At 33.2% G+C, this 72,089-nt stretch overlaps 4 protein-coding genes and 2 pseudogenes across 4 annotated transcripts; all 6 read left to right on the forward strand.

Moving 5' to 3' along the window:
• Positions 1–228: 228 nt before the first annotated feature.
• On the forward strand, positions 229–2,734 carry LOC128164327 (E3 ubiquitin-protein ligase TRIM71-like). Its single transcript, XM_052828120.1, has 2 exons — positions 229–318; positions 767–2,734. Exon 2 carries the CDS (start codon positions 805–807, stop codon positions 2,458–2,460), a length of 1,656 nt encoding a protein of 551 aa, XP_052684080.1. The 5' UTR covers positions 229–318; positions 767–804; the 3' UTR covers positions 2,461–2,734.
• An 8,312-nt stretch (positions 2,735–11,046) lies between these two features.
• On the forward strand, positions 11,047–13,127 carry LOC128163834 (tripartite motif-containing protein 2-like). The gene is made up of 2 exons (XM_052827503.1): positions 11,047–11,127; positions 11,363–13,127. Exon 2 carries the CDS (start codon positions 11,398–11,400, stop codon positions 13,066–13,068), a length of 1,671 nt encoding a protein of 556 aa, XP_052683463.1. The 5' UTR covers positions 11,047–11,127; positions 11,363–11,397; the 3' UTR covers positions 13,069–13,127.
• Positions 13,128–30,823: 17,696 nt separating this feature from the next.
• Positions 30,824–32,847, forward strand: LOC128162352 (E3 ubiquitin-protein ligase TRIM71-like; annotated as a pseudogene).
• Positions 32,848–36,504: 3,657 nt separating this feature from the next.
• LOC128162701 (E3 ubiquitin-protein ligase TRIM36-like) lies at positions 36,505–39,427 on the forward strand (annotated as a pseudogene).
• A 697-nt stretch (positions 39,428–40,124) lies between these two features.
• Positions 40,125–41,027, forward strand: LOC128163295 (uncharacterized). The gene is made up of 2 exons (XM_052826849.1): positions 40,125–40,785; positions 40,908–41,027. Exons 1-2 carry the CDS (start codon positions 40,315–40,317, stop codon positions 41,025–41,027), a joined length of 591 nt encoding a protein of 196 aa, XP_052682809.1. The 5' UTR covers positions 40,125–40,314.
• Positions 41,028–64,626: 23,599 nt separating this feature from the next.
• On the forward strand, positions 64,627–67,116 carry LOC128162699 (E3 ubiquitin-protein ligase TRIM71-like). Its single transcript, XM_052825975.1, has 2 exons — positions 64,627–64,726; positions 65,116–67,116. The coding sequence occupies exon 2, from the start codon at positions 65,150–65,152 to the stop codon at positions 66,812–66,814; it is 1,665 nt and encodes a 554-aa protein (XP_052681935.1). The 5' UTR covers positions 64,627–64,726; positions 65,116–65,149; the 3' UTR covers positions 66,815–67,116.
• Positions 67,117–72,089: the final 4,973 nt, after the last annotated feature.

Below are 72,089 nucleotides of genomic sequence, written 5' to 3' on the forward strand. Positions count from 1 at the left end.
TGACTGTTTATGTAATGATATACTTGGGACAATGTTAGTTCAAATTTTGAAACCTGTAGTGTTTTTTTTTTTGTTTTTTTTTTGTTTTTTTTTTAAATGGAGACTACGTACTGCAGTGACTTTAATAAGAAATCTGGCATTTTTTTCTAACAAGCAGGCTAACCGCTTTCGAGTACTTTCAGTTCTTTGATTTTAAAGGGGGCATTAACATAATCACGTGATGGTAACGCTAGACCAAGAAGTAAAAATACAAACTACGTCATGTTAAACTTGTACAGATTTATAATTTGTTCACGAAGAAGTGGTACACAACACGAAGTAAGTATTTGTATTTTATCTGCAGGAAACTGTTTAACTAGCAACTGGTCTATAGTATATAAAATCAGGGACGTATATACTAACCTATGCTAACCATTCGCTACGTAGCCTATGCTTCCTGAACCCAGACCTACTTCAGAAATTGTATGTCAGATAATTTTAAAACACTTATAGGTTTTTTATTTGTTCACCAAAAATGCCCTTAAATACAGGTTAACTTCCCTCAGTTCAGTTCAGTTCATTTATTCGCTCAAAACCAGTTAGTATATACGTCCCTGATAAAATCAAGCCCAGGCGTAGAAATGTCTAGTAGGTCATAATCTAGAACTTAAAATGATACACTTGCAACTTTAAGATTTCACATTTTTTGCCGTAAAATTAAGCCTTATAAGCGAATGTTCAACAACTAAAACTAAAATTAAAATAATTAAATTATTATGTCTTACAGAAATCTTTTTATGAAAAATTCCATCAAGGTCCCTGAGCATGGACCCCCGACGTAGTGCCCAGGATGTGTTACGGTGTGATCTCTGTGAGACCCCGGTCCCCCCTACAGAGTGTATGTGCTGTGACATTTGTGACAACTATCTGTGTAGCCCATGTGTAGGTAAGCATCTCTCAGATCTATCCAAAGAACACAAAGTGGTGCCATTTGAAAAGCGGGGATCTACCACGAAATGTCAAACACATTCCTCAAAAATATGTGAACTTTTCTGTAAACAATGCGAAATTCCTATTTGTGTTAAGTGTGTTTCTTCTAAAGAACACATAGGTCATGAATTTATTGACATAGTGGAAACACTAGAAAACCAAAAAGAAATCATTCTCAATGATTTACAAGAACTAGAAAAATCAATCGATCCTAAATATCAGGAGATTGCATCTATCATCCCGGTTCAGAAAGCTGATCTGAATGAAAACTCCAAGAAACTGACAAAAGCTATCGATAAACATGGAGACGATTTGCACAGAGAAATAGACACCATGATCAAGAGACTGAAATCAGATCTTGATGAAATGGACTCCAATTATATGACTGTACTAAATAAACAGGAAAATGAAATCAAGCACACTATTTCTGAAATCAAACAGAGCATTGCTGATCTGAAGAAGTTACTAAACTCAAATGATGTCAGTCTCGTCTCTGCCTATAAATCCAGGAATGATGAATTTAGAAGATTGCCTCCTAAACTCACAGCTACCTTACCAAAATTTACCCATGAGAAAATAAACAAAGAACAGCTTTATCAACAGTTTGGTTCTCTGTCAGCGTTATCTATCAAAACAGACAAACATGGATACACAACGGCTGCTGAGTCCTCTCCCCCGAACAGACAGTTCATTAATGAACCACGGGTCATCACAGATATAAATACTGAGTTTGGAAATGGTTTACGCCATGTGTCCTGTCAGATTGATGACGAGATTTGGATGTGTGGTGAAGACAAAATGATGAGACTCTACAACTTGCAAGGCAAACTAGTGAATTCAGTCCAAACCAAGTCAGGGAACAATCCACAGGACATAGCAGTGGCAAGGAGTGGGGATCTAGTTTATACTGATGACGGAGATAGAACTGTAAACATAATAAAGAATACACAGATACAGACAGTGATCAGACTACAGGGGTGGAGACCTCTAAGTGTCTGTAGTACCTCCTCTGGTGATATCCTGGTTGTCGTTATCAGTGATAATTATAAACAAACAAAAGTTGTGCGTTACATTGGCTCCATGGAGAAACAAAGTATTCAATACAATGACAAAGGACAGCCTCTCTATTCAACACGTATCCATAAATATATCTGTGAAAACAGAAACCTAGATATCTGTGTGTCAGACTATTGGGCCCATGCAGTAGTGGTGGTCAACCAGGCCGGGAAACTTCGCTTTACCTACACTGGTAATATCTCTAGTGCTACCTTGGGATATCCACGCCACATCACTACAGACAGCCAGAGTCGCATCTTAATAGCAGGCAGCAACAACTGCATCCACATTCTGGATCAGGACGGACAGTTCCTCCGCTACATTGACAACTGTCAATTACATAATCCATGGGGCTTATGTGTGGACTCCAGGGACAACCTCTTTGTGGCCGAGTTACACTCGGGTAAAGTGAAGAAAATACAATATTACAAATAAACCATGTGTTACTGTCAACATAGTTAGTGTGGTGGTGATTATAAATGTGATAATTAAATGAGCCTCTGAAATTATATACTTATAGTCTTGTAAAACAGATGTAAACAAACTGACTGCATATTCATATTTGTGTACAAGTGATAAATGAAAGCGAAATGTTTTTATTCATTGAATGCATTACATTCATTTATACATGTCTGCCGATTGAAATGATTAAATCAACTAAATAAAATTTGTTAATACATATCTAAAATGTAAACAGATTAAATTTAATCATCACAGTGTTGCATTACCTAATATGATTTACATACCATTAAGTTATTTGTTATATGTGTTTATAAACTTATTGTATCAAATACCTATAATTGTAAATTCTTGCATCATCAAGTGCAATCCCAAAACAACTCTGTAATACCGGTAATCAAGGACTGATGAAAGCAAAACCAAGTTATCCTTACTTAAAGCTGAACACCGCTCGTAAATAGGCACCGTCACACAGATACCTGGTATATAAACCCTTCGATTTCGTTACACCCGATTGCACACCTGAACCTCGTGGCCGACATGTAGTATTCCTTTCGTGGTCTTTAGATTTTATGCATTTTTTTCTTATCTTATGTTCATTTTCTGTTCGTAAATAATGCATTTACCAATTTATTTGATGTTAGTATTCTCCTGGCTTCAAAAAGTGCGTAAAATTTGATAATTTCATCGCGACCGGGTAACACAGCGAGGCAAAATGTACGTCCACACAGGTGAGACCTCTACAGCGAAGTACTTTGAACTGTTTAGAGGTATGTCCCTTATATAAGGGTTGTATGGACAGCAGTGATTAAAGAGAAATATGGCGGACAGTGCCTATTTACGAGCGGTGTTCAGCTTTAACATTCAATATTTTGATCAATCATTTAAAATGCTCCAGTACACCATTTTATACATAAAAAATAAAATTTTTGATCTCAAATCCTGTCAGATGTTCTACCAGCTGAGCTATCTGGCGCCAGTATTCGAGCCAGTCTGACCCTGTAATTGAAAATTGAATTGTCATTTAAATACTCGAGAAATAAATAATGAAGTAAATTAGAGTTATCCCTCTTTCCATAAAAAATCCAAATGCTATAGTTATTGAAACTCTGACTTAAAATAGTTAAGGGGGGGGGACTGAGGATGCACAGTGTAATATGTAATCTACATTTATTATAAGCTCAAGTGTACGAAAGCCGAGAAGGATCATTCGAGATTCGAGATTCAAAATACGAGATTCGAAATACGAGATTCAAGATTCGAAATTCGAGATTCAATATCTAAATTAACCAATCAAATCATGGATCTGAAACCTGTATCCTAGCAACATCAAACTGTTCTAAATAAAGATCATTCGTACATGCTCTTTCCTACAAATAAATGTCTTAATAGCTCTTATGTAATGGTTATAAAATGGTTAAATTAACATTGATGAATTAACCCCACACAATATAAACAATTACATTAGTGATAACACTGTTGGCTTTGCGAATCTTTGTGATTTTGTTTGTCCTGTATGTATTTCCCGAACCATTTTAACCCATAGTGTATTCGCCCCAATTGTGTAAAAATCGGCTCGTGAAAAAAGATCTGTTTAATCTAAATAATCAAAACTGAGTGTGGTTTTAGCTATGAAACGAAATTCAATGAAATAATCGACATGTCAAAATATAGGTTATGATAAAGTTTTAAACCAAAGAAGATATAATGATTTACAACCTCAATGACAACAATCCAGGTAGGAATAGTGTATTGTAGGGTATCAATGTCATTGTTGATATGAGAAAGAGAGAGAGAGAGAGAGAGAGAGAGAGAGAGAGAGAGAGAGAGAGAGAGAGTGAGTTTTGTAGTGTCATATTCAATTTTGATTTAGAATTTGAAATTGTTTGATTTGATACAAGCATATACAGACAATTAAGCCTCTCAAAGGACAAAAGAGAGGAGGTAGCTAGGGTAGGGCAGACCAACTAGCAAGCTTTAATTTGAACGGTGTTAGCGCACGTGTGATTTACATCGACTCTCTCTCTCTCTCTGTCTCTCTCTCTCTCTCCCATCACCTAGTATTTCCTTTTCCGTGAGGGGTTTGGGGTAATTGTGATGTCTTACATTAGCTAGCGAAAATGATAAAAAAAACATGAAATTTTCTTTAGATTGTGTGCGGATGTTGTACTCAATAATCTGTTTTCAGTATATAAATTTCGGGGGGGGGAGGGGGGGGGGGCTATATAGTCCTAATTTAATTTGTCATTTATTCTGTCCCCATTTCGTTCTCTCTTCGTTTTCCAGGCTTTTTTTTATTTGGCTCGGCAAATTAATTTCAAACTTTCTGTGTAGCTCCATAACGATGCACTATAGATAAATTATGAGTAGTTTTACTTTTGATAAACAGGTATACATATATATATATATAAATATATATATATATATATATATATATATATATATATATATATATATATATATATATATATATATATATATATATATATATATATATATATATATATATATATCCGTACTTGATTAAATTTGACTCTTATAATCGGTTTTAATGTTCCAATAAATATAGGGTAGGAAAGAGTAGACAGGACTTTTTTGCGCATATCCTACTGTACCATTCATTCATCACAGGTATTAACACTCGTCGAGTTCGACTTTCATTTTTTTATCCACTGGTTTTAAAGCTATTAATTTATGAAAATATTTCGAATTGATGGCCTGATTATATATAAATTAGAGCTGCGCTGGTGCATCTATTTACCCAAATGGACCAAAATATAACTAATTGAATCTAAAAAATTTGACAAAATTAGTTTTAAACGACGCATTTTTCAATTCTAATCGGGTATGTCCTTTTGAAAAATCTTGAACCACACACATGTTTAGTAAATAAAACGACAATTGTTTCATTTTTGTATGGGGTGCCGGTAAAAAACATGTATTGTTTGTGGCAGTTGGGCTATACTCTCATTTGTTATAATAGGTACGTAATACTACATATTGATATAAAATGAAAGTTTCCAATTACACTGTACATAGCTTCTATCATGCATTTTGACCCACGCGATAGTTTAAAACAATTTTCAAAGCATTTAATGTAATTCAACCGATCATTTTTGAAAATAATTTTTCTGGATCCCCGCCTGATACGTCCGCCTCCATGTACATTAGAATTACATGTACGTTGACCATATGTAAACATTAACTAAATCGGCTATGTTATGTGACGATAACATTTTTTATCAATGTATTTGCAGGATAGGTAACAAATAACAGCCTATTTGTTGGTTTCCGCACTGGTTATTTGAGATAATTTGCCGCCATCTTCTATGCATTCCCCACACCACACACAGTTTCTTTATTTGGTGTTCTGTGTGTATGGCGACAAATTGGTAAATTTGCACTTCTCGCCCCTTGTAGCTTCACCCTGATTACATTTTATCTGGCTAAGTGTAATGTAGTAGAATATTAAGTACACACACCTTTGCAGTGCTTATTTACATCTTTAGAGAGTTACTTACATACAAAGTAAACTTTTGTATGATTTATATGCAATTATTGTCAATTTTGATGCGTTGGGGGTAGGGGGGGGGGTTGGGTTAGGAAACTACAGAGACACTCAACTTGGGTGTGATACATATGCCTGTCTATACCTTCTATTCTTTCTTGTTAATATATCAATGAATGAATTATGACAAACTACAACAATACATTTTGAAAAATTCATGCACAATCAAATTTTTAAAATTTTACTTTTCTCTGCACAAGAAATCGGCAATGTGAACAAATTGGCACCCTATTATCCCTACCTTTAATTGTACAGAATATGTATCTTTCTATATTAAAAAACAATGCCAAAAGTAAGACTCATACATGTAAGAAGTTGTTTACTCAAGAAAAGGGGGGGGGGAAATTGTATTAATTAATAATTCCGTATGATGTGATAATATTTCAATGATTAGTTTATAATCATAGTATTTAAGTGTATGCCTGTATACATAAAAAACGATAAGTAATGCTTATATTTATTGGTGAAACCTGGACTGATTATTTATATTTAGATTAAAACATATTTGAGATACTAATCTTCATGCGCGGAGGGGGTCTATAAAGGAGGGGGTCAGGGGGTCTGGACTTTCCTCGGGAAAATTGAAGCTTATTAAATTTACATAGTAAAATTATTGAAAAGTGGCCCAGGACCCCCATACCGAAAAAAATTGGCTCCGCTTATGAAGCTCTCTACATGTACCATAACCGCATTTTTACACAAAAAGGGTGAATAAAGCCGGGGTTTAAACTATTGGTGGTGAAATACCCCAGGGTTCAAACGCATCAGGTGGAAATGCACAAGGGCAAACAAAATCACTTAAATCTGCGAAACACACTGCATTATTACTAGTCTACTTGAATATTCTGTGTAAAAATAAATACAAACAATTATTTAGTTAGCTAGGGAGAAGTGAACATAGCATTTATTTGTATATACGAGCATGTACTAATAATCTTTATTTAGAACAGTTTGATGTCGCTAGGATACGTGTTTTCAGATCCTTGATTTGATTGGTTAATTAGATATTGAATCTCGAATTTCGAATTTCGAATCTCGTATTTCGAATCTCGTATTTTGAATCTCGTATCTCGAATGATCCTTCTCGGCTTTCGTACAAGTGAGCTTTTTTGATCATGCATTTTTTGTCTGGTGTCCGTCTGTCTGTATGTAAACCTTTTACATGTTTGTATTCATTTCCAGAACCACTGGAACAATTCTAACCGAACTTCCCACAAAATATCATTTGATGAAGTGGATTCCTGTTTGTTAAAATGAAGGGACACATTCTATTTTTAGGGGTCATATTTAAGAATGATTGAAAATATGTTGATTTAAAAATATATATATATTAAAAAATAATTTTGCCAGAAAAGCTGAAGCTTGTGTGGAAAGATCCTCAGGTAGTGTTATTTAAACTTAATTGCATGTTCAAGTCATGATTTTCGAGGACAGGATAAGGTATCATGGGGGTTGAATTTTTACATAGGAAATTGTAGTGAAAAATGTTTTAAAATATTCTTCTAAAAACATTTGCGTAGAAAAACTGGAACTTTAGTGAAAGCCTTTTCAAATAGTTTAGATTCAAATTCATCAAAATCATTATCATCAGGGTTTGCCATAGGGTGTGCCACTTTGGGGGATGGGGGTGTCAAGATCTCCAAAGGAAAAGAATTTAGATTATTCTCAAAAACTCAAATGTTAATATATATGGAATGACGTATATGCGAGCGTTTTGAAACATTGTTGATTCTTTAAAATTGTTTAGACTTTGGCCTCTGGACAATTCTTGAGAGACAGAATTAGTTTAATGTTTGATTGGTTTTTAGCTAACCTGAGCCAAAGGATCAAGTGAGCTTTTCTGATCACAATTTGTCCGTTGTCTGTCGTTGTCGTCGTTGTCGGCATTGTCGTCGTAGTCGTCGTCGTCGTTGTAAATTTTTTACATTTTCATCTTCTTCTCAAGAACTACTGTGCAGATTTCAACCACATTTGGAACAAAGCATCACGCCCTCTTTAAAGGGGAAATAACTGAGAATTATTGAAACTTTGTTGGTATTTTTCAAAAATCTTCTCAAAAACTATTCGGCCTGAAAAGCTTAAACTTGTATGGAGGCATTCTCAGGTAGTGTAGATTCAAGTTTGTTCAAATCATGGTCCCTGGGGGTAGGGAGGGGCCACAAGAGGGGGATCAAGTTTTACATAGGAATATATAGAGAAAATCTTGAAAAATCTTCTTCGCAAAAACTATTAGGCCAGAAAAGCTCAAATTAAAATGGAAGCATCCTCAGGTAGTGTAGATTCAAGTTTGTTCAAATCATGGTCCCTGGGAGTAGGGTGGGGCCACAAAAGGGGGAATCAAGTTTTACATAGGAATATATAGAGAAAATCTTTAAAAATCTTCTTCTCAAAAACTATTAGGCCAGAAAAGCTCACATTAAAATGGAAGCATCCTCAGGTAGTGTAGAATCAATTTTGCTCAAATTATAGTCCCTGGGATAGGGTGGGGCCACAGTGGGGGGATCAAGTTTTACATAGGGATATATAGAGAAAATCTTTAAAAGTCTTCTTCTCAAAAACTGTTAGGCCAGGAAAGCTTAGTTTTGAGTGGAAGCATCTTCAGGTAGTGTTAGTTCAAGTTTGTTCAAATCATGGTCCCTGGGGGTAGGGAGGGGCCACAAGAGGGGGATCAAGTTTTATATAGGAATATATAGAGAAAAGAATAAAAATCTTCTTCTCAAAAACTATTAGGCCAGGAAAGCTCAAATTTGGGTGGAAGCATCCTCAGATAGTGTAGATTCAAGTTTGTTTAAATCATGGTCCCCGGTGGTAGGGAGGGGCCACAATTAGGGGATAAATATTTATGCAGGAATATATATAGAAAATCTTTTAAAAAGTTTCATTTAATTAAAACATCAAAAGAAAAGAAGAGTAGACTCACAAACTTACTGTGCTAATTACAAAACAAATGCATGTGAGGGTTGCATAGTTTCACCCTTGATTAATCTTTACCTTCCCCCTGCCTAAATGAAATATGTAATTTGTGATAGTTTTAAATAAAGCTTTTCAAAAAGAAATTCTTTAAATCAGTATAACCTTGGCCAAAAGCAACAAGAAAGCTTTTAATTTCTTTTCTCATTTAAATCGTTTCAACTACCCTTTAAAAGTTACTGATAAGTTTATAACCCCCCCCCCCCCCCCAAAAAAAAAAAATTATATGATATACACTCGCATTTCAATTTACAGATAAAGTGAAAACATACTGAGATCATGGTATACACATATTTCATTAAAAGAAATTTAATTTTGGGTAAGGGTAGATTCCTTAATATGACAATAGCACTGACACAATTCATTAATTTATACTAAAGTACCGCTAGTTGTACAGTTTTAAAGAAAATTCCCCATTTTTTAAAATGGTTTTAAATTTTTTCAAAGCAGTATTTATACAATCAATTAACGGGAAACATTTTTATTTAAAAATGTAATCATCATTTTATATAATAGAAATAATATTTGTTTTTTGTTTGAAAAAAATTAAAGATGGAAAATCTTTATTTTGTTTTAATGTGAATCCTTTTTGGGACAATCACACAATCTTGTTTGGGAAATTTGCCCATATCCTTAAAACCCGAAAACCATTAAAACCAAGACCTGAGGTGATGAAGCACCTGACATGTATATAAACAGAGTACTCAGATGTGTAAGGGTTTTTTCAAGTCTTCAGAAAGTTTATTCAATTTATTGAGCCATATAATTTCTTCACAATGTTTACAACTACATTGTATCTAAATGATGCTACTGTTGTAAATTATATCACATATATTATATTGTTTCATATGCGTGGTCCTCCTTGCATTTGTGCCCCACCTTCGTCTTTCCTTTCATAAGCAATTGAAACTTATTGTGTTACTAAGACATAATTTGTGGAATATGAATAACAGATTAACTTTGTATATTTACACTTTCAGTGAACCTAATTAACTGATTGTTCTTTTTAACACTGCGAGCATTTACTGAGATTTGACCCAGAGTTAGGTAATGAAACGATATTTGAATGTATAATAATTATTGATTTTATCATTTCCGCGAAAAAAGAGTACCCTAATGCATAATAAACATCGTGTCATAGAAGAACACATCCCCCTGGTAGTTGAATTTGCAGAAAAAAACCTCAAACAAGTAAAAAACCCAGAAACAACAACAACATCACACATCAATAATCGGTTTTGAACGATTGTTTAAAGATTATGAATTACTATATTGCATTTTTATATCAAATAAATCGTTGAATTAAAGTGGTTCAAAAATTTCCTCATCAACAGTTTATGTTTACAAGACATCCTTCTTCTGTCATCAGAGGTCAAATATAATTCATAACCAATATTATGAAAGCAAACGATTTAAATGCTTTCTCTGTGTTTATACAAACTGTGTGTACAGGTGATGTATATCGGTGTTATCAACTTTTGAACAATCAAAATCATATTAGACTAAATTATCAATAACCTTTATTAACGGCATAGGGATACGTTTAAATGTTTAAAATAGTATTTCTGTCGGACTTCTTTTTTTTTTTACAATTTTAAGAACTGTTGATACCAAACAACAAATTATAAACTTTTTACAGTGTATTTATTATGCAAAAAAGGCGATTCAGAATACACCAACTGACTGTAATAATTAACTCGGGGCTATGTGAGTTCAAAATTAACGCACCTGTTTTAAATAACGTATATATGCATCCTATAGCAAAGGGTATGAATAATAATAAATATATCACTTACTAAATATAACTTGGATTGACTAGAAACGTAACAATTAACGTGCTACAAAATCATTTTAGAGGAAAACGCACTTGCTCTGTAAAAAAAAGGTATTGGCTAGTCTTAGTTAAATGTATCTTTTTTTGCGCGTGAACATTATAGATCTGATCTTGAAAAATATTCACAACATGCTTGTTAACATATTAATAGTACTTTCAGTACTTTGATTATAAACGGTGCGTTAACTCAATCACATGATGGTATCGCTAGACCTAGAAAGAAGATACTAGGATCCGTGGATTTGCAGAGTTGTAAATTGTTCACGAAGAAGTATTCACAATGTAGTAAGTATTTGTGAAAACCATATTTTGTTTTTTAATCTTTTTTGTCTATACACGTTGAAAAAAATCAGAATTAGTCCAAACATATCGAGGTATCATATGTTAAAATCTAGAACGTTTACATATTTACGTGCAACTTTAACATTTTATTATTTTAATCGTAATTTAGTAAAATGTACGTTCGACAAGAAACACTAAAATAATTGAATAATATTTTCTTCAAGAATTCCAATTAAAAACCCAAGCAAGTAGTCTAAGCATGGACCCCCGACGCAGTGCCCAGGATGTGTTACGGTGTGATCTGTGTGAGACCCCGGTCCCCCCTACAGAGTGTTTGTACTGTGATATTTGTGACAACTATCTGTGTAGCCCATGTGTAGGGAAACATCTCTCAGATCTATCCAAAGAACACATAGTGGTGCTGTTTGAAAAGCGGGGATCAACTACGAAATGTCAAAAACATTCCTCAAAAATATGTGAACTTTTCTGTAAACAATGCGACATTCCTATTTGTGTTAAGTGTGCTTCTTCTAAAGAACACAAAGGTCATGAATTTATTGACGTGGTGGAAACACTAGAAAACCAAAAAGAAATCATACTGAGAGATTTACAAGAACTAGAGAAATCCGTCTATCCTAAATATCAGGAGATTGCATCTATCATCCGAGTTCAGAAAGCTGATCTGAATGAAAACTCCAAGAAACTGACAAAGGCTATTGACAAATATGGACAAGACTTGCACAGAGAAATAGACACCATAATCAAGAAACTGAAATCAGATCTTGATGAAATGGACTCCAATTATCTGACTGTACTAAATAAACAGGAAAATGAAATCACCCACACTATTTCTGAAATCAAACAGAGCATTGCTGATCTGAAGAAGTTACTTAACTCAAATGATGTCGGTCTCATCTCTGCCTATAAATCCAAGAATGATGAATTTAGAAGATTGCCTCCTAAACTCACAGCTACCTTACCAAAATTTACCCCTGAGAAAATAAACAAAGAACAGCTTCATGAACAGTTTGGTTCTCTGTCAGCGTTATCTATCAAATCAGACAAACATGGCTACACAACGGATTCTCCGGGTGCCGAGTCCTCTCCCCCCAACAGACAGTTCATTGATGTACCACGGGTCATCACAGATATAAACACTGAGTTTGGAAGTGGTAATCCATTACGCCATGTGTCCTGTCATATTGATGACGAGATTTGGACGTGTGGTGATGACAAAATGATGAGACTCTACAACTTGCAAGGCAAACTAGTGAAGTCCGTCCAAACCAAGTCAGGGAACAATCCACAGGACATAGCAGTGGCAAGGAGTGGGGATCTAGTTTATACTGATGACGGAGATAGAACTGTGAACATAATAAAGAATACACACATACAGACAGTGATCAGACTACAGGGGTGGAGACCTACCGGTGTCTGTAGTACCTCCTCTGGTGACCTCCTGGTTGTCGTAATCAGTGATAATAATGAACAAACAAAAGTTATGCGTTACATTGGCTCCACAGAGAAACAAAGTATTCAATACAATGACAAAGGACAGCCTCTTTATTCAACAAGTACCCCAAAGTTCATCTGTGAAAACAGAAACCTAGATATCTGTGTGTTAATCTATTGGGCCCATGCAGTAGTGGTGGTCAACCAGGCCGGGAAACTTCGCTTTACCTACACTGGTAATAGCTCTAGTGTTACCTTGGGACGTCCACGCGGCATCACTACAGACAGCCAGAGTCGGATCTTAATAGCAGACAGCAACAACCGCATCCACATCCTGGACCAGGACGGACAGTTCCTCCGCTCCATTGACAACTGTCATTTACAGGAACCATGGGGCTTATGTGTGGACTCCAGGGACAACCTCTTTGTGGCCGAGTTTTGCTCGGGTAAAGTGAAAAAAATCCAATATAAGAGATAAATGATTTGTTAAAACCAACAAACATGTATCTACTGTGGCAGTGAATATAAATGTGATCATTTAAAGAGCCTTTGTAACATATATTCTTGTATAACAGATGTAAACAAACAAAGTGTTTATTCATATAACTTATATACTTATATAAAAAGATTGTTTTTTGCACATGTGATAAGTGAAAGCGAAATGTTTTACTTTTTGAATGTAAATTATTAATATACACATGTATGCAGATTGAAATGATTAAATTATAATCCAATTAAAAATAAAATTTGTTTATACCTATGTAAAATGTAAACAGATTAAATTTAATCATCACAGTGTTGCATTACTTAAAATGAATTACATACCATTATGCTATTTGTTATATATATTTTAGATTGTTTGTACCAAATACTTATAATATTAAATTTATGTATTATCAAGTGAAGACTCTAAGCAACTCTGCAATAACGGTATTCAAGGACTGATGAAAGTAAAATCAAGTTATCTTTACATAAAGTAAAGAAAGACAAGCCTCAAAAATGACAGATCTGAGATCCTCTGCTGTTTCTGAATGGTTGTTCAATCGAATAAACAATAGCAAATTCATCTTCCCAAGTCAAGGGTTACTGATCCCCTCCGCTCTACATAAACCCTGTTTATGTAAATTGGAGAGGATCAGAAACCCTTGAATGGGGAAGATGTATCAAATTAGGAAGGGAATACTTTGCACTGCATACCTCATTCATTGTCTTAACAAGAGGCCCATGGGCCACATTGCTCACCAGAGGAACAATAGACATAATGAAATCAAAGGACAATATATGGTTTGAGCCTAAAATGGCCCCCTAAAATGAACATTGACATTTTACTGTAATTCTTTGTTTTATTTGTACAAAAATACATTTGAAGTTTTTTCATAATTTTCATTTTGATTTTAGTGCCCACAATTTAAAAATATGACATCACAAAGTTTACCTTTTCCCGCCATTTTCTCAATTTTAGCATAAAACGGCTTGTTTTGAAGCAGTTTTTCTTTAAAGAAACATTGAGCGACTGCTTGAACAAACAAAATATTTTCACCAAAGATGTATTTTTCCAATACTTATAAGTGACAAAAAGTTCGTTCTTGTTCAAAGAGTCGCTCTATATTTCACATTTGAAAAAAAGTAAGAAAAATGTCAAATTTTGATTGATTTTGATTGAATTATAAAGATAGCGTCACTTCTGACGTCATATACTGCCAGTGAGTGCATATAATTCAAATTAATAGGTGAAAAACATATTTCATGTCAACTCTTTTATAAGATAACACAACAAATTAATGTACCTGAATCATTTAAAAAATAGCGAATTATGGGGGCCAAATTTGACTAATATCATATATAGTTCTTTATGGAGTCATATACAAAATAGATCCTTTAAAAAATGGTCCCCTGCTTTTCTGGCAAAATGTTCTTAAATTTTAAAAAAACAAAAACAAATTCTCAAACAAATGACTTTAAATTATCTTCCTTAAAAGGACTTGGTCACGATTTGACTTAAACATTTTCAAATTTTAGTTTTCCATTTTCAATGTTTACACTGATAAATATAGAAGTTTATAATGCTATGTCAAAATTTGAAAGTCAAATATCAAGTTATAAGCAAGATAAGAAGTACATAATTCTTTGTTTTGTTAACAAAGCTCGAATATTGTCATTTTTTACATATGTGTTGTATTGGTGTAAGTTTCAATTCAATGTATCTTTCTTTTTTTGATAATAGTATTTATGAAGATATTGATTTAGTTTAAATTGATTTTACATGTCACTTTGTCTAAGAAATGGTAATTCTCTCCATTACATTTTTTGTTAACAAGTAAAAGTCTTACCTATGTATCTCGCTTGTAACTTGACTTTAACATTCAATATTTTGGTCATTTGAAATTCACCAGTACACTATTTTATACATAAAAGTTATAAATAAAATTTTTGATCTCAAATCATGTGCAAGTCCCAAGGGGGGGGGGGGGGGGGGCTAGTATCCTTCTGAAATACCAACCTCGCAATCTTTCAAGGTACATTTTGGAACAATGATCTTTCCTGCAAGAAAAAGTGGGGGGGGGGGGGGGGGGGGGCTGAATCCTCTATCATGCTATGTTTCTAATAGTTAGGTATAACTTTGCAAAAAAAGTGGGGGGGGGGGGGGGGGGGCTAAGCCCCCCCTAGCCCCCCCCCCCCCCGGTTCCGACGCCTATGTCTTGTGAGACAGAATTAGTTAAATGTTTGATTGGTTTTTAGCTCACCTGAGCCAAAGGCTCAAGTGAGCTTTTCTGATCACAATTTGTCCGTTGTCTGTCGTTGTCGTCGTAGTCGTCGTTGTAAACTTTTCACATTTTCATCTTCTTCTCAAGAACTACTGGTCAGATTTCAACCACATTTGGCACAAAGCACCACTAGGTGAAGGGAATTCAAGTTTGTTCAAATGAATGAAATGCTGAAATACCAACCTCGCAGTCTTTCAAGGTACATTTTGGAACAATGATCTTTCCTGCAAGAAAAAGTGGGGGGGGGGGGGGGGCTGAATCCTCTATCATGCTATGTTTCTAATAGTTAGGTATAACTTTGCAAAAAAAGTGGGGGGGGGGGGGGGGGCTAAGCCCCCCCTAGCCCCCCCTCCGGTTCCGACGCCTATGTCTTGTGAGACAGAATTAGTTAAATGTTTGATTGGTTTTTAGCTCACCTGAGCCAAAGGCTCAAGTGAGCTTTTCTGATCACAATTTGTCCGTTGTCTGTCGTTGTCGTCGTAGTCGTCGTTGTAAACTTTTCACATTTTCATCTTCTTCTCAAGAACTACTGGTCAGATTTCAACCACATTTGGCACAAAGCACCACTAGGTGAAGGGGATTCAAGTTTGTTCAAATGAAGGGCCACACCCTCTTTGAAGGGGAGATAATTGAGAATTATTGATACTTTGTTGGTATTTTTCAAAAATCTTCTTCTCAAAAACTATTCGGCCTGAAAAGCTTAAACTTGTATTGAGGCATTCTCAGGTAGTGTAGATTCAAGTTTGTTCAAATCATGGTCCTTGGGGGTAGGGTGGGGCCACAATAGGGGGATCAAGTTTTACATAGGAATTAATATATAGGGAAAGTCTTTAAAAATCTTCTTCTCAAAAACTATAAGGCCAGAAAAGCTAACATTAAAATGGAAGCATCCTCAGGTAGTGTAGAATCAAGTTTGTTCAAATCATAGTCCCTGGGGTAGGGTGGGGCCACAATGGGGGGGGGTCAAGTTTTACATACGAATATACAGAGAAAATCTTTAAAAGTCTTCTTCTCAAAAACTGTTAGGCCAGGAAAGCTCAGTTTTGAAAGGAAGCATCCTCAGGTAGTGTAAATTCAAGTTTGTTCAAATCATGGTAAGCGGGGGAAGAGTAGGGCTACAATAGGGGGATCAAGTTTTACATAGGAATATATAGAGAAAATCTTTAAAAATCTTCTTCTCAAAAACGATTAGGCCAGGAAAGCTCAAATTTAAGTGGAAACATCCTCAGGTAGTGTAGATTCAAGTTTGTTCAAATCATGGTCCCCCGGGGGTAGGGAGGGGCCAGAATTAGGGGATAAATATTTATACAGGAATATATAGAGAAAATCTTTTAAAAAGTTTCTTTTAAAAAAATTCTTTTGAAAACTATTTGGCCAAGAAAGCTCAAATTGGCGTGTAACCATCCTCAGATAATGTAGACTCAAATTTGTTCAAATCATGGTCCCTGGGGGTAGGGCGGGGCCACAATGGGGGATCAATTTTTACATATAGAGAAAATCTTTAAAAATATTTTTCTCAAAACTATTAGGCCAGGAAAGCCCAAATTTGAGTGGAAGCATCCCTAGATCGTATAGATTCAAATTTGTTTAAATAATAGTCCAGGTGAATGGTGAGGCCACAATGGGGGATGAATTTTTACATAGGAATATATAGAAAAATCTTTTAAAATCTTCTTTATAAAGACCATTTGGCCAGAAAAGCTTAAACTTGTGTAGAGGCATCCTCGGGTAGTGTAAATTCAAGTTTGCAAAATCACAGTCCCTAGTGGTAGGGCGGGGCCGTGATGGCAGTTTGGATTTTTACATAGGAATATATAGAGAAAATCTATAAAAATATTCTGGGATAGTTTTCGGTCCAAAACTCAGTACTTAGTGTGAAAGCACAGGTTATGCAGATTTAAGTTTGATGAAACCATGATTGCCTAAGAGAAAAGTGGGGCCACGAAATGGGGGGGGGGTATATAGGAATAGAGAAAAATCTTCTTACAGGTACAACAACAAAAGGGGCTTTGTATTTACCAAAAAAAAGAGGGGGATAAAAATTGGCAGATTTTCAATTTTTGTTAGCAAGATCTACTGTACTTAGTTGTCAAGATATTTTGATACTGTAATGCTAATTTGATCAGAATTAAGGCAATTGTTGCTCAGGTGAGCGATGTGGCCCCTGGGCCTCTTGTATGTATTATTTTATCTTATGTATATAAAGAAGTATTCTTCTGAAGAACTGCAATGCTGAATATGTGATTTGACTATATTAACATCAACCTGCTAAAAAAGACCCAATGATAAATATAAGAATTTCTAGAAGAAAAATTACAAAATCTTTTCATACAGGATTAATTTAAATTTTAAAAATGCTTTCTTTTGTGAGATGGTGATATGCGGGATATGAGGGTGGCGACGTTTCTATATGCGGGATATGAAGGTGCCGACGTTGTAAAAAAAACAAACATACCGCGCGTTATGTAATTTTTTTCTGCAATGATCTCTACGTACATTAAACCCGCATCAATCAAAGAAAGTATTGTATCATTTATACATATATTTACATTTTTCTTGTAACAAATTGATAAATTGATTGTAAACAGTATTAAAATCAATTAAATTACTGTTACTGTACATGATTACATTAGCTAAAGAAACAGCCAAATTTACTCCTTGGAAATATGGAGTCTGACATCATAGTTAATTCCTGCAGTCCATGATTTTTTTTTTGTCTGATAAACGTTATGACCAAACGATAAACGGTGCATGTACATTTTAGTCTTGTCAGTTTTTACAGAACTAGGATTGCAATTAATTTTCGTAAGATATAAAGGGTATCATACTTGGTGAATGTAAGTATTCGACTATGTTGTACTGATTGTTTAAGGCTGATTTAGATTTCATTCAAAATAAAGCAACCAGTTTTTTTTTTAAATAATACAGAGGATTGACCAGACTGCTGCATGTTCATATATGTAACTATATGGACTATTTTGTGAGTGTAATCCCTCATTTAGAACTTTTTTCCAATAACTGGAAAATTGTATGCCATCTGGCTCCAAATATTAGAAAATAAAACTAGTTTCTCCTCTATCTACATGTACAACAATGACATACGTACATACACTAAAACAGTACCAGTACAGTGCGGGATTTGTTGAAGAGAGGAGGAATGGAGCTGGTGGTCTGTGTTTGGCAGGATTTTAAAATGCCTTTTTGAAGTATTCTAGCTATACTTGACATATCATGAAATCAATGAACAACCACAAAAACTAGTTTTTCTGCAGTTTAACTATTGAATTTTTTTAAAATATTGATCACCGAAGGTTCGGGGAAGGGCGACCCCCTCTTAATTTGCCAGAGCCAAACCACAGAGCATTGGGTCAAATGCTGCAGCATTTATCAGCTTTATTGCCATATTAAAATAGGGGGATATCTTAATTTACAACTTCCATTTAGAATATGAAAACTGAGTTCTTCCTCTTTGCAAATATTGTAATAACAAAATAAGGTATCTTACTGCCTAATCATACTTTACCCCCCCCCCCCCCCCCCCCAATAGTTTGGAGCCTAAAGCATTTGTATGTATTTATCATTCATTTTCAGGTGTCATGCACATTAATATTTCCTCTTCCAGTGCGCGTTATTCAATTTTTAAAGAATATCTGTGATTAAAGTTGCATGCCAAAAACTGCTACTGGTTGAAAAAAGCTTCAAAGATTTTTATAATACAAGAATCACCTGATGTACCAAAGTGATTTCAACACCTTTGGTGACATTGAACCTACATTTTTAATTTAACACAAAAAACTACAAAGAAAGAGTTCTCAACATTTTATTGTCATTTTCTTTCATTACAACATTTTAATCTTGAGTAATAATTGTCAAATCCCCATTTGTGACTTTCGTTCCCTCTCTGTCTTGCATAAGAACCAAATTTCTTTGTATACAAATTGTGAATGAAGTTCAAATGAATGAAGAAATGCCTGAACTTTCCTAGCTATAGATATGTCAAATTTTATTAAGCAACATTTTCTAGAAACTTTAATTGTTCTCAATTACTTCACAAAAATAAAATTGTTTTAAATTTCAAATTGTGTAACTTAATAAATGTAGCTCTTGGTGCAAGGAAAAAATAATGAACATTTAATGAAAACATAACAATGGAATTATTCTAAAAGTAGAAGAAGTGAAAGTCTTTGAACATACCCAGCAGTAACAACAATATTACAAGAAAATTGTGCCACAGTCGTCATTGAAATAAAACATCAAAAGAAAAGAAGAGTAGACTCACAAACTTACTGTGCTAATTACAAATCAAATACATGTGAGGGTTGCATAGTTTCACCCTTGATAAATCTTTACCTTCCCCCATCCCAAATGAAATATCTAATTTAAGAGTTTTAAATAAAGCTTTTCAAAAAGAAATTCTTTAAATCAGTATAACCTTGGCCAAAAGCGACAAAAAAGCTTTTCTTTTCTCATTTAAACTGTTTCAACTATGACGCTTTAAAAGTTACTGGTAAGTTTATACCAAAACAAAATATTAATATCCCATAAATAATGATATACACTCGTATTTCAATTTACAAATCAAGTAAAAAAATACTGAGATCATGTTATACACATATTTACTAAAAACAAAATTAAATTATGAGTAAGAGAAGATTTCTTAATATGACAGTAGCACTGACAAAATGAATCTATTTATTCTAAATCGCTGTAGTTGTACAGTTTTGAATAACATTCCACTTTTTTATGTTCAATTTTAAGGCAGTATTTATACAATCAATTAAACGAAAATTTTTAGTTAAAACTATATCAAACATTTTATATAATTGAAACAATATTTGTTTTTAAAAAATAAATTAAACACGAGAAATCTTGATTTTGTTTTAATGTGAATCTTTTTTTTTGGACAATCACACAACCTTATTTGGGAAATTAACCCATTTCTTTAAAACCCGAAAACCATGAAAATCATGACCTGAGGTGATGAAGCACTTGACATGTATATATACAGTGTACTCAGATGTGTAAGGTTTTTCTCAAGTCTTCAGCAGGTCAATTCAATTAATTGAGCTATATAATTTCTTTACAATGTTTACAACTATCTAAATGATGCTACTGTTGTAAATTATATCACAGCACTTGTCACATGTGAAACAGCCAATCAGACTGCTTATTATGTGTCATTCAATCAAAATAAGGCTAACAATCACATTCATCCAATCAAAAACACTGTAACAAGATCTGTCTGACAGTCTTGTTTGTAAGCCAAAAAGAACAAGATAACATTCATCAACAAACAATGGTATGGCTACATTCTCTCTTGGTATGAAACGCTTTACAAATGAACAAACTTTGAACAGATGATGTCAACTGGAATAATTATAAACAACAAAATATGAATAGTACAAGCAAACTATATGCTGATATAAGGATCAGACACGTTCATATTTTTTCCTCATCCAAATCTCTCTATATTTAAAGAGGTAGAAGATGCACATACCAGGCTTAGTTACTTATCAAAATGCCCAATATACATATACATTTCTCGTTTTACACTAAATAGTCTTAATCTGGAAATAGAAAAACCTTTTTCTAATTTGAACATATTTTAAATGCAATAAAGAAAATACCATATGCTTGAATGCACATGTATTTAATTTTCTTGTGAAAAAAATACGCTTTTTTTGGTGAGTATACATTTTAAATTTAAATGAATGAAGAGTTGCCATGTCAACTGCCAATCAAATCACAGACATTTCTGTTCCTTGGTGATGGTGTCTAGCGACTCGTTATAAAATCCAAGTAACGCTGGGAACAAAAGCACAGTCCTTTAACTTCCTGTAATGCCTGATAAATAAATGATGCCGTTCTCTCTTGGCCCGAGCTGTTAGATGGTAAAGTTTCCAGATGATACCCCTCCACCCCCTGCCTGATCACTGCTCCATCAGAACGGGGTAAACCCTTAAAGGGGATCATAGTATCCAAGTGACTGGCCTCTATTTGATAGAGATATTGGGGAGCCATGCATGGCCATCATCCAGTTCTTATTGGCATCGCTGGTTACATGTTTTGTTTTCTTCCTTCGAACAATGTCCTCTATTTTAATCAGGACTTTTTTTTTCGACACAAAATCACCTAAATAAGAAAAGAACTTCTTGTTAACTATGATCGCTGGCTCATGTACAATATTTGTTTATTTTTTAACATCTATCATATAATTCAATTACTTCATTGAAATATTCATTGTCTTCAGTTTTACAATGCATTTTCATTTTATAAATTTTCACCAAGATTCTACATTTATCATGGTAATAGACAGCACCTAAGAAAATCATGAAATTGTTTTAATATGAGATAATTCAAGATGTCTGACAGATTCACAACACCAAACATCCTCTGTTCATAATCAACCACAATCAGACGGTGAACCTGAACAAAAAAACAAGAACAAATCATCAAAAATCCATATCAACATCCCTACATACAACCCCGTCCAATCTAGATTTACTGCCATTTCAAGTTTCAATACATAAATATTGCCCTTTAGTACGAATGCCCTTGAGCGATATAAGGGATGACTAGTACTAATTATGAACACTTCAAAGTGTTCAAAAGCTCCCCGTTCATTCAATTAACCACCAGATCTTCTTTAGATTTGCAGATACTGATTATATGTTTTATTCGTGTTCTTAAAATCATTTAATAGAGAAAAAATCCAAATTTTTATATCAAAAATTGTACATTTTGCCATATCTGTGTAGATAGCTTTTTTTCTTTTAAGAGATTAATTAAGTGCAAAAAAGATAAGAGTTTAGTGTATCTAAATTAAATAGATTACTTCCCCTTTAACAGTCATTTATATCACCACTTACAGAGTGTCGCTCTTTTTACAGGTCACCACCCCCTCAAACCAGGTCTCCTGAAACCAGATAAATTTTACAGGCATGTTAGAAAATAGAAATACTAAGTACAGAACAAGACTAAAGAAAAAATACGTCTTGCGCTCATCAAATACATTTCTCTCAAATTCAAGAGAATTTTGTTATTTATTCAGCGAAAATCTTCTGTTTCTTGACGCAGAAAGATACATGTAAACTGTCACATTGTGTGACCAAACAACGGCTAGTTGCTTTAAGTAAGTGTACTCTAAAGCATAAGTATCAAGTTATCTTTTTATTCAAAACTACTAACTACTTGAAGTCTTTTCCACAAACTTTCAAGAATTTGACCTACCTCTCCTCATTTCATCTTTGCTGTTAACCTTCAGTCCAAATTTCTTGGGGTTTTATTTTTTTGATGTTGTTGTTGAGTTATGACTATAGTTAAAAGCTATGGAGGGACAAAAACATCCACAGTCCCTCGTTGTTTTACCTGAGTCTTATGCTGCAATGATTGCTCTATCTATATCAAGGTCACTGTATGTCCTCTCTGCAGCCAAGAAAACAAAGTCATGTAATGGTCCTTACTTCATCTTATCTGGCAAGCCATTTGAACTATATCAGTAGATACTTAACAAACAAAATCAATTCAGACATGTTGCTCTACTATCACCTATAGATAACCTACATGTTTATCACATTGCAGTAGATGCCTCGATCACATGCACCCAGCATACCTCGGCCCATTCGTACCTCGTAGGTTACGGAATTGGCGGGTGTTTGCCGAATGGCCTAGATCGGGGACCCTCTCTCTCTCTCTCTCTCTCTCTCTCTCTCTCTCTCTCTCTCTCTCTCAGTGTAGCTCTGGTGATCTTTCTAAGTTATATTAATCTAAAAACCTGCAAGGAAATGTGAAACTCAGAGTGAACATTTAAGTTATCTGATTGTATACTCATATGAACCAATATTTGGATTTTAAGTGCAAGTGAAAAATCGTAATTAACAAATGCCTGTATAAACAACATGTTGTTCTATGAATAATATTGTAAACAACACTTGAATAGTATATTTCCATAAAATATGTGCATCACAAAATATTTATGTTTTTTCATACAATATGTACGTTACAAATTATATATGTTAAGAGTTATTGAAAGTAGTCAAAAAAGTACACTTAACATTTTAGCTGCAATCGATTAAACTACCATTACAAGTAATCAAAAATCTCTTCGATTACAGATTACTGTCAATAATTTAAGGAATAATCATTACGATCTATTACAAATACCCAAAGCCTACGAAAGCCGGGAAGGATCATTCGAGATTCGAGATTCATAATACGAGATTCGAAATTCGAGATTCAATATCTAAATTAACCAATCAAATCAAGGATCTGAAAATGTGTATCCTAGCGACATCAAACTGTTCTAAATAAAGATAATCCGTACATGCTCTTATATACAAATAAATGCTATGTTCACTTCTCCCTACCTAACTAAATAATTATTTGTATTTGCTTTTACACAGAATATCTAAGTAGACTAGTAATAACGCAGTGTGCTTCGCGGATCTAAGTGATTTTGTTTGCCCTGGTGCATTTCCACCTGATGCGTTTGAACCCTGGGGTATTTCACAACCAGTAATAGTTTAAACCCCGGGTTTATTCACCCCTTTTGTGTAAAACTGCGTTTATGGTAGAGAACTTCATAAGCGTAGCTAATTTTTCTGTAGGGGGGTCCTAGGTCAATTCTAAATAATTTTACTATGTAAATTTAATAAGCTCCAATTTTCCCGAGGAGGGGGTCCAGATCCCCTGACCCCCTCCTTTCTAGATCCGAGCATGAAGAATAGTACATGTATCTAAATAATCTAAATGTAAATAATCAGTTCGGTTTCACCAATAAATATAAGCATTACTTATCTTTTTATGTATGCATACAGTCATACACTAGTATTATGATTGTAAACAAATCATTGAGGTTTTATCGCATCATACGGAATTATTAATTAATATACTTTTTTTCTTTTCTTCAGTAAACAACTTATTTTATTATGAGTCTTACTTTTGGAATTGTTTTCAATATAGAAGGATACCTATCTCTACAATTAAAGGTAGGGATGATATGGTGCCAATTTTTTCACATTGCCGATTTCTTGTGCAGAGAACAGTAAAACTTTTATTAATTGTTGTATTTTGTTATAATTCATTCATTGATATATCAACAAGAATGAATAAAATTAGACAAGCATATGTATCACACCCAAGTTAAGATTCTCTGTAGTTTCCTACCCCCCCCCCTTCCCCGCACCAAATATTGACAGTAATTACATATAAATCATACAAATGTTTTCTTTGTGTATAAGTAAATCTCTAAAAATGTAAATAAGCACTGCAAACAAAGATGTGTGTATTTAATATACTGCTACATTACACTTAGCCAGATAAAATGTAATCAGGGTGAAGCTACAAGGGGCGAGTGGTGCAAATTTACCAATTTGTCGCCATACACACAGAACACCAAATAAAGAAACTGTGAGTCGTGTGTGGAATGCATAGAAGATGGCGGCAAATTATTTAAAATAATCAGCGCAAAAACCAACAAATAGGCTGTTATTTGGTACCTATCCTGCAAAAATATTGATAAAAAATGTTATCGTCACATAACATAGCCGATTAAGTTAATGTGTACATATGATCAACGTACATGTAGTTCTAATATACAAGAAGGCGGACGTATCAGGCGGGATCCAGAAAAATCAATTTCAAAAATGATCGGTTGAATTACATTAAATGCTTTGAAAATTGTTTTAAACTATAGCACGGGTCAAATTGCATGATAGAAGCTATGTACAGTGTAAATGGAAACTTTCATTCTATATCAATATGTAGTATTACATTATAACAAATGAGAGTATAGCACAGTGTCCTTTACCGGCACCACCTCCCTCCCCATAGAAAATGAAACAATTGTCGTTTCATTTGCTAAAATGTATGTGGTTCAAGATTTTTCTAAAGGACATACCCGATTAGATTTGAAAAATGAGTCGTACGTTTAAAGCTATTTTTGTCAAAATTTTTAGATTCATTTGGTTATATTTTAGTCCATTTGGGTAATTAGATGCACCAGCGCAGCTCTAATTTATATATAATCAGGCCATAAATTCAAAATATTTTCAAAAATTAATAGCTTTAAATCCAGTGGATAAAAAAAGGAAAGCAAGTCGAACTCGATGAGTGCTAATACCTGTGTTGAATGAATGGTACAGTAGGATATGCGCAAAAAGTCCCGTCTACTCTTTCCTACCCTATATTTATTGGAATATTAAATCCGATTATAAGAGTCAAATTAAAAATCAAGTACGGATATGTACCTGTTTATCAAAAGTAAAACTACTCATAATTTATCTACAGTGCATCGTTATGGAGCTACACAGAAAGTTTTATAATAATTTGCCGAACCAATTAAAAAAAAGCAGCTTGGAAAACGAAGAGAAAACAAAATGGGGACAGAATAACTGACAAATTAATTAGGACTATATAGCCCCCCCCCCCCACCCCACCCCACCCCACCCCCATTTGAAATGTATATATTGAAAACAGATTATTGAGTACAACATCCGAACACAATTTAAAGAAAATTTCATGTTTTTTATCATTTTCGCTAGCTAATGTAAGACATCACGAATACCCCAAACCCCCTCACGGAAAAGGAAATGCTAGGTGGTGAGAGAGAGAGAGAGAGAGAGAGAGAGAGAGAGAGAGAGAGAGAGTCGATGTAAATCACAGGTGCGCTAACACCGTTAAAATTAAAGCTTGCTAGTTGGTCTGCCCTACCCTAGCTACCTCCTCTCTTTTCTCGTTTTAGAGGCTTAATTATTGTCTATATATATATATATATATATATATATATATATATATATATATATATATATATATATATATATATATATATATATATACACAGGATGAATGACCATCTTTAAGTCCTCCTTAAAGATAGCTTAAAGGTGTTTAAAGGTAGCTTAAAGACGATCTTTAAGCCACCTTTAAGCTACCTTTAAGCTATAAGTATTGCTTAAAGGTGGCTTAAAGAAAGCGTAAAGGTGGCTTAAAGGCAGCTTAAAGACTATCTTTAAGCCACCTTTAAGCCACCTTTAAGGACAACTTATAGGTCCTTAATGTCCAAACTTCTTTAAGCCACCTTTAAGCCACCTTTAAGCTACCTTTAAGCCACCTTTAAGCCATTAAAAAAAATTCAATTCAATATTGTGCTTAATTTCCAACAAAATGTATTAACTTTATGAAAGAAAAGGTATTAAAACGGTTTTTGTTCTAGAAAGAAAAATGAAAAAAAAAACACAAAAAAAACCGGCCACGGCGAGAATTGAACCCGGGACCCTTAGCATACTAGCATCACCACACATCCTCTGCGCCACGGCAACCTACATATATATGAGCGTTTTTATATCCTATATATCAGTGGATATTGAATCACTGTATTGAATGTGTTTACTTGAAAAGATTTTGACAAACCATTCAGTTTGTAACAATCAATTATATCTAATTTATAAATTACATGCATGCATGTATTTAGAATGAAATACGGAACTTGGTCTTCAGTGAACAAAAATATATTATACCTAAATGGAAACCGTTAGGTTCACTATAGTAGGCTTTCTTAGTTAATTAATTTAAACCGAGTAGATATACGTTCATCTAATTTATAGCTATAAAAATGTAAGAAAGAAAATGAAATCATTTCTTTTATTAAATGCATTGATACTATTAGGGTATTTGTTCAATTTCCCGCAATTTCCCGGTTTTCATGATCGCGGCGCCGTTCCAATATGTTTAAATATTTACATGTAATTGTATGTACATGTACACATGATTTTTAAACTATCAATTCTATAACAAACAAAATTACCAATTACCGGTGACGTATTTACTGCATGTGGCAATTGCAAATGACTTGTACATACAATTGTATGATGTGCCAGGCCGGGTATATTTGACATATTTACCCTTATACATATATTTAAATAATCAACCCCTATTTATGATCACCGGTACATTAAATAATTAGCCTCAAGATTTTACTCTTACATACGTGTATCGTTAATTTGTAGACGTAACATCTTTGAAACCCAGAACTAGGAAATAATACTTTGAAAATGAATTACAAATGTAAATTAACTTTTATTCACTAGACTTATCGTATACTCGTACATACTAAGATTCAACGCCTTTAGAAACCCTGACGTGCACCTGGGCACACGACACACCTGTTGTGTATATCTTGTATATTCTGTGTTAGTTCCAGGGGTTTTCTTAAGTTGGACAAACAATAGACTTTAATTAGATATACACAAACATGCACCTGGGCACACGACACGACTGCTGTGTATATCTTGTATATTCTGTGTTAGTTCCAGGGGTTTTCTTAAGTTGGACAAACAATAGACTCTAATTAGATATACACAAACGAACAAAACTATGTCTAGACAAACAAAGCAGTAATATCCTGCCCGATATAACAAAGGCAGTTGAGAGTCTTTTCATCTTTAACATGTATCTAGCAGTTAGAAATAATGAAAATTGGAAAAAAATACAAACCTTAAATCGATTAACAAATTAAATCATGCATTTTTGGTTCATTATCTTTATTTTGTTTAATAACCGGATGAACTGAGAGAGAGAGAGAGAGAGAGAGAGAGAGAGAGAGAGAGAGAGAGAGAGAGTTTTTTTCACCGATTAATTTATAATAGGAAACAAACATACTTTAATAAGTTTTATGCACATATTAAGATACAGAGACTGCGCTCATACCTACAATAATTTTGAAACCCCCAAAAAATTATAAAGAATTTTATAACGGCAATCTGTGTCCATCAGAGCGGTGCTGATGATAGCGATCTGTGTTTAATGGAGCGACGATTAAAACCGCCTGGAACACCCCCCCCCTTCCTTGGAAATTATATTATCACTCGGATGACCCCCTCCCATCTCTATAAAAGAGCTTTTGCATTTAATATATGTTTTTATTGTTCAGCTTGATCAATATTGACTTAAAGGCCACTTAAAGACAGTGTAAAGGCAGTGTAAAGAGAGCGTAAATGTCACTTAAAGATGCTTAAAGGCGGCTTAAAGGTGGCTTAAAGGTAGCTTAAAGAAGTTTGGACATTAAGGACCTATAAGCACTTGCTTAAAGGTGACTTAAAGGCGGCTTAAAGGTTGTATAGCCTTTAAGCTCCTTTAAGTCACCTTTAAGCCACCTTTAAGGACTTGCTTAAAGATGGTTTTTCGCCCTGTGATATATATATATATATATATATATATATATATATATATATATATATATATATATATATATATATATATATATATATATGCTTTTAATGCCTTGTATCAAATTAAATCAATTTCAAATTCTAAATCAAAATTGACAAAATTGAAAACTCTCTCTCTCTCTCTATCTCTCTCTCTCTCTCTCTCTCTATCTATCTATCTCATATCGACAATTACTGGCATTGCCATACCCTACAATACACTATTCCTATCTGGATTGTTGTCGTTGAGGTTGTAAATCATTATATCTTCTATGGTTTTAAACTTTATCATAACCTATATTTTGACATGTCGATTATTACATTGAATTTCGTTTCATAGCTAAAACCACACTCAGTTTTAATTATTTAGATTAAACAGATCTTTCTTCGCGAGCCGATTTTTACACAGTTGGGGCGAATACACTTCGGGTTAAAATTGTTCGGGGGAAAATACATACAGGGCAAACAAAACTACTTAGATTCGCAAAGCCAACAGTGTTATCACTAATTTAATTGTTTAAACTGTGTGGGGTTAACTCATAAATGTTAGTTTAACCATTTTATAACCACTATATAAGAGCTATTAAGACATTTCTTTGTAGGAAAGAGCATGTACGAATGATCTTTATTTAGAATAGATTGATGTTGCTTGGATACAGGTTTCAGATCCATGATTTGATTGGTTAATTTAGATATTGAATCTCGAATTTCGAATCTTGAATCTCGCATATCGAATCTCGTATGATCCTTCTCGGCTTTCGTAATAGCCTGTATGAAACACACATTGATATTAATTATAAGTACACTTAAAAATTTAGCTGCAATCGATTAAACTACCATTACAAGTAATCGAAAATCTCTTCGATTACAGATTACTGTCAATAATTTAAGGAGTGATCATTACGATCTATTACAAATACCCCAAGCCTGTATGAAACACACATTGATATATTGACAAGTTGATGTTAACTGTTGATGATCTATACAAGGTTGGTATTTCTTTTTAAGATTTCTTTCTTTCAGGTTATGACCTAGAGCGCTAGGAACTGTTCAGTTATGTTTAAAACAAATTAGCAGATAGAAAAATTAGCTTGATAGAAAGCTTTTACCAGTAAAGGAACCAATGAAAGCAAGAACATGGCACAAGACTTGTTTACTTAACAAAGAATTGTATATGTATCTTGCGTATAGTCTACTACGGCAGACAGTCAAATTTTAATTGTTCAATAAAAACGCATTACTAATAAAGCATTGTAAACAATTTAAATAGAAAAATGAAATATGACCAAAATCGTTACCATGTTCCTTAAAAGTATTTGTAGAAGGAAAAGACAGATAGGAGATAAACACACCACAGCCCCAGACTTAATTGGCACATAAAGTTATTACAATATTTTGTTAAAATCCGATCATGTATTGAAAATATCACTTCTTATTTCATATATTCATTCAATTTCAATTTAATATGATTTTTACTTTTAGATAATATATTGAGGTGTAGATGTTAGATATTTAGAAACATACAGAAAGAAATAACCAGTTTATTAGATGTTCAACAGCCGTGGACATTTAGAAATGTCTAAAAAAAAAAATAATAACATTTGAATGCTAGTAGGTAATGGTTTAGGTTCGTTTACATCCAGGAAATGATAACTCTGGCAAGAAAAACGGTTTTTGGGGAAAAAAATCTAAATAGGAAAAAAATAATTGTTAATGGCTATTTCAAAAATTATAAATTAAACCACTAGCTGCAAGGCTATAACAAATTGCATATAATTAACTTAATTTGTCAAGATTTTAAGTTATAGTTAATATAATTATATTTTCACATTGTTTACCCAGTCATAATATTTTTAGAGTACAAGTGATATATTATGATAGTTTACGACGCATTGCTGTCCAAATTAGAGATAAAGGGGGTGTCACCTTAATCACGTGATGGTAACACTATACCAAAACGTAAAAATACAAGGATTACCTGTTGATTTGCACAGATTTGTAATTTGTTCGTAAGGAAAAAGTACACACAATGTAGTAAGTATCTGTATTTTAATTATTACAGGAATCTACCGTTTAATCTTTTAAGGTAAATTAAACCAAATTTTGACCAATTGTAGGAAGGTCATAATGTGGAATGCGAACGGATTTACTTTAATTTTTTTATTACGTGAATTTAGTATAAAAGATTAACGTGGAAAACAAACATACGCTGAAATTAATGAATTTTTTTCTTGTAGATTTCTATTTTTAAAATCCCGTCAAGATGTCTATATGCATGGACCCCCGGCGTAGTGACCAGGATGTGTTACGGTGTGATCTGTGTGCGACCCCGGTACCCCCTACAGAGTGTATGTACTGTGACATTTGTGACAACTATCTGTGTAGCCCATGTGTGGGTAAACATCTCTTAGATGTATCCAAAGAACACAAAGTGGTGACATTTGAAAAACGGGGATCTACTACGAAATGTCAAAAACACTTTTCAAAAATATTTGAACTTTTCTGTGAACAATGCAACATTCCTATCTGTGTAAAGTGTGCTTCCTCTAAAGAACACATAGGTCATGAATTTATTGACATGGTGGAAACACTAGAAAACCAAAAAGAAATCATACTCAATGATTTACAAGAACTAGAAAAATCAATCTATCCAAAATATCAGGAGATTGCATCTATCATCCCAGTTCAGAAAGCTGATCTGAATGAAAACTCAAAAAAACTTACAAAAGCTATTGAGAAACATGAAGAAGACTTGCGGAGAGAAATAGACACCATTATAAAAAAAATGAAATCAGATCTTCATGAAATAAACTCTAAACACTTGGCTTTACTATATAAACATGAAAATGAAATCAAGCGCACAATTTCTGATATCAAACAAAGCATTGCTGATCTGAAGAAGTTACTTAACACCAATGATGTCAGTCTCGTCTCTGCCTACAAATCCAGGAATGATGAATTCAGAAGATTGCCACCTAAACTCAAAGTTAAGTTTTACTCCTAAAAAAAATCAACAAAGAACATATTTATCAACAGTTTGGTTCTCTATCAGCGTTATCTATCAAAACAGAAGAACGCGGATACACAACAGATTATCCGGCTGCTGAGTCCTCTCCCCTGAACAGACAGTTCATTGATGAACCACGGGTCATCACAGATATAAACACTGAGTTTGGACGTGCTAATCGTTTATTTCGTGTGTCCTGTCAGATTGATGATGAAATTTGGACATGTGGTAATGACAGAAAGATGAGAGTCTACAACTTACAAGGCGAACTAGCGAAGTCAGTCCAAACCAAGTCAGGGAACAGGCCAGAGGACATAGCAGTGACAAGGAGAGGCGATCTAGTTTATACCGATTACAATGAAAGAACTGTGAATATAGTGAAGAATACACAGATACAGACAGTGATAAGACTACAGGGGTGGAGACCTAGTGGTGTTTCTAATACCTCCTCCGATGACCTCCATATTGTTATGGACAGTGAAGATGGTAAACAAACAAAAGTTGTGCGTTACTCTGGCTTTGCAGAGAAACAAAGTATTCAGTTCAATGCCCAAGGACAACTTCTCTATTCTGATGGATTATTTAACTCTAAATACATTAGTGAGAACAGGAACCTACTAGATATCTGTGTGTCAGACTGTTACGCCCGTTCAATAGTGGTGGTCAATCAGGCTGGGAAACTCCGGTTTACCTACACTGGTTCACCCTCTACTACCAAGGGATCATTTAATCCACGCGGCATCACAACAGACAGCCAGGGTCGGATCCTGATAGCTGATAGTGACCACCACAATATCCATATCCTGGACCAGGACGGACAGTTCCTCCGCTACATTGACAACTGTCATTTACAAAAACCATGGGGTTTATGTGTGGATACCAGAGACAGCCTTTTTGTGGCTGAGTTGTACACACGTAAAGTGAAGAAAATACAATATTACAAATAAACAATATGTGGCGGTGTTTATATATGTAAAAAAAAAAGTATATGGATCTGTTAAATGTATTCTTGAATTACATGTGGACAACTGACTGTATATAAATAACTATATTGCTGATGCAAACAGACTGATTGGTGTATGTACATGTAAATATATGAATGAAAATTGTTTTTATTCATTTGATATAAACAGGTTTTTTTTAAAAATATATCTGCAGATTGAAATGTGTTTATTAACAAAATGTTAATCAAGTTAAAAATGTCAACAGATTGAATTGAACTGTGTTTACATAAATTTAAAATAAACACAAAGATAGTGTGTGTGCATGTGGATTTTTGTTTTCTATAGGTAAATAAAATGATGTTATATCAAGTTTATTTATTGAAAATGTTTTCCGTTGTCAAATGTCTTAGTAAAAGTATTCAGCTTGTTCCAGTTTCATTTAGGCTCAAAAGCTGACTATAATTGCTATCACAAAACAATGTAGCTGCAGAACTGTAGCTCCACAGGAAATGTGGGTTGACGGACTGTTGAGCTACAGGTCATTCCAAATAAAAGCATAGGTTATCACAGATTTCAAAGCTCACCAAGACAAGACATTAAATTTATGAGGCATCACCTTTATTAGACCACTTTACCATATTAAATGTAAATCTTTCTTTATGAACTTGGATATTCATGAATACCGTTTTGACACAATATCGTATATCATATGTTAAATCATATGTTCATTTCATACAGTATTATAAGAAACAATGTTTATCAATACAATAATATAAAATACAATATTGCATCGTATCATACTTACAATATATTATATAATACAATAAAATACCGTAATAAATAATGATGCAATATAATATTGTGACATATGTATCATGTTATACATTGTTGAATTTGATCACATAATACAATAGCATAATATATGATACAATATAGTATTATATGATTCAATATCATATTACATGATACATCACAATATTGTAACATATGATATCTTTTTGTATGATATTGTATGATACTGTATCATGTTTGATACATGTATCATATAATACAATATATTTTGATACATCATTGTTTCATATATATTGGCTCCGATTCAGCATTCAAGCCTGTCAGGTGCATCAGTATCATAAGACGCACCATCAATGCAAGTTTTGGGAAGTAAGGACCAGTAATAACCAAGATATTGTTTTAGCATCCTTGATAATGCTCTGCATCTGAAGCTACCTCTGCGATTCATTTATATTATAGTTTAATCAACTATGCAAGTTTGATATAGTACTGTTATCTATTAAACATGTGACCTGTTCCAAAAAACTTAACCTCATCCAGCATCCGAAACCTATGGCTCAGATTCTGCATTCAAGCCTGTCTGGAGTATCAGTATCATACAACGCATCATCCATGAAAGTTTGGTGAAGTTTGGACTTGTAATAACAAAGATATAATCATCAGAGGTCACCTGTTCCAAAAAATTAACCAGCTCAAAAAATCTTAACCTCTTCCAGCATCCGAAACCTATTCAGATTCAGCATTTAAACCCGATAATCATAAGTACTTTTGCGCCCAAACTACATCCATTCGTTAGAATGAAAAAGTCCAGATGATCTGTTTTGAAAAGCCCCCCTTCCGCTTCAGGTTTCAATACACAACCAAAAATAGAAAGTCTATGGGGATTTTGCATTGGAAAGGACATAAACGTATACCCCGGATAATAAATTTAAAAAATTGCGCGAGGTGTTCCGAGTATTTCCGAAAGGAGAAAAGATGTAAACATTTCCAATTTTGAATCTCTGAACGATGACTTGGGACAGACAGTCGTAAAGACTGACCACGGTACAAAGGAGGGCGACGTTCCGTATTTTGATCATTGTAAATTGTAGTTTTGTCTCTTTATAATGAATTTTCGTCTGAAGGAATTGACGTTTACGTTAACCGAGAAATCGTGACTGAAATAATTTGATATGGTAATACTTTTTAAGCAAAAATTTGTGACGACAGTTGATAAAAAGGTGACAATCCTATAAAGAAAAGGCGGATATTTCATGACGGCGGATATAATATAACGATAATTTTATTTGAGATAATGTCGGACATTTTTTACGGCGGACAAAATGTAAAGATTTTTTAAAAAAGGCGATATTTCGAAGCGGTGGACAAAATAAAACGGAAAAGGCGTACTTTTGGTGGTGGCGGACAGAATGTGACGATTTTGTCGAAATAAAGGCGGACTTTTCGTAACGGCCGACATAATGCGAAGATTTTTTCCCCAAAAAGCCTGAATCGTTGTAAAAAGAAAACAAAACACGCCAATGATAAGTTTTGTACGATTGTTTTATGGGAAAAAATGTAGGTTTTACTGCACAGCACTAAATTATAACCAATATTATGAATTTAACTGACATAAATATGTAAATAAAAAATTAATGAATAATAAATAAATAAATACATGTATGCTTTATATAAAATAGATAGAACAAAACTACCCCGCGGGGTCCAAAATACATAAAAACATACAAAGTAAAGGCAAAACATCTCAGTTTGCAATTGATCAAAACCGCTGCTAGAATCCTATGGTCTTCCTAATTAAATATTTATTCATTCGGTTCTCGGAAAAACCTTCCCAACTTTTATACAGTTTGCACGGAAAACGACATTTTGCATCAAAACAAAACAAAACATTGGTTTATGATATTATGATTATTACTATTCGTATTATTATTTGTTATTTGTTTTTTTGTTTTTTATTTTTTTGTTTTTTTTATTAATTTTTTTTTTAAGCAAAGTAACCATTTAACACTAATATTGAAAAATGTATGAAAATATACTTTTGTGTGAGTGAGTATGCATGTGTATAAAATTTATAAAAACTGAATTTATTATTGTCAACATTATTGTCAACATTATTATTAGTATGTATGGAACAAAAACAATAAATTATAAAAAAAAAAAACAAACAAAAAAAACCCATTGGATTCTAGCAGCTTAAGCATTGTTCAAACTATCGATATGTGTAAAATTTGAAGTTCAATACATACGGGGTAGTGTTGTTCTAGTCGGATTTTATATCGTAAACAACGACAGAGGAAATAAAGGCAAATTTACATAAATTTTAGCGAATGATTGATAAAACTATGATCTCTCCCAGTATTTTTATTTTTGATTCTCAATAAATCACACCTAATACTTTATTAGAGTCCTTAGATTACTTATATTTTGAATCTGTTTACAATGCTCTCCGATTTAATTTACACGACATTCAACTTTCAGTCATGGCGTCATCAATGTGTTAATCTACGTAATACAATCTGATTTGTGAACAAATTGTCTCCAGTATTTTTTGTTTGTTTTTGGTCTACGTTTCGTTGCTTAAAAATTTGAATATGTACATAATTACATGTAACTCAGATTCCATATACTTCCATAACACCTCTGCGAAACTCGTATATTTTACAAATTTTATGACAAAAATAGGAACTCTTTGCAAGGCAGATTTGTTACCTGAAATTATCTCCTTTTTGTTTATACCAATCAATCAAAGTTAATATGTTATACATGTAAAATATTTTTCAACTAAGATATAAATTTAAAATAGGGGTTTGGAATACTCCAAATGACTGTTTATGTAATGATATACTCGGGACAATGTTAGTTTAAATTTTGAAACCTGTATTAAATTTTACATAATATACATCCTAACAATGAGTATATGACCTCAGATGGACTTTTAAAAAATGTGACCATTAACGTGCCATTTCTTAATCATTTTTAAAAGAAGAAAAAAAACCACTGGTACTTCATGAAAGAGAATATATCAGCTAGTCTTACAGTGATTTTTTCTTTTTTCTTTTTTAAAATGAAGACTACTGCATGGACTTTAATAAGAAATCTGGCAATTTTTTCCACATATAAGTTATAACAAGCAGGTTAACCGCTTTCGAGTACTTTCAGTTCTTTGATTTTAGAGGGGGCGTTAACTTAATCACGTGATGATAACACTAGACCACGAAGTAAAAATACAAAGTTCGTCATGTTAAATTGTACAGATTTATAATTTGTTCACAAAGAAGTGGTGGTGCACAACACGTAGTAAGTATTTGTATATAATATGCAGGAAACTAGCAACTGGTCTATAATCAAACGTAGAAATGTCTAGTAGGTCATAATCTAGAACTTAAAATGATACACTTGCAACTTTAAGATTTCACATTTTTGCCGTAAAATTAAGACTAATTAGCGAACGTTCAACAACTGAAATTGTTATATTCAGTAGTATATTCTCACTATATAACTCTATATAGACGAATAGTCAATAATTGTAATATCAGCTCGTCCGAAAAATATTGACCGGTCAATATTTTTTAGATATTGACCGGCTAGGAATAATATCTAGAGAACATTCCCTCTATTTCAAATAATCGCCTCTGATTTGTTGATTCGTAAACGGTGACGTAAATAATTCTTCGCGACTCCAAAACAAGGTGACGTCATAATAGACGGTCAGTCAAGGCAAGTAAACAACGAACGCGCAATGCAACGGTTTGCTATCATAACGGATATAAGGATTTGCGAATTACTGTGAAGTAAAATCAGGTAGAACACCTGTCTGATAATTCTTACGGTCGGCAGAATATCACAAGTGACCGTTTGATGCTGAGGATATTTTGGAAATGAACTTTGCACAAAATTGATTTCGTGAATTCTTTGTTGAGCTGAGAAAATTACGGCGATCTGTTTTCAATTAATTTCTTAAATTTTGGTTTGTTTCTTCATATAACAAAACAAATGTTGACTGTGTTTTCGGGCAACATTGATGGCAATATTTCGTCCCTCGGGGGCTAATATAATCAATGTTGCCCTCAACCCCAGTCAATATTTGTATACTGATACTAAAGTAATAAAGTTATATTATCTTACAGAATTCTATTTATTAAAACTCCCATCAGGGTCTCAGACTGAGCATGGACCCCCGGCGCAGTGCCCAGGATGTGTTACGGTGTGATCTCTGTGAAACCCCGGTACCCCCTACAGAGTGTATGTGCTGTGATATTTGTGACAACTATCTGTGTAGCCCATGTGTAGGGAAGCATCTTTCAGATCTATCCAAAGAACACAAAGTGGTGCCATTTGAAAAGCGGGGATCAACCACGAAATGTCAAAAACATTTTTTTTGTAAACAATGCGACATTCCTATCTGTGTAAAGTGTGCTTCTTCTAAAGAACACATAGGTCATGAATTTATTGACATGGTGGAAACGCTAGAAAACCAAAAAAAAATCATTCTCAATGATTTACAAGAACTAGAAAAATCAATCGATCCTAAATATCAGGAGATTGCATCTATCATCCCGGTTCAGAAAGCTGATCTAAATGAAAACTCCAAGAAACTGACAAAAGCTATTGATAAGTATGGAGAAGACTTGCACAGAGAAATTGACACCATGATCAAGAGACTGAAATCAGATCTTGATGAAATGGACTCCAATTATATGACTGTACTTAATAAACATGAAAATGAAATCAAGCGCACTATTTCTGAAATCAAACAGAGCATTGCTGATCTGAAGAAGTTACTAAACTCAAATGATGTCAGTCTCGTCTCTGCCTATAAATCTAGGAATGATGAATTTAGAAGATTGCCTCCTAAACTCACAGCTACCTTACCAAAATTTACCCCTGAGAAAATAAACAAAGAAAAGCTTCATGAACAGTTTGGTTCTCTGTCAGCGTTATCTATCAAAACAGACAAACATGAATACACAACGGATTCTCCGGGTGCCGAGTCCTCTCCCCCGAACAGACAGTTCATTAATGAACCACGGGTCATCACAGATATAAATACTGAGTTTGGAAGTGGTTTACGCCATGTGTCCTGTCAGATTGATGACGAGATTTGGGCGTGTGGTGATGACAAAATGATGAGACTCTACAACTTGCAAGGCAAACTAGTGAAGTCAGTCCAAACCAAGTCAGGGAACAATCCACGGGACATAGCAGTGGCAAGGAGTGGGGATCTAGTTTATACTGATGACGGAGATAGAACTGTAAACATAATAAAGAATACACAGATACAGACAGTGATCAGACTACAGGGGTGGAGACCTTTCGGTGTCTGTAGTACCTTCTCTGGTGACCTCCTGGTTGTCGTTATCAGTGATAATAATAAACAAACAAGAGTTGTGCGTTACATTGCTCGATGGAGAAACAAAGTATTCAATACAATGACAAAGGACGGCCTCTCTATTCAACACGTACCCAAAAATACATCTGTGAAAACAGAAACCTAGATATCTGTGTGGCAGACTATTGGGCCCATGCAGTAGTGGTGGTCAACCAGGCCGGGAAACTTCGCTTTACCTACACTGGTAATAGCTCTAGTGCTACCTTGCGATATCCACGTGGCATCACTACAGACTGCCAAAGTCGGATCTTAATAGCAGACAGCAACAACTGCATCCACATCCTGGACCAGGACGGACAGTTCCTCCGCTCCATTGACAACTGTCATTTACAGGAACCATGGGGCTTATGTGTGGACTCCAGGGACAACCTCTTTGTGACTGAGTTATACACATGCAAAGTGAAGAAAATACAATATTACAAATAAACCATGTGTTCCTGTTAACATAGTTAGTGTGGTGGTGATTATAAATGTGATAATTAAATGAGCCTTTGTAACATATATTCTAGTATAACAGATGTAAACAAACTGAGTGTATATTGATATAACTTGTGTAAACAGACGGATTGTTTTGTGTACATGGGATAAGCGAAAGCGAAATGTTTTTATTCATTGAATGTATTTTATTGATATATACATGTATGTAGATTTAAATGTTTAATTTATAAACTAAACAAAAATAAAATTTGTTTATGCATATCTAAAATGTAAACAGATTAAATTAAATCATCACAGTGTTGCATTACTTAATATGATTTACATACCATTAAGCTATTTGTTATATATAGTTTTAAATTGTTTATATCAAATACTTATAATTGTAAACTTATGCATTATCAAGTGAAGACGCTAAGCAACTCTGCAATAACGGTATTCAAGGACTGATGAAAGTAAAATCAAGTTATCTTTACATGAAGTCAAGAAAGACAAGCCTAAAAAATGACAGATCTTAGATCCTCTGCTGTTTCTGAATAATTGTTCAATCGTATAAACAATATCAAATTCATCTTCCCAAGTCAAGGGTTACTGATCCCCTCCGCTCTACATAAACCCTGTTTATGTAAAACAGAGCGGATCAGAAACCCTTTACTTGGGTAGATGTATCAAATTAGGAAGGGAATACTTTGCACTGCATACCTTCATTGTCTTAACAAGAGGCCCATGGGCTACATTGCCCACCAGAGGAACAATAGACATAATGAAATAACATTTATGGAGTCATATACAAAATAGATCCTGTCAAAAAAAGGTCCCCAGCTTTTCTGGCAAAATGTTCTTAAATTTTTGAAAAATACAAACAAATTTTCAATGATTTTTAATTATCTTCCTTAAAAGGACTTTTGACTTTAAAATTTTCAAATTTTATTTTTCCATTTTCAATGTTTACACTGATAAATATAGAAGTTTATAATGCTATGTCAAAATTAAAGAGGTTCGATCCTGCTAAATTTGAGTTTGCCGCGCAACTCGAACTACCGAAAAACGGGTCATACGTTGTAGAATTTTGCATTATGAAATTAATGCAATTAACAACTATTCTTCAAAAGATAATCATAAACTAAAGTAATTAAAAACAAATAATGCTTAATAGATGTTATTTAATCAATACTACTTCATATTGAATGTTCGTAAAATTTTACGACATCAGTGACAGCGAACCAGTCTACAGTGTCGTATGCTTCGAATGTAAACAAACAATGGTGTTTACATCATCGAAAAGGAAAAAACGAGAAAAGAACGTTGTTAGTGCAACCAAAGCTAGATGGGTGATTAAGAAACAATCGGCCCAGATATCGGAAGAGCATAATTATGCTAATGCAGGTACATGTAACGCTACATCATCCCTGTCTCTAAATCTTCCGGACCTAAACAACATCGTCGCAGACGAAGAAGTTGACGATGTCAATGCCGACACAGACGACAGTGATGACTGTGAATCAAAACATTCAAGCATGCCATGGGACAGTGGAAGACGCGTCGTTGAGCTTGGGGTTCTTGCCAACGCGTTGGCGTCCTGCAAAAACTGCACAAACCCCCTCCAACTGTCACATGCCACCTCAATAAGAACGTACGGTCTTGCTGCCATTTTAAAGGTAGGCTACATGTACATGTATTTTATAACTATGATATAACGTTAAATAAATAAATAAGGATAAGAAAAATAAATAAATTTAAGTATATTGATGATTATGATATGTTGGGGTTGTTTTTACAGGTCCCATGTAGCAATACAAACTGCAGGTTCGTAAACAATGTTCCCACAGGGAAACAACATGGAAAAACCCATATATGGGATGTAAACACTAAACTAGCTAACGGTAGGTTACATTTTTAGTTTTCTAATTTAAGAAATATTAACATAAATAATTTACTTTACTGAAATATAAATATAGGAAGCAGATCTTACATTTATTCCTCCTCCCTGTCCCTCCCCAGTCAGGGTGCCAGTAAATATTTCATCAGAACATGTTCCAGTTTACTTTGATTTGGAAACAACTGGATTAGGTATGTTTTATAATAACAAGTACATCTTTGTCCATGAATATAAATGTGTATCTTAATGAGTCCTCTCCAGAATATGGCACAGTTGTGACAATTTAAATGTTATATAAGACCTTTAATCTTTTACAGCAAGGACTTCCCACATTACCCAAATAGCTGCTGCAGCTGGAGAGTTACATTTCAGTTGTTATGTTTTTCCAAGAATTGCCATTAGCTCTCAGTCTGCGAGTGTCACTGGCATCTCTGTTAGAAATGGAATCATGTACCATCATGGCAAAAGAGTCGATTCAAAGTCCATATCAACTGCAGTTGATATGCTTTTAGATTTCTGCCAAACCTTTCAGAAGAAAATAATTCTAGTTGGACACAATGTGGAGTCTTTTGATTCTCCCATTCTTATGTATGCATTAGATAGATGTAAAAAGTTGGAATCTTTTACCAATATTGTTGATGGGTTTTTAGACACCTTGAAGTTTTTCAGAATTGAGAGACCAGGCCTTTCATCATACAGACAAGAATATTTATGTAAAAATCTTGCAGGTATAGATTATGATGCCCATGATGCTTTAAGTGATGTCCTTTCTCTCCAGTCCGTGATAAACTTTCTGAATATTGGTTTAGAAAATGTAAACGCCAGGACAGCATCGTTAACTTCTGTAAGTGCTGTAGACTTTTACAGATATTCAAATGTTGTGCAATCCAACTTGCCATCTTTACAGCCTTTAATTGGTCAGAAAATAATAAGCTGTCCAATTGCAAAAAAAATTGCAGGTAGTGGATAACAGTTGAAACATCTTGAACTTGCTTACTCTAGAGACCCTGTTGAGGGAATTTATTCTTTGTTTAGTGAACAGTGTGGAAAGTCTGTCCGAGTATCCAAGTCAAGAAAGGTCACAGGCAAAATTGTTGAATATTTTGCATCCTTGAGGGAAAGTTAAACATGTAATGCTTAAAAAAAATCAAGCTTTGTACATTATTTATTTTTTTTTTTGTCAAAGATGATTTCTAATGTTACAGTATGGTGTGATCAAGTTTTTTTGTTACAAAAATATTGAAACAAGACTAATGAAATCTACATTTGTATTTGATAAAAAGCTTCAATTTTAGATGGATTTCTCTCACATTTGCATTTGATATTTTGTACACATGTTAATTTGGGCTTAATGATCGATTTCTACTCTCAATATATTTTTTACATGTGTGTATTTTGAATTAAGTTAATTTCAATCTTTCTGTGATCAATGATGTGATTAATTCCTTCAATATGCAGAGAAGAACATTTTGTTGCTACACTGTATGATGCCTTGAAATTATATGACAGTATGATAATGTAATGTATGATGCATGCATATTGAATATTATTGTTGTTAGAAATTGAATAAACTGTCATGTCAATTGCTGAAAAGAAGAATGTTTGGTTAATATATTTAGAAAATTCGACACTTATGCGAAACAGAGGAAATTCAAGTTAATTTCGTGAAAAACAGTATAATTAAGTACAAAATTTTGCGTTTTTTAAATTTTTTTGGATAAATATCATTGTTGCTATTGTTCATTTTATGCAAAACCAAATGAATACTGAGAAAAATAACTTTTTCAGTCTCTTTCTTACTTGGAAGGAAAAAAGTCAGAGAAAATTCGAGTTAAATAGAGAAAATTTGGATTATCTTTTTTAAATGACCATAGACCCACATTTTCTTTTATCTCATTTTATTGAGTTATGAGTGACCTCTCTATGTGCAGTATATCTTAAAAAGTTAGAGACTTTTTATTAAAAAATTTAATGGCACAATAATCCACTAAAATTGAGGAAATTAAAAAATTAGGGAGGGCTACTATGTTTTATTTATTTATTTTTTTTTAAAGTGGAAACTTATCAAACAGCAGGATTTATCAACCAATACCATTTTGTGATACAATATTCATGATGTCATTCAAATATTTAGTTGTTCTGTTTATTTTTTATCCATTGAAAAAAAGAGGTTACCTATCATGCTGTGAGAACTAAGAAATCACATAATATGAACCACTGTCCTCTTTGAAGCATTGTCATGCAAAATCTAACACATATACATCGTCTCAAAATATCATGAATTTACAGTAAACTGTTATATAAAGATAATAAAACTTGATTTGTGAAAAGTTAGAGACTTTTAATATCAGGATCCAGCCCCCTTAACAAAGCTCGAATATTGTCATTTTTAGACGGGGTCACGTGACCCCGTCTATTGGTTTACTGTCAGCCGAAGTCTCAAACCGGAAGGCACGCGTAGAACACATGAATTGAGTCTACGCGTAAGAAAATAGTGCAGAAAGTTTTCATGCATTTCAGTAGATATGTATTATAAAAATACGCATTAAGGTTCCTCGACACACCAAAATTTTATTTTATGGATCGATAGAGAATCTTTTTTGAAACATGATTCCACAAAACAGAGATCAATATCGGCTTTCAGTTATTTTACACGAATTTTTTTGTATTTTTTCAGTGAAATAGGAAAAACTGTTTTGCAGACAAACAGAATATATTAGAGCTTAAAACTTGTTGTCAATTAATGTGTAATATAATTATGAATAAATTCATGCAAAAGATCGTTTGGTCAAGTGTTTAATTTTTTAATTAAAAAAATATTTCTGAAAATCAAAATTTTAATTCTTTAATATCTTTTTAATCTATGGATAAAATTTTTAAAATAACATATAGTCACATAAACTATTTACTAAACAATGATATTTTACAAAGAAATTGAAATGAAAATGCGAAATTTTGGAAAAATTTCTATTTATCAAATTTGAACCGATCCCGATTGAAAAAAAATCGATCCCGATCAGAATTTTTTTAGAATTGAAATTTTACAAATAAACTGCAGTTTTTTTTCTAAGTAATTGATATAAATTATAAAGTTAGTAAATGACGAAACCATTTTACAGCTAAACAACCTGAAATTTTTGCAAAATTCTGATTCATTCTAACTTTATGTGATTTCGTTCGGGATCAGTTTAATTACAATCGGGATCGGTTCGATTTTAAAATTTTCCATTTTTTCTTTAATTTCACTATTTGGTTTCAATTTCTTGTTGAAATATGATTGTACAGCAATTGTTAAATGCGAGTAACAGTTTATCTGCAGTTTTTATCCATAGATTTAAAAAATATCTACAATCCTTTTTTTTCATTTTCATAAATATTTTTTTTTACAAAAATATTTCAAAGTTTATCTGGCCGTTTTGATATGTATTTATAGATAATTGTATTGTGCATTAATTGATAACAAATTTTTAGCTCTAATATATCTTGTTCGCAGCTAAAACGATGTTTCCGGTTTCTATCAAAAAAGTACAAAAAAATTCATATAAAATAATCAGAGGCCGATATAGGTGTCATTTTTGTATAATCATTTCTCAAAAATGATTCTTCATCGATCCATCAAATAATGCATTGGTGTGTCGAGCCACCTTAAATCTTTTTAAGTCCTCTGTACGTGTATAAACAAAATTCTATTTAGACAAAAAACAAACAGTTTTATTGATCAAAATATTCTTGCTCGGGTTCAAATGTGGAATGAGTTACGTAACTGAATGCACAGCACCGTTGACGATTCAGTTGGTGTACGAGCTCATTAATTAATAGAAGAGGTTGGTGGTGGAATCGAAATTAAAGTTCCCAAACGCAATGTGCCATTTTTGAAAAGTTGTGAATTTTATTTTGATCTTTCAGCTGAATACTACCAAACTTCATGAGCAAACCGAAGTTAAAATCGGGACGGGTTATACACAGATGTTTTACAAATCAAATAGGTGTTTCAATGGCTTCCAGTCTACTTGCGGTATGACTGCTGTTCGTCTCTAAAGGAATTTTGTACAAAGAAAATAAAAACAAGTCTGAATTTGCCTTCTCGTTTGTTGGCTCTTTAGTTGATTAAACTGAATTTAAATTTTAAACAATGCATTGTAAGCAAAATCTATAATAGATTATACATTTTGGAAGACTTATACATCATGTAATATATGCAATCTTATCGATTAAAGAACCATGCAAGTTTAATGTTAATGTTCATGTTTTCCGGTGTAATGAAGAATAATGACCCCCGTAGAATAATGACCGGGGGTCTTTTTTCGACGAAGAATAATGACCCCCCCCCCCTAGCTGAAGAATAATTGGATTTTTCTGAAGAAAAAAGACCCAGGGGTTATTTTTCTTCATATTAAACATGAAGAAAATTGACCCCTATAGAAAAATGACACCCCCCCCCCTGTAAACATGAATAGAAATTGGTTACACCGTATCGAAGATATGACTTTGAAATTTGCTTAATTTTTCACTCTGTTCAACTGCTTTTGAGGTTATAAACACCGAATTTGTAAATAAATCGCTGTATATAGTTTTTCATATCCGTAGCAGGCATACACAAAACACTCTTATATTGCCGTAAATTGATTGTTAACAGTTACGTCACTTCTCTCATCGACATACGACGGGAAATGACGCAAATAAAGACGGGTTCATACACAATGAGGATATTGTGTGATAATTAACGAACAATAATCATGAAAGAATAATAAGCAATATTCACTGGTGAATGAATTGTCAATCTTAGAATGATACATGTATATCTCTTTATGGAAAAAGACTTAGGGGACAAGTAACGTAGGAATATGAATTCTTCTTAGTTACATTTCGTTAGGAAAGGGATTTTTAAAAAATAATTTTGCGTTAGTTTTGTTTTCTTCTATGTGATACATTAACATCAATATTCTAAACATTTGTTGTAATGTTGTATTTGTGATCATAAATAGACTTTATTCTTTTAGAGCAAATGTGTGAAGAGTACCTGACTATAGTAAATCTTAATACATAATAAACACTGATCGATTATAATAAGAAAAGATTGTTTCTTAAAGCGTTGATAAGCGGATAGGGCCCATGTTAGGGGATTTATATCCCCCTTGATTTTGATTACACGATCTTTATTGTATCCAAAGTAACCAATGCTCATACAAACTATTGTTGCATAAATCATCTTGGTATTAACAATACTTACTAAAGTATGCCGACGATAAAGTAAAATATATTTTCTCAGTACTTTGACGATTTCCTTATTGGCTGTTAACCTCTACTGGCATAATAGCTGCTGTCAGTGCCTACTAACTTCAGCTTGGTTATAATGCCTAACAGTAGAGTAAACTTTAAATAATTTTGGTTTCATCATTAATTCCGCGTGATGCACTTGCATACCCAGCAGTTTGTAATAGTGGAAATCCTCAATGCAAGTATAATTCATGAACAATAGGAAGAATATAAAAGATGCTACGCCGAAGCGCGAAGATGCGAAGACGAAAGTGCCTAGTTGCGAAGGCGAAGAAGTGACAATACTATCGCTTCTTTGCCTTTGCAACTCTCGCCTTCGAATCTTCGCGCTTTCGCCTTTTTAGCTCACCGAGACGAAAGCAAGGGGAGCTTATGTTATACTCCCGGCATTGGCGTCCGGAGCTGGTTAAAGTTTTTGGTGCAGGTCCTGTATCTAAGCTATTACTACTTCACCCAACCTGAATGGATGGTGAGTCTTATGATACAGATGCACCTGACAGGCATGGATGCTGAATCAGAGCCATAGGTTGGGGATGCTTGAGGAGGTAAAGGTTTTAATTGCTGGTGCCCTCTGATGATGATATCTTAGTTATTACTGGTCCTAACTTCACCAAACTGTCATGGATGGTGCGTCTTATGATACTGATGCACCTGGCAGGCTTGAATGCTGAATCTGAGCCATATGTTTCGGATGCTTGATGAGGTTTAGTTTTTCGGAACAGGTCACATGTTTTATAGATGATAGCTTGCATAGTTGATTTAACTATATTATAAATGAAACGCAGAGGTTGCTTCAGATGCAGAGTCTGATCTCCATTATCAAGGATGCTAAAGAAATCTCCTACCTCACTCAAACCTGCTTGATAGATAGATGTAGTTGTTGTTTAATGATATAACATGATATCTATGATACAGTATTGTATGATATGAAACACTCTTGTTTAATAGGATACAATATAATACCATATGTTATATTGTAAAACGTTATATGATACGATATAATATTGTATCTTTTTATTATATTTATGATATGATATTGTATCATGATATTGTTCTGTATAGTATTGTATATTATGATACAATATTGTATAATATTATATTGTTTTATTAATTAATTATTAAATCACATTATACTATTACATATGATATTGCAAAATATAATATTGCATTCTATGATATAATATTGTATATTCTATGATATTGTATCATACAGTATTGTATAATATGCTATTGGTTTCTGTAATATAGAATTATATCAAATGAAATTGTATAAATGATATTGCAATATTATACAATATCGTATCATACGATATTGTATAATATGATATTGGTTTATATGATATATTATCATATTACATAAAATTGTATTTTATGATGTTGAAATATATATTATTGTATCATATGATACAATATGTATAATATAATTGTATTAGATAATATTTTATTTTATCCCATAATACTGTATCATTTGATATGATACAATGTTGTATCAAATTATATTGTATCACATTATACAATATCATATTATTTATCAAATATGATACAGTATCGTACAATACAATATCATACTTTATCATACAATATAATAACACATGTTTCAATGTTATTGTTTTATTGCAATATGATATTGTTTCATATAATACTATATTGTATTATGTTTTATGATATTGTTTTATTTGATCAAATACAATAATGTATAACACAATACAATGTCATATCATACGTTACAATATCATATCTCACAATTTTTGTACGGTATTTTATGCTATCATATGATATATATTGTAACTATATAGGATGCTATTTTTAATTTTATATTATTGTATTGATTAACATATGATCAAATGATTATCATACAACTTTTTAACAGATGATATACGATAATGTGTCAAAACAGAGTCCATGAATATCCAAGATCATAAAGGATGGTTTTCATATAATATGATAAAGGTAGTCTCATAAAGGTGATGCCTCATAAAGGTGATGCCTCGTCTCTGTTTGTAAACTGTGATCACCTATGTTTTATAATTGCGGAGCTCTCTATCGTTTAAGGGTTCCGAGGCATATTTTGGAAATTTTATTTTTATAAAATTAATAAAATTAAATTATTCAGGGGAATACTGTCCGACCCCCTCTCCCCTTTTACTGCGTGAAATTATTAATATTAAATTTTCCCTGGGGGACGGACCCCCTCTCCCCCTCTAGATCCATGCATGAGCAAGGAGTGTTGCATAATGAAATTAGAATGTTACTGTGTTTGGTCCACGGTAAATAGACAGCTGGTAAGTGATAGGAGTCTGGAAGTGCATACATGTATGTACACATTATGGTAGACATTAAATTTTGTGTGGAGTATATAATGATTAGGCATAGCCAGCATTGGTAAACATATATGTCAAATGTACACATTAAAATATTTATAAACATTCATAGTAAGCGCTATGGCCTAGTGCATACGTACCAATAATAGCCTGGATTAATCGAAAAACCTTGGCGAGTACGGTGCCTGCATTAAATTCTATGTAATCGACCGAGACTTGCTGAATGCAATAAAAAAAGGCAAAGGCGAAAGTGCGAAGATGCGAAGGCCAGAGTGCGAAGTTGGGAAGGAGCGTATCGCTCCTTAGTCTCGCACTTTAGACATCACATCTTCGCGCTTCGTCGTTGCATCTTCGCACTTTTGCTCCTTCGCCTTCGCACTATCGCCTTTGCAACTTCGCATCTTCGCCCTATATTAAGGTCGGAGTGGCCCTATCGGAACACCATAGATATATGTACATGTAAATGTAATTGTTAAAGGGGCATGGTCACGATTTTGGTCAAATTCTGTTTTTCTGTTTTCATTATTTACAATGCTTAAGGAAAGCATTTCTAATGATCAAATGAAATTTGAGGGTCAATTGTAAAGTTATAAGCAAGATACAGGGCTCACAATTCTTTGTCATGTAAACAAGGCTCGTGTCCTGTTGTTGTTTACATAGGTTCAATATACCAGTAAAAAATCTTTTTCAAGCTGATTTGTCTATCTTCTTATTCATTTTAAGCAAAAATAAACAGTTCCTTACGTTTAACACATTCATTAGGTCTAAATTAGTATTTTCACTTCAACATTCAAAATGTAACAAATACACTCAAATTTTGGTTGCCTATTAAAAATGCCTTACTAAAGCATTGTGAACATTAAGATCGGGAAAAAAATTTTGGACTAAAATCGTGACCATGCCTCTTTAAGATGACAACCATACCCCGATGCAATATAACAATGTCTTGTTATAACGGAAGGACTTTTATTTTCTAAGCGATACCCCTTCTTTCACTTTAAGTTTATTTGAATATAAATTGTAATTTCTGTTACTTTCTGTAAACTTCAGCAGTAAAAATTACAATAGTGTAAAGACTATTTTACAAAAATAAAAAATAAAAAATATACTGAAAAACTTTAATCTACAAGGTGAAGGGGGTCATTATTCTACAGGGGTCACTTTTCTTCATGTGGAGTGTGCTCATTTTTATGAAAATGACACTTATTCTTCAGGCAAAGGGGTCATTTTTCTACGTAGAATAATGACCGGGGGGTCATTATTCTACATCGAAAAAATGACCCCCGGTCATTATTCTACGGGGGTCATTATTCTTCATTACACCGGCATAGTTGGAATCAGGCTTGGGGTGAATTACATTGTAAAATAATGCATTATATTACCATTACTTCATGAATTAGGACATTAATTTACCATTACCATTACTTAATTTTCTTGAAGTAATTCATTACATTACCAATACCTGAGTAAAGTAATGCATTACCATTACTTTGTGAAAAGTCAATAAGTTTTAAAAAAGTAATTTAAAAACTAAATAAAGAGTTTTTCTAAATATTTTATAAATAAAACAGGCTTACAATATTTACAGGTTCATGTTCATGTTTACTATCAAGTTCAAATTTAATGACTTATACAAGATTGCGGTTGCACTTGTAGTTCTCAAAGTAAGGTTGGTCCCGTAACATTTACAGGCTAATGGCGGAGTTGACAATCTCTGTTATTTATGTCTCTGATTTTCGGAGTATGATTTTTAATGAAAGGAACGGTTGTATCGTAATTCGTGTAGGTGATGCACGAGTTTTCACAAAAAAGTAGCAAGTGGCGAACGGAATTATTTTTACCTATTAATTTTGCATGAATCGCAAATGAAGAAAATCGTGTCAGATACGTCGGTCTTAAAAATCAAAATGCCGACCGTGACAAATCTTTTTATTGTCAAAATTCTTGGAATCTTATTGTTAAAAAAATATATAGTTCTAACGTCAGGTGCCTGTGTTTGTTATCGGTATACAAATGTTCACTTTGTTTGTTAATTCAGCAGCTTTAGAGTTTTAGGGGTTTTCATAAAACTTTTATTACAGATATCGTCCGACTTGTAGATTTTCCCCTGGATCACAAAATTGAATAAATCTAATGATTAAAATTATCTACTTTAAAAGAGTTGTTTGATTTTCCCGGTTAGTAGTAATTTTTAAAAATTTTCCTTGGGAGCTTATTTTACATTATATACCGTTGTGTCAATTTTCTACAATTATGAAGGCCGGGATAGAGTAAAATTTAGATAAAGAATCAGACAATTGCAAAAAAGCCGAATTAACATAGATTGTAACAACTAATTCAAACTCGTAAATTTTGGAAGCATATTCGAGGAAATCCAGGACAATTACAAATTCAAACTTTCAAGACCCCGTCTTTCAGTACTCTCAGTACTTTGATTTACATATGTGTTGTATTGGTGTAAGTTTCAATTAAATGTATCTTTCTTTTTTTGATGATATTTATGAAGATATTGAATTAGTTTAAATCGATTTTACATGTCTAAGAAATGGCCATTCTCTACATTACATTTTCTTGTAAACAACTAAAAGATCGACTCGAGCTTTGTTTACATAACAATCAATTCTTACCTATGTATCTCGCTTAAAACTTCCCTTTTGGTCAATCATTTAAAATGCACCAGTACACCATTTTATACATTGAGAATATAGAAGTTGAAAACGTAAAAAAGTTACAGACAGACAGATAGAAAGATGGATGCTGGATAAAAAGTGAATAGAAAAGCTCACTTGAGCTTTCAGTTTAGGTGAGCTAAAGGAATTTTTTTTACCAAAACATAGTTAATTTTCATTTTGAATAATAATAACTTGGAATGTGTTGAACATAATTTTTAAACAAAGGCATGTGAGTTGCATTTTTCATACGAGTCAACTAAAGTTGTATGGATCATTCAATTTGGAAAGTTCTCAATATTATAACTTGGTTTAAAGTAATTACCTGGAATAATGTTTGCCAATTAATGTAACAGGATGGGAGCAATAATTACAAACAAAGTAGGGGTGCAAACCTGGGCCTTTGAATCTCTTGTCAATGAACTTTGACAATGAACTTTATTCTCATAACTGAATTTACAGTGTAGAGAAAAAACATATGTACAGGAGGTAAAATCTACAATATATATAATAAATGAAAATCAATGGTACAGGCATGATGAAGGGATAACAGATATAATTTAATCAAGAGAGCTAACTCTCTCAAATATAGTATCGAATAGTTTACAAATATTGGTAAGTTGGTTTATGTTTGTGACATTAAACAGTTTTTCAAATTTTACAACATTTGGATTTGTTATGAAATATTTTGGTAAACATCTAACCCTTGAATTGGATATATATACATCAGTACATTTGAAAAGGTAGTGAAATTCATCCCCAATTTCATTGCAAGTACATAGTTTACAAATTCTGTTTTCTCTAGGAATATTAAACCATCTACCTATCTCAATAGGTAATTTAGCATTAGCATTAGCATTGTCAGATGTTCTACAAGCTGAGCTATCTGGTGCCAGTATTCAAACCGGTCTGACCATCACACTAACTGCAAATGTAATTGAAAATTGAATAGTCATATACACTCGAGAAAAAATAATCAAGTAAAATAGAGTTATCCCTCTTTCCAAAATATCCAAGTGCTAGTTCATTGAAACTCTGACTTATATAAAAAGTTAATGGAGGGAAGGACTGCAGGTGCACAGTTTAATATGTTTTCTACATTATAAGCTCATCTGAGCTGAAAGCTCAAGTGAACTTTTCTGATCATGCACTTTTTGTCTGGCGTCCGTCTGTTTCTCTGTAAACTTTTCACATGTTTGTATTCATATCCAGAACCAGTGGGCCAATTTTAACCAAACTTTCCATAAATTATCATTGGGTGAAGTGGAGTCCTGTTTGTTAAAATGAAGGGACACATCCTATTAAGAATTTTTGAAAATCTGTTGATTTAATTTAAAAAATCATAAATTCATTTTGTCAGTAAACCTAAAACTTGGAAAGACCATCAGTAAGTGTAATTTAAACTTGCATGTTCATGTCATGGATCTCGAGGGCAGGATAAGGTCATAATGGGGGGTTGAAAGTTTACATAGGAAAATGTAGTGAAACATATTTTGAAATATTCTTCTAAAAACATTTGCGTAGAAAACCTGGAACTTTAGTGAAAGCCCTTTCAGATAGTGTATATTCAAATTCAACACAATCATAATCATGATCATGAGAGTTCGCCATAGGGTGGGCCACTTTGGGGGAGGGGATGTCATGATTTACAAAGGAAAAGAATTTAGATTATTATCAAAAACTCAAATGTTAATATACATGGAATGACGTATATGCGAGCGTTTTGAAACATTGTTGATTCCTTACAACTTTTTAGACTTTGGCCTCTGGACAATTCTTGGGACACAGAATTAGTTTAATGTTCGATTGGTTTTATGTATTATTTTATCTAATGTATATAAACAGTTATTCTTCTGAAGAACTGCAATGCTGAATATGTGATTTGACTATATTAACATCAACCTGCTAAAAAAGACTCAATGATAAATATAAGAATTTCTGAAAGAAAAATTACAAAATCGTTTTATACAGGATTTATTTAAATAAAAATGCTCTCTTGTGTGAGATGGTGATATGTGGGATATGAAGGTGGCGACATTTTTATATGCGGGATATGAAGGTGGCGACGTTGCAGAAAAAATACATAGCGCGCGTTATGTAAAATTTTTCGTCAATGATCTCTACCATTAGACCCGCATCATCAAAGAAAGTATTGTGTCGTTTATACATATATTTACATTTTTCTTGTAACAAATAAATTGATTGTAAACAGTATTAAGTAAAATTAACTAAATTTCTGATACTTTACATCATTGCATTAGTTAAATGAAACAGCCAAATTGACTTCTATGGAAAATTTGAGTCTGGCATCATGATTATTTCGTGTAGTTCGTGATTTTTCTTTGCCAGATAAACTTTACGACCAATCGATAAACGGTGCATGTACATTTTAGTCTTGTCAGTTTTTACAGAACTAGGGTTGCAATTAATTTTCGTAAGATATAAAGGGAATCATTCTTGATGAATGTAAATATTCTACTATATTGTACTGATTGTTTAAGGCTGATTTAGATTTCATTAAAAAAAAGCAACCAGTCTTTTAAATAAAACAGAGGATTGACCATACTGCTGCATGTTGGTATATGTAACTATATGGACTATTTTGTGAGTGTAGTCTCTCATTTAAAACTTTTTTATAAACAACTGGAAAGTTGTGTGCCATCTGGCGCCAAATAATAGCAAATAAAACTATTTTCTCCTCTATCTACATGTACAACAATGACATACTTACATACAATAAAACGGTACCAGTACAGTGTGGGTTTTGTTGAAGAGATGGGGAAATGAGCTGGTGGTCTGGGTTTGGCAGGTTTTTAAAACGCCTTTTGAAGTATTCTAGCTAATCTTGCCATATCATTAAATCAATGAACAACCACAAAAACTGGTTTTCCTGCAGTTTAACTATTATTTTTTTTGAAAATCTTGATCACCGAAGGTTCGGGGAGGGGTGACCCCCTCTTATTTGTTAGAGCCAAAGAAAACTAATTAAATGTATTGCTTATCATGCACGTTGCATTGGGTCAAATGCTGCAGCATTTATCAGTTTTATTGCCATATTAAACTAGAACTGTCCTAATGGGACTAATACCCCCGCAAGGCTAATTTCAAATGGGACAAATGATTGAATTGAATAATAAAGGTTTGGAACACATACAAAAAAAATTCTAGAATTGTAAAAAAAAAATTAGTTAACAAAGAAAAATTAAAATCAAAATTGTCAGAATTTCACTGTAAATACATATCTATAACAGTAATACATTTACAAATGTATGTATCTGATGATATATATTTTTAATTTAATTGATTTAAAGAAAAACCTACAAAATGACAATAACCCCTCCCTTTGCAGTAAATGGAAATACCGGTAGCCAAGCAATGCTCTTCTGTGGATAAAACTTTCAATATCTTTCTAATTAGAGTCTTGACAGATGCAATTACATGTAGTTGTTTCAAATTTTCCTCACTTTCTCATATAGCACAGTGGAACTCCATATCAGAAAATTGATTCCATAAGACTATGATTTTCTTTGATGAGCTTGTTAAATTTAACAAACTCCCAAAACATTACCGTATTTACCATACTATGTAAAAATATGTAAAAAAGAAAATTTAATATTACAAACAATTTTAAAATTGCCAAAACACTACATTTATATCAGTAATTTTGAATTTCATTTAAATTAATACCCAATAGGGTCACTTCATCAATTTACTTGACAAATAAATTTAAACAACATCTAAAAATAGTTTAACTTCTTTATTAATAATGATTATTTATTTCCTTATAATGATATAACTTTTGGTTTACATGAAACAGTTTTAAAATAGCTCCAAAACCATCACCCATTTTACAGTTTATCAATTTCCCCTAAGCACATGCTCCATCTGAACCATGGCTCAGATAATGGCTCCCTTGGGACAAATGAATTCAGCCACACTTGTCTTTGATGTTCTTATTAGCTCCTAAGAATTTATCATTGACAAACAAAAACTTTGCATTGTCAGTTGATAGAATACTTATAAAAAATATTTTTATTAATTAAGACATAAAGACAAAAAACCTCCATCTGGATGTATTTATATAAATATATTTTAGAGTGTTTTAATACTATTAATTAATTAATTAATAAAATCTGTAAGGATTACCTCCCTTACTTTTCAACATTAGTGTACAATATATAGAATAAGGAAAATGAAAACTGTCATAAAATCATTAAATCTTGTCTGATCTTAAAAAAATTTGCAGGTGCATATCTTCAGATGGGGTTAAACATATGTACAAATTTTCAAACTGTTCCATGCAGTAATAAAAAATTCTATAGGGGGGCCATGTTGCGTCTACAGACAGACGGACAGGTTGAAACCAATATACCCCCTAAACTTCGTTTGCGGGGGTATAAATAGGGGGATACTTTAATTTACAACTTTCAGTTAGAATATGAAAACTGGGTTCTTCTTCTTTGCAAATATTGCAAGAACAAAATTAAATATCTTACTGCCTTATCATACTTTATCCTCCCCCCCCCCCCCCGCCCCCTCCCGAGAATCAATAGTTTGGAGCCTAAATCATTTGTATAAAGAACTATATATGATATTAGTCAAATTTGGCCCCCAAAATTCACTATTTTTAAAATGATTCAGGTACATTAACTTGTTGTGTAATTTTATAAAAGAGTTGACATGAAATATGTTTTTCACCCATTTATTTGATTCAAATGCACTCACTGGCAGTATATGACGTCAGAAGTAACGCTATTTTTATTATTCAATCCAAATCAACCAAAAATTGACATTTTTCTTATCTTTTTTCGAGTTAAGAAATAAAGTACCAGTTTTCGTGAATGTTGCAGAATAACCTCGAGAAATGTTGTTTTGAAATATAAAAGCCGAGGCGTTAGCCGAGGCTTTTATATTTCAAACAACATTTCGAGACCGAGGAAGTTATCCTCCAACATTCACGAAAACAAGAACTATCCTATAGAGAGACGATCAAGGTCATTTTGACGGCTGTTCCGTGTAACCCCAACGGTTTTGTTAGTAATGTTTACATGTGTATCGAAAGAAAAGGAATCACATGCAGACGACAGACTTTTTCTTAGGATTTTGATACTCTTCACTTATTTATAAAATATCTTTGAATCACATTCCTAATATTTTAAGGACAATTTAATACGATTATTACTACTACACGTTATATATTTTATGTAAAAACACGCAGTGAAAATGTGCTAGGGAGGTCCTAGGAACAGTCGCATTGATCTCTTAAAAATAAAGATTTGAGGCAATACACATTGTTTTGACTGGAAATAACACGTGAAATTGACATGGTTTTAAAACTTTTTACGGTTTGAAGTTGTACTTCCATGATCAGTTTGAGACAAATAGGTATTTCTGATCTGATAATTTACTGATGACGTTCGTGGTATATTGGAGAATAATGTCCGCGGCATCTCTTTGATCTCGGCAATAACTGTAGTAGAATGGGAAATATAGAGCGACTCTTTGAACAAGAACGAACTTTTTGTCACTTATAAGTATTGGAAAGATACATCTTTGGTGAAAATATTTTGTTTGTTCAAGTAGTCGCTCAATGTTTCCTTAAAGAAAAACTGCCTCAAAACAAGCCGTTTTATGCTAAAAATGAGAAAATGGCGGGAAATGGTAAACTTTATGATGTCATATTTTTAAATTGTGGGCACTAAAATCAAAAAGAAAATTATGAAAAAACTTCAAATGTATATTTGTACAAATAAAACAAAGAATTACAGTAAAATGACAATGTTCATTTTAGGGGGCCATTTTAGGCTCAAACCATATATAGTCCTTTATCATTTATTTTCAGGTGTCATGCACATTGATATTTCCTCTTCCAGTACGTGTTATTCAATTTTTAAAGAATATCTGTGATTAAAGTTGCATGCCAAAAACCGCTATTGGTTGAAAATAGCTAAGATCAAAATGTTTCGAAGATTTCTTTAAATACAAGTAGAACTTGATGTACCAAAGTGATTTCCAACTCCTTTGTTGACATTGAACCTACATTATTAATTTAACACAAAAAACTACAAAGAAAGAGTTCTCAACATTTTATTGTCATTTTCTTTCATTACAACATTTTAATCTTGAGTAATAATTGTCAAATCCCCATTTGTGACTTTCGTTCCCTCTCTGTCTTGCATAAGAACCAAATTTCTTTGTATACAAATTGTGAATGAAGTTCAAATGAATGAAGAAATGCCTGAATTTTCCTAGCTATAGATCTGTCAAATTTTATTTAAAAACATTTTCTAGAAACCTGAATTGTTCTTAATTACTTCACAAAAATAATTTTTTTTTTAAATTTCAAATTGTGTAACTTAATAAATGTAGCTCTTGGTGCAAGAAAAAAATAATGAACATTTGATGAAAACATAACAATGGAATTATTCTAAAAATAGAAGAAGTGAAAGTCTTTGAACATACCCAGCAGCAACAACAATATTACAAGAAAATTGTGCTACAGTCGTCATTGAAATAAAACATCAAAAGAAAAAAGAGTAGACTCACAAACTTACTGTGCTAATTACAAATCAAATACAGGTGAGGGTTGCATAGTTTCACCCTTGATTAATCTTTACCTTCCCCCTTCCCAAATAAAATATCTAATTTGTGATAGTTTTAAATAAAGCTTTTCAAACAAAAATTCTTTAAATCATTATAGCCTTGGCCAAAAGCAACAAGAAAGCTTTTCTTTTCTCATTTAAACTGTTTCAACTATGACCCTTTCAAAGTTACTGGTAAGTTTATACCAAAACAAGAAATTAATATCCCATAAATAATGATATACACTAGTATTTCAATTTACAAATTAAGTGAAAAAATACTGAGATCATGTTATACACATATTTAATAAAAACAAAATTAAATTATGAGTAAGGGAAGATTCCTTAATATGACAGTAGCACTGACACAATGCATCAATCTATTTTAAATCGATGCTAGTTGTAGTTTTGAATAAAATTCCACTTTTTTAATGTTCAATTTTAAGGCAGTATTTTTACAATCAATTATAGGAAAAAAATTAGTTAAAAACTATATCAAACACTTTATATAATTGAAACAATATTTGTTTTAAAAAATAAATTAAACACGAGAAATCTTGATTTTGTTTTAATGTGAATCTTTTTTTGGACAATCACACAACCTTATTTGGGAAATTTACCCATTTCCTTAAAACCCGAAAACCATGAAAATCATGACCTGAGGTGATGAAGCACTTGACATGTATATATACAGTGTACTCAGATGTGTAAGGTTTTTCTCAAGTCTTCAGCAGGTCAATTCAATTAATTGAGCTATATAATTTCTTTACAATGTTTACAACTATCTAAATGATGCTACTGTTGTAAATTATATCACAGCACTTGTCACATGTGAAACAGCCAATCAGACTGCTTATTATGTGTCATTCAATCAAAATAAGGCTAACAATCACATTCATCCAATCAAAAACACTGTAACAAGATCTGTCTGACAGTCTTGTTTGTAAGCCAAAAAGAACAAGATAACATTCATCAACAAACAATGGTATGGCTACATTCTCTCTTGGTATGAAACGCTTTACAAATGAACAAACTTTGAACAGATGATGTCAACTGGAATAATTATAAACAACAAAATATGAATAGTACAAGCAAACTATATGCTGATATAAGAATCAGACACGTTCATATTTTTTCCTCATCCAAATCTCTCTATATTTAAAGAGGTAGAGGATGCACATACCAGGCTTAGTTACTTATTCAAATGCCCAATATACATAAACATTTCTCGTTTTACACTAAATAGTCTTAATCTGGAAATAAAAAAACCTTTTTCTAATTTGAACATATTTTAAATGCAATAAAGAAAATACCATATGCTTGAATGCACATGTATTTAATTTTCTTGTGAAAAAAATACGCTTTTTTTGGTGAGTATACATTTTAAATTTAAATGAATGAAGAGTTGCCATGTCAACTGCCAATCAAATCAAAGACATTTCTGTTCCTTGGTGATGGTGTCTAGCGACTCGTTATAAAATCCAAGTAACGCTAGGAACAGAAAGCACAGTCCTTTAACTTCCTGTAATGCCTGATAGATAAATGATGCTGTTCTCTCTTGGCCCGAGCTGTTAGATGATAAAGTTTCCAGATGATACCCCTCCCACCCCCTGCCTGATCACTGCTCCATCAGAACGGGGGAAACCCTTAAAGGGGATCATATAATCCAAATGACTGGCCTCTATTTGATAGAGATATTGGGGAGCCATGCGTGGCCATCATCCAGTTCTTATTGGCATCGCTGGTTACATGTATTGTTTTCTTCCTTCGAACAGTGTCCTCCATTTTAATCAGGATTTTTTTTGGACACAAAATCGCCTAAATAAGAAAAGAACTTCTTGTTAACTATGATCGCTCAATACAATACTTGTTTATTTTTTAACATCTATCATATTATTCAATTACTTCATTTGAAATATTCATTGTCTTCAGTTTTACATTAACCATTAGATCTTCTTTAGATTTTCAGATACTGAGTATATGTTTTATTGGTGTTCTAAAAATCATTTAGTAGAGAAAAAAATCCAAATTCTTTTATGAAAAATTGTTTATTTTGCCATATCTGTGTAAAGATATTTTTCCTTTATAAAGATTAATAAAGTTTAAAAAAAAAAGATAAGAGATAGTGTATTTAAATATAATAGATTACTTCCCTTTTGATTGTCGTTTCTATCACCACTTACAGGGTGTCACTACAAATGCAGGAATGCTGGTTTCAAAAGATTGCCTCCTAAACTCATTGTTTCCTTACCATGTTTTAACCCTGAGAAAATGAACAAGGAGCAGTTTTATCATCAGTTTGGTTCTTTGTCGGCATTGTCTATTACGATAGAAGAACATGGATACACAATGGAGTTTCCCGATGCTGAGTCCTCTCTCCTGGACAGATCGCTCATTGATAAACCATGGATCATCACAGAAATAAAAAATGAGTTTGAAAATCCTAATCGATTAAACACTTTGCCATGCGTATGTTTGAGTAACGAAGATATTTTGATGAGTGTTCGAGGAAAAATAATGAGGCTGTACAACCTGCAGGGAACACTAATAAAGTCAGTCGAAACCATGCCAAGAGTGTCGGCCCGGGACATATCAGTCACGATGAGATATTTGTGTGTCAGATGTTGGAATGCGTGCAGTAGTGGTGGTCAATCAGGCTGGGAAATTCCGGTTTACCTACACAGGTCTTTCTTCTACTACCAGACGATCATTTAATCCTCGCGGCATCACAGCAGACAGCCAGGGTCGGATCCTGGTAGTAGACCGTAACAACCACTGTATCCACATCCTGGATCAGGACGGACAGTTCCTCCGCTACATTGCAGTGGGTTCGAATCCTGGCCGCGGCAAGTCGACGTTGTGTCCTTGGGAAAGACACTTTACATGTATTTCCTCACTCCACCCAAGTGTAAAATGGGTACCTGGCTATAGACAGTGAAAGATATTGTCGGAATGTGAGTGTTTGAGCGCCTTAACGGCTGCCGCACTGAGAAGGCTCTGGAATGCTTTAAGGTCTGCTGGGGTAATAATTGTAAAGCGCTTTGAGAAATGGTTCGCCAATTTTAAAAGCGCTATATAAAAACTTGCAATTATTATAATTATTACATTGACAACTGTGATTTAAAGACTCAATGGGCCCGAGGCAACCTCATTGTTGCAGAATCGGAAACGGGTAAAATAAAGAAAATCAAGTATGTAAACAGCATTAAATAAAACGTATGTAAAACAGTGAGCAAAGGAGTGTAAAGTTAAACTTAATCTGTTACATGTATACACGACAAAGAAATGACTGAAATAAGTATGCATTGTTTCGGTAGGTAAACTGACTGATTATGAACATATTGTTTATTGTGTAAATGAATCCATTCTTTTATCATATTCAATGAATGCTTATAAAATCCAATTATCGTATTGTTGATAAGTTTATTAATGTGTTTACACATTAAAAGTCTATGCATGTCTTCTGATTGAAATGTGTTTGTTGATTTTAAAAAGTGTGAATGTTTATATTACAAGTATTATTTTTATAGAAAAATATTACCAAATGAAATCGATTAAATGTTTATCTTTAACACTTATTTTGTGATTTAAGGTTGGTATATGGGAGATCTGTCAGTATTAATGCGAACGAAAGTACATTATAATTTAAAAAAAAAACGTTCCTCGCTTTAGAATTCTTAAATTAAACAATATTTGACCAAAAGGTATGTTTTTAAAAAATTTTGAAAGGATCCCAAGCACAAATCATGACTTAAAGGTTCGTAGTTAATAATTAAACCAACTACAATACGCTGAGTGGTAACCATTTTTGAAAAGAAAAAAATTATAAAACCATACCGAGTTTTATTACTTATCTTGATAAAAAAAAAACCTTACAATATGGAGGTGTCCCATACTACCATAAGCATGTTTATTGATATATTATATAAAATGTATTTAAGAGAATACATTCATAGAAATGAATGCTGTATACTTCATTGATAAAATGTTTGTAATTTTAAGAGATTAATATTTATTTCAAAAAACAATGAAATGTACAAAAATATATTTTATATCTTTGATATTTTAAGGGTCCTTCACACACCTGGGAAAAGTTCTGCATACAAGCCCATTTTTCTAAATTACTTCAAGATATGGATTTTTAGCATGCGTTCGACTTGAAAATGACCACACAAACTTTCAATTTTGGGGGGAATCAACTTTTTAAATTTTACCGCTCTTCATAAATCAAAGTACTGAAGTACTGACGGGAGTTGATTTTATCGATTATTATTTATTTTAGAATCAAAGATACGTTATTTTGCATGGTAAGTGGTTTCTTATACATGTATATATGTATTTGAATTACGCACATTTTTTATAATATGAATACTCGGACTATTCCGAAAAGAATTTCGATAAAACCCATGTGAATCATGCCGTGTAATATTTAAAGATACTATTAATTCCATCAAGGTATGTATCAGTAATCGAAATATTTCTAAAAAATTGTATGGATCCAAGTAATATTGGACTCTAGTTTCGTTCAACCAGACGCTCGGTTGTCTCCGCTCATCTCCGACAAGCAAGAGAGATTCTCTGCTTGTCGAAAATTTACGGAAACCACCGATCGTCTGGTTGAACGAGACTATTGTAATCTCTAGCGTAGGAATACATACCACTACTAAAATATATTAATTGATCCTACCATTTAAAATCTGACTATTTTCACGGTATCTATAAATAGGTTTCCTTGAAAAACAGTGCTTCAGAATTCATTACAGCGAATTTATTGATTATTTTCGAGAACTAAGTCTTGTCAGCGGTGATGATTCGTGCTTAGGTCCAAACACTGTTTCACTTTCGGTTTGCCAAAGTAACTGTATAGGAAAGTTGATTGAAATAAACTCAAAATGAAAAAAACCCAGCAGTATTCCAATTCGGGACCTGCAGGTTGGTAGACGGAAGCTACACCCATTGTGTCACAGATATAGTCACCAAATATTTCTCAATGTGTTAAAATCGCCATGTTTTAACGTACTATCATTAAAAGTAGAAGTCATGGGGTGTCGAGGATCCTTAACAAACAGTTGAAATTTTAGTCATAGATACAACGTAGTCCAACCAGTATGTTGAAACAGAATTTATTTATCTTTAAGTTTTAAATTTAAACCGAGTTGGTGTCTTAGTATATATAATTGTACCTATACATGTAAGAAATCTAAATGTGCATGTTATAGTAAAAACTACATCTTAGTATTTACAAATTTTAAAACGAAGAGTACTTTTTGATGTACTTTCATCCCCTTTAATTAAATGTGTCTCAAGCCACTTTTATTCTGTTATCCAAAGCAACAGAATAAAAAATAAAAGTACAAATACATTGAAACACTATGCAATTTATTTCCACGTTTTACGGACAATAGTGAATACTTTTGCAGTGATTTTTTTATTTTAAAGTGCATCGGTGTTATAAAATCAATAGTTTTGAAAAAGTTTTTGATTAAATATTTCAAACTTCTTTAACCATTAGCATCTATTCTATACTGAACCAAATTCAACTGATGTCGTACTACCGATTGATTCAAAGTCTTTCATGACCCTGGAACATATTTTCTTTAAAAATTCAGCAAAATTAGTAACAAAAAAAATATTCTCAACATTGTATTGTCATTTTCTTTTAGTTTTGAGAAATTTGAATCACCTGTGTACAAAATCAACCATAAAATAATACCATATAATAAAACACAATAAATGAACACGTTTTTAATATAATGCAAAGCAATGATATTGAACTTTAATGTTAGTCGACCTTTGCATACAGAGATTGATTTTAAAAAAAAACCCAGAAATATACGAATAATTGTGTTCAAACACTTACTGTATGGTATGCATTTGTGCTTAATATATGTGGTGGGAAGATTTGACACTGGTAAGAAATGTGAATGGCGTTTGTTTCATTATTTCGCCGATTCAGTTTATAGGAATACTAAAACACGCCAATAATCGGTTTTGTACAAAAATGTAGGTTCACTGTACATTACTAAATTAAAACAAACATTATAATGGTAATCGACGACATCAATTCTGGCTTCTGCACGTTTTGTCCGTGATTCTACAGACTGCGTGTAAATGGCAATACATAAGTGTTGTTTATAATAAAAAAAATTACCATATGGTAACATATGAACTAATTCGTTTGAAACACTATTTCTGATCGATCGGTTTTACAATTTTAGCTACAAAATATATCCGTAAGTGATCCACTATATACTAAGGTTACCCTGTCATAAACTCGTAGATTTTAAAAATATAATTTTTTGTGAAGCAGATTTGTTTCCTGAAATAATATCCTTATTATTGATTCTAATCAATTAAACTAAAAACATGTATACGTGTACATAATTCGCAACTAAGATGAAAACAAAATGATTTCGAATACCCCAAATGTAATGATATACTTGGGCCAATGTGAGTTCAAAATTTATAAAACCAGTGTTAAATCTTATATATAAATCCTAGCAATGAATAAAAATATTTAAATTTGAACTCAGATAAACCCGAAACCTGACTATTAAATGCAAATTTTTAATCAATTTTGAGAAGAAAAAAACACACAGTGGTACTCCAGGAAGGAGAATATATTGGTTAGTCTTTGTGTATTTTTTTTTTATTTTGTACATAACCACTACTGTACTTCAATAAGAAATCTTGCAATTTTTTTCAACAAGCCTGCTAATCGCTTCCAGTACTTTCAGTACTTTGATTCTAAAGGAGGCGTGAACTCAATCACGTGGTGGTAACGCTAGACCAGGAAGTAAAAATACAAAGATCGTCATGTTGATTTGTACAGATTTGTAATTTGTTCACGAAGAAGTAGGGCACAACATGTAGTGAGTATTTGTAGATGTAGTTAATTTATCGCAGAAAACTGTCGTTTGGTCTATAAAGGTTAAATATAACCTAAATATAATGATAAACGTACCAACTATATGTTGCGTAACCAGGTCATAATCTAGTCCTAGAACACGGGACACTTGTTTCTGCAATAAAGTTTGTTGAATAACCGATACTATAATAGTACTCTATAGTATATTATGATAGAAAATGATATTATTATACTAAATACGAACTTTTATCATGAAATTAAGTGCATGTGGCCTAGAACGTGAACTGATTTACGTGCAACTCTACTGCAGTAAGATTTCATTGTATGTTGCCTTGAATAAAAGAGTTAACTGCAATACACGGTTATATAATTCTAACTTTTATTTTCTTCCAGAATCTTCTTTAAAATTCAAGTAAGGTGTTTCAGCATGGACCCCAAGGGTAATTGGGCCCAGGATGTCTTACGGTGCCATCTGTGTGAGACTCCGGTCCCTCCTATGTACTGTGACATTTGTCACATACATCTGTGTAAAGCCTGTGTAGGGGAGCATCTCTCAGACGAATCCACAGAACACAAAGTGGTGCCATTTAAAAAGCGGGGTTCAACTACGAAATGTCAAAACCATTCCTCAAAAATTTGTGAACTTTTCTGTAAACAATGCGACATTCCTATTTGTGTAAAGTGTGCTTCTTCTAAAGAACACAAAGGTCATGAATTTATTGACGTGGTGGAAACACTAGAAAACCAAAAAGGAATCATACTCAATGATTTACAAGAACTAGAGAAATCCATCTATTCTAAATATGAGAAGATTGCATCTATCATCCCGGTTATGAAAGCTGATCTGAATGAAAACTCCAAGAAACTGACAAAAGCTATTGAGAAACATGAAGAAGACTTGCGCAGAGAAATAGACACCATGATCAAGAAACTGAAATCAGATCTTAATGAAATGGACTCCAAATATCTGACTGTACTAAATAAACAGGAAAATGAAATCACCCGCACTATTTTTGAAATCAAGCAGAGCATTGCTGATCTGAAGAAGTTACTAAACTCAAATGATGTCAGTCACATCTCTGCCTATAAATCCAGGAATGCTGAATTTAGAAGATTGCCTCCTAAACTCACAGCTACTTTACCAAAATTTACCCCTGAGAAAATAATCAAAGAACAGCTTTATCAACTGCTTGGTTCTCTGTCAGCGTTATCTATCAAAACAGAAGAACATGGCTACACAATGGATTCTCCTGATGCAGAGTCCTCTCCCCCAGACAGACTGCTCATTAATGTACCACGTGTCTTCACAGAAATAAATACCGAGTTTGGAGATAATAATCCATTATGCAGTGTGTCATGTCAGAGAAATGGAGACATTTGGACATGTGGTGGGGACAAAATGATGAGACTCTACAACCTTCAGGGTGAATTAATAAAGTCAGTCCAAACCAAGTCATGGAACAAACCATGGGACATAGCAGTGACAAGGAGTGGGGATCTAGTTTATACTGATAAAGATGATAGAACTGTAAACATAATAAAGAATACACAGATACAGACAGTGATCAGACTACAGGGGTGGAAACCTCTCGGTGTCTGTAGTACATCCTCTGGTGACCTCCTGGTTGTCGTTATCGGTGATAATAATAAACAAACAAAAGTTGTGCGTTACATTGGCTCCATGGAGAAACAAAGTATTCAATACAATGACAAAGGACAGCCTCTCTATTCAACAGGTACCCCAAACTACATCTGTGAAAACAGGAACCTAGATATCTGTGTGTCAGATTATGGCGCCTGTGCAGTAGTGGTGTTCAACCAGGACGGGAAACTCCGGTTTACCTACACTGGTAATGTCTCTAGTGCTACCTTGGAATATCCACGTGGCATCACTACAGACAGCCAAAGTCGGATCCTAATAGCAGACATTAACAACTGCATCCACATCCTGGACCAGGACGGAGAGTTCCTCAGCTCCATTGACAACTGTCATTTAAAAACTCCGTGGGGTTTATGTGTTGACTCCAGGGACAACCTCTTTGTGGCTGAGTTATACACAGGCAAAGTGAAGAAAATACAATATAACAAATAAAATATGTGTTAAAACCAACATATTTACTGTGGCAGTGATTATAAATGTGATCATTTAAAGAGCTTTTTGTAACATATATTCTTGTATAACAGGTGTAAACAAACTGAGTGTATATTCATATAACTTGTGTAAACAGACGGATTGTTTTGTGTACATGTGATAAGTGAAAGCGAAATGTTTTTATTCATTAAATGTATTGTATTAATATATACTTGTACGCAGATTGAAATGTTTAATTTATAAACTTAACAAAAATATAATTTGTTTATACATATCTAAAATGAAAACAAATTAAATTTAATCATCACAGTGTTGCATTACTTAATATGATTTACATACCATTAAGCTATTTGTTCTATATATATTTTTAAATTGTTTGTATCAAATACTTATAATTGTAAATGTTTGCATTATCCAGTGAAAACTCTAGGCAAGTGAAGACTCTAAGCAACTCTGCAATAACGGTATTCAAGGACTGATGAAAGTAAAATCAAGTTATCTTTACATGAAGTAAAGAAAGACAAGCTTCAAAAATGAAAGATCTTAGATCCCCTGTTGTTTCTGAATAATTGTTATATCAAATATAAACAATATCAAATTCATCTTCCCAAGTCAAGGATTACTGATCCCCTCCGCTCTACATAAACCCTGTTTATGTAAAACGGCGTAGCTCTCGGTCTGGATCCCGGAAAAATTGACTACCATCCGAAATTCTTCATACAAAGGCTACAGACTTACAGCTAACATTATCTTTAAAAATACATTTTAGAATTTGCCGCTGTTCATAAATTCATTAAAAGACGCACAGATTCAAGTGGTAATATGTCGTTTGATATGGGATTGATGACGTCTATTTATATTGTTTTCATTAAAATTATTTCATAATTTCAAGCTTCAATGTTATTAAATGAGACATTCTGGCGCGGATTTCCATTGGTAAGAATTGATTCTTTCGTGAGGGTCGGGGTAGGTATAAAAACCAATTTAATCGTTCAAAGTTTTGAATTGTTAACAATGATATATCAAATCGAATGTTTTAGAACGATTTATAAATCCATAATACAGTCATTTGTAATCGATGGACGTGTCAGCATGATTGTGTATTTAGTAGGCGGGCATCCTTACACCCTATAAATTTAAGACAAATGAAATCGTCCAGCAGATAGAGCAATGTAGTTCTTCCAGTTAACTTTCCAGACTGCATGTTATAATAAATTAATGATTTTGTTTGTTAATAATAATAATACAATATCAATTATAAATTAACAATGAATGTACACTGTAGTACGCTAGTACACATCTTGTAGCGATGAACCCCCCCCCCCCCCAACCCGGTCAGGATTACACACGTGCTTGCATGTGGCAGAAGCCAAGCTGGAACTGAACTGTTAAATGAACTATAAGTTACCGATATCATCTCTTTGGAAATGTATTTCTCCTTAGTAAGTACGTGTAGTAACTGATACATGTAATTGTAAAAAACCGTAGAGGAATGCGTGCATGATCTGCGCACAATAACTGCTTGATACAATATTTCATTTTTCCAACATGCTTTAAGTCTATAATAAGAAAATATATGTTTGACTTCATATAGGAAAATATGCTTGACTTCATATCGGAAAATATGCTTGACTTCATATCGGAAAACTCAGGCACGTAGAATCGGGAATTTACATATAAAAAATTGAATTACCAAGCAGTTGCCCCCCCCCCCCCCACTATTTTGGGAGTATGTAAAAAATTGGAATGAAAATCATGAAATAAGAAGTGAAATTAAAGTTTTAGATATACTAAGCCCCCCCCCCCCCCTCCCCCCCCGGATTAGATTTTGAAGATTTTGGAGAATTCAAAATTCCTTCTTTTTTTTTTGCTTGTCAAGATTTGTTGGATGAGTTTGTCCCCCCCCCCCTCCCACACACACAAACACTTTCAAAAACGATGCTACGTACGTGCCTGGAAATTACTCATTTTCTTTATTCCCCTTTTTAATAAACAAAACAAACCATTTTCAATAACGTATATACAGAAAAACATATATTTTGATTTATTCTTGAATTTCTTTTGATGTGAAAAAAAGAGAAGAAATTAGTTCTCAGTCTCTCTTTATGACTGTTTATTAGTGGTTAATCTAAGTTCATTTGGTATATCCTTTTGTAATTTTAAAAAATGCAATGTAATCTTTTTTTTCATGCAATATTTCGGATAAAGCAATAAAGAGTTGTTTCTTTAAAGAACTATATATGATAAGAGTTAAATTTGGCCCCCATAATTCACCATTTTTTAAAGTGTTTCGGGTACAATAAAATGTTATGTTATGATATAGAAGAGTTGATGTAAAATATATTTTTCACATATTTGTTTGATTTATTTGCACTCACTTGCAGTATATGACGTCAGAAGTGACGCTTTTTCTATAATTCAATCAAAATTAGTCGAAAATTGACATTTTTCTTGTCTTTTTACGAATGGGAAATATAGAGCACATGCTTGAACCAGGACAATTTTTTTTGTTACTTATTAGACTTTGCTAGACACATCTCTGATTAAAATATTTTGTTGGTTCAAGCATGCGCTCTATGTTTCCTGAAAGAAAAACTGCTTAAAAACAAGCTTTTTTATGCTAAAATGCAAAAATGGCGGGAAAAGGTTGTCTTTACAATGCCGTATTTCTAAATTGTGGGCACTTGAATCAAAATGAACATTAAGTTTATACATCACATATATATCTGTACAAAGAAAACAAAGAATTACAGTAAAATAATGATATTCCTTTTAGGGGGCCATTTTAGGCCCATACCATATATAGTCCTTTATTGATTAAAAAAAATGATTCTTTGAGACAAAACAAATTAACATAATCAATAAGAGTTTGACAATCTCTAACTGCAGGTCTGTAGCTCTTAGTCTGAAAATAAATCGGATGGACGACCTAGGACCCAGATCGTCCATCCGAATTTCTTGAATATTGCCATTTCTTTCGTACGCGGACGTAATACTCACCGAGACTAAATGGTTCGTATCTTAAGTTTTAACTGCTTTAAAAGTTAATATTGGCATTCCGATAATTTTTAAGGTTCGTAGTTAAGGATCAAACCAATTACAATACGCTGAGTGGTAACCATTTTTGAAAAGAAAAAAATTGTAAAACCATACCGAGTTCTATTACTTATTTTGATAGGAAGAACGTTACAATATGGAGGTGTCCCATACTACCATAAACATGTTTATTGATATGTTATATAAAATGTATTTAATAGAATACATTTATATAAATGAGAACTGTATACTTCATTGATAAAATGTTTGTAATATCAAGAGATTAATATCCATTTCAATAAACAATGAAATGTACCAAAATGTAATATTTTACATCTTTCAACCCTTTTAAATTTTACCGCTTTTTAAAGAAAAATGAAAACCCCTGCTGTATACCAATTCGAGACCTGCGGATTAATAGACGGAAGCTTATTAACACCCATTGCACCACAGAGATAGTCACCAAATATTGGCGATATTAACTGTTTCTCAAATAAATCGCCATGTTGTAACGTACTGTCATTAAAAGTAGAAGTCACGGGGTGTCGAGGAAACGAAAGCCGAGAAGGATAATTCGAGATTCGAGATTCAAAATACGAGATTCGAAATACGAGATTCGAGATTCGAAATTCGAGATTCAATATCTAAATTAACCAATCAAATCATGGATCTGAAACATGTATCCTAGCAACATCAACTGTTCTAAATAAAGATCATTCGTACATGCTCTTTCCTACAAATAAATGTCTTAATAGCTCTTATACAGTGGTTATAAAATGGTTAAATTAACATTGATGAATTAACCCCACACAGTATAAACAATTAAATAAGAAATAACACTGTTGGCTTTGCGAACCTAAGTGGTTTTGTTTGCCCTGTATGTATTTCCCCCCGAACAATTTTAACCCGAAGTGTATTCGCCCCAACTGTGTAAAAATCGGCTCGCGAAGAAAGATCTGTTTAATCTAAATGTTTTAGCTATGAAACGAAACTCAATGAAATAATCGACATGTCAAAAATATAGGTTATGATAAAGTTTTAAACCACAGAAGATATAATGATTTATAACCTCAAAGACAAAAATCCAGATTGGAATTGTGTATTGTAGGGTATGGCAATGCTATTGTCGATATGAGAGAGAGAGAGAGAGAGAGAGAGAGAGAGAGAGAGAGAGAGAGAGAGGAGACAGACAGACACAGAGAGAGTTTTGTAGTGTCAAATTCAGTTTTGATTTAGTATTTGAAATTGATTTGATTTGTTACAAGCATATATAGACAATAATTAAGCTTCTAAAAGGAGAAAAGAGAGGAGGTAGCTAGGGTAGGGCGGACCAACTAGCAAGCTTTAATTTTAACAGTTGTAGCGCACCTGTGATTTACATCGACTCTCTCTCTCTGTCTCTCTCTGTCTCTCTCTCTCTCTCTCTCTCTCTCTCTCTCTCTCTCTCTCTCTCTCTCTCTCTCTCTCTCTCTCTCTCTCTCTCTCTCTCTCTCTCTCTCTCATCACCTAGCATTTCCTTTTCCGTGAGGGGGTTTGGGGTATTTGTGATATCTTACATTAGCTAGCGAAAATGATGAAAAAAACATGAAATTTTCTTTAAAATGTGTGCGGATGTTGTACGCCAATAATCTGTTTTCAGTATATACTCAGTACATTTCAAGAGGGGGGGGGGGGGGCTATATAGTCCTAATTAGTTTGCCTATGGAACGCCATGGCTGCCTTATAGCATAAAACTATAGGTACATTATGCCAAATTATCATTACATTAGGTCAAAGTCCATTACGTGGTGTGAATATATCTTTACATTTGGTCAAATCGTTATTACGTGATGTCAAAAGCACGTTAGGTGAAGTAAACATGTCTTTACATTATGTCAACTTTTTATGTTGTTATGTAAAATCATCCTTACGTTATGCCAACATTGTACAACCAAAGTTCAATTCATCGTGACATTATTTCGACACTGTATTACATTGGGCAAATGTATCCTTACATTATGTCAACATTTTATTACATGCTTTCAATATATCCTTACATTATATCAACACCGCAGTACGTATCGCGATTCTATTCTTACATTATGTCAACATTTTATTACATGATATCAATGCATTTTTACATTTTATCAACACTTTATTACATGGTGTAAATATATCGTTTTATTATGTCAACACTTTATAACTTGATGTCATAAGTTTATGAAGTTATGTCTAAACTTAATAACGTGATGTGAATAAG

Source organism: Crassostrea angulata, chromosome 9 (genome assembly GCF_025612915.1).
Source record: "Crassostrea angulata isolate pt1a10 chromosome 9, ASM2561291v2, whole genome shotgun sequence".
NCBI lineage: Eukaryota > Metazoa > Mollusca > Bivalvia > Ostreida > Ostreidae > Magallana > Magallana angulata.

Coding starts and splice junctions, on each gene's coding strand:
- LOC128162699 (XM_052825975.1), top strand. CDS start 65,150: ATGGACCCCAAGGGTAATTGGGCCCAGGATGTCTTACGGTGCCATCTG.
- LOC128163834 (XM_052827503.1), top strand. CDS start 11,398: ATGGACCCCCGACGCAGTGCCCAGGATGTGTTACGGTGTGATCTGTGT.
- LOC128163295 (XM_052826849.1), top strand. CDS start 40,315: ATGTTCGTAAAATTTTACGACATCAGTGACAGCGAACCAGTCTACAGT. Junction 40,786..40,907: donor GTCTTGCTGCCATTTTAAAG/GTAGGCTACATG, acceptor TTGTTTTTACAG/GTCCCATGTAGCAATACAAA.
- LOC128164327 (XM_052828120.1), top strand. CDS start 805: ATGGACCCCCGACGTAGTGCCCAGGATGTGTTACGGTGTGATCTCTGT.